Source organism: Watersipora subatra, chromosome 6 (genome assembly GCF_963576615.1).
Source record: "Watersipora subatra chromosome 6, tzWatSuba1.1, whole genome shotgun sequence".
NCBI classification, from domain to species: Eukaryota; Metazoa; Bryozoa; class Gymnolaemata; order Cheilostomatida; family Watersiporidae; genus Watersipora; species Watersipora subatra.
The window spans coordinates 15,703,310-15,775,398 of record NC_088713.1 but is presented as its reverse complement, the minus strand read 5'-3'; the positions used below and the strand labels follow the sequence as shown (position 1 = coordinate 15,775,398).

The window sequence follows — 72,089 nt, the reverse complement described above, 5'->3', positions numbered from 1 at the left end:
TCTAGAGTTTCAACCACTCAACTTTGACCATCAATGTACTCCTTGAAACAGAGCTTGGTGAAATACATGTAAGCTCGCCCACGAGTCACGGTCACTCTTTAATTTATTCTATGTACCCTTGTCGCACTAACTCAGTAAGAATAACCGGTCAGAATTTAGTCTTAAATTTTTTTTATTGTTGACTTTTGCATTAAAAACAATAACTGAATATACTACTCACTTCACAATGATTATTTTTAAGGTCGCATGAATGATACGATACTTTCTATACTAAAAGAGTTGATCCTAGAAACTGGTCAGCACCAGTACAGCAGAAATCTGTATAATTGGGAGATTCAGTTATGTAATGAATAAAAAGAAGATAAAATAAATAATAAAAAAACATTATCTTCATAGTGGTAGAATCAACTTTTCTTTGGAAATATATTGGCAGTGTAGTTAGAATATGCCCACATTGTAGTGTGATAAAATGCTCTGAGTTTTTTCATCTCTAATGGGAGAGCTTAAGAGGGATTTTACATATAATGATTCTAATTATCAATTAGAATTGACCTACAGTGAATGTTCCTCTGACACCCATTAGCAGTATCAATGCAAATGCTGAAAACGAAATGGCCCAAATCATTTCGAATTTTTCCCTTTGCTATGGTTTAAAGAATAAAAACACTTGATCAGCAAAAGCAGGTTGAGAGTTTTTTATACAGCGCCACTGTCTTGTCCACAAGAGCAGGAGCAGTTGTCGGGAAGTAGCCTTCTTTACCCCATCAATGCTTTTTCAATGATTCAAACTACTGAGCTATAAATTGTATTCCAGCACACTAACCACCAAACCAAAGCTGCTGTAGTAAAGTATTTGTTTAACTTGCGACAGTCATGTTGGCCAATCAAATTAACTTTCCCTAGAATAGCCGAGACAGGCTGCCTTCTTAGAGTGAAAAACAAAATTAATCCGTAATGGCTAAACCCTGCAGACTATTGATATTAAACTGTGTTCAAATGTCAGGCTGCAAGTACTGATAAAAAGTGACTAAGAGTGCATGTATCAGATATATTTTGGAAAAAAACTTTCACTGCTGGCAGCAGAGGTTTAGTGTACTGGTCAGGACCAGGTCATGATGGCCAGAGTTATGTTTTTTCATAAACTGCTTAAGTAGCTTTCTTTTTAATATATACCTTAGACATGGCAGCTGCAATCAAAGTGTCATAATTCTTGAAATCTCAAATATTATTCATCGATGTGTAATTATAATTTATAAATTTATGAATTGCAGGTAGTGTTTTAGTGTTTTGTGTTTTAGCCATTTTTACAAATAGCTCATAATGTGCAAAAACACTTTTATAAATTTTGATTTGAGTTATATTTCAAATTTTTAGTTGTACAGCAAAATTTGTTAGTGTTTATTAGTAAGTTGAAATGTCCTGTTATAAACTTTCATTACTTCATATTAAGGGAGTAAAATGTAAAAAAAACTTAATAAGTACTAAAAAGGCACAAGCTGTTCCTTTTAATGATACTGATCTTACCAAAAAAGGGCATAGTTATTATGAAGGCAGTGAGTACAAACATGTAAGGCTGGTTAGGTTTTAAACTTAACTATCAGCAATTGGTAGCAAACAATGGAAACTTGCTAGCACAGGCAAAAAACCACTGACCTGAGAAAATAAATATTTTGGAAAGTTTTCCGCTCTCCATCTCTGCTTTAAATAATATATTATTCTTACTTGAGAAAAGCCTTAATTCACAATTTCAGCTAGTTTATGCCATGCTAACTTATTTTTACTGCTCTTTTCTAATGAAATAAAACAAACAAAAAAAATGTTCTAAAATAAAAATGGTGGGGATTCTAGCATATAAGGCAAGTTAAAAGCGCAAAAACACACTAAGCTAAGGATTCCAGCTTACAAGTGCCTTACTCTGGTTTCCCTCAAATGAAATTACATTAAACTAACTTAATCCCAACAACTACAACTCAAGTCATGCTGGTCATTCAGCAGTAGCCTGATATAATTAGTATTTTTACTTCATTGCTATAACCATGCTACCACAACTTTAGGCTGTTTTTAGTCATATGTGATGACACTAATATTATTGCTCGTAAATTTATTACTGCTAAAAATAAATAATCACCATCTACAGTTCCACTGTGGTAGATCGTGGGCCATTACTCTGTAATTCTTGTAAATATTTCTATATTTATATATCTTGCATGTTGTTTTGCTCTTTTTAATATACTGGTAACAACTTGTTTGTTATACTATATCGCTATTATGTTTTGCCTTGGTTTATGTTTTATTGCCGTTATAATGCATTATAACCATGTCAACGCATTATTGATCTTATTTATTGCCAATTTTAGTCAGTTTTTTTTACTCGGTTCCATTGTCCAAAACAGGTAAATAATTGTATATTGCTGGAGCGCACTTGATAAGGGAGCAGAGCAGTGGTCGCAAGCTCTTCCATTAATGGATTTTCTTTCCCAAATGAAGGCTAATGCAAACTATACTTATTATCACTTCTTTATGCAACATTCTAGATTATGCCTAAAAAAGTCTAGCAAATTTCTTCACGCCATCCCTCAATAAACAATCATCAGAAGTCCATTCATCTACAAATGGCGGAACCTCAATAACTGTAAAGGGTCCATCATGTTTGGTAATTGTGAGGTAGAAAATGCAATAAAAGAGGAAGTTTTGGCGAGGTAAACAAAAGCTCATCATTGTATGTAAAAACAGTTCTAGTTGGCCATCATAAACAGATGATTGTTTCCTTCTGCGTAAGTGGAGTTTACAAGAACTGTAATAAGCTTCTACTGGCTATGCTTAAACATCATGCCAACCTGCATTACACAGCTGCTGATACACAATGAATTATCTCTCTTACGCAACATCTTGTCATGGTAGAGAGGTACAGCAGGTTGCAGTTTTTATGATCAGCTTGTATGCAGATTGTTTTCGCATAACTAATGCAAATTTAGTGCGGTTTTTTCAAGGTTGGCTTTCGTGCAAGTGGGATGTATGGTCAAAAATCTGCAGTAAATATTTTCATATTTTGGTAACGTGGGTGTTTGACAAACAATACAAAGTTATTTTTGTTAGCAATCATATGTCAGTTAGTGTTTGGTGGTAATTATAGTTGTATACCAAGATGTATGTAAATTATTTGCGTTCATAGTCTTTACTTGGTATAAAAGAGTTGATGAATAATATAATTTTTTTTATCGTAAATTATATTTATTGATAAATTCTTCAAATTTTTGCTTCCATTAATTATGTTTTTGCTGGTCTATATACTTCAACCACATAATTGATTTTACACGTAAAACTGTTTACATACTTCAAGTTGAAAAGTTGTTAGAACTTTGCTTTCTGTAAGGCAGAGTGTAAATAAGTTGATGAATTTCGATTAGTGTAATTTTCTCAAGACATATTAAAAACACACAACTTCATCTGCATACTAAAAGTTAACGAACATTCGGCAATTTTTGTCTGTGATTATGCAAAGATATTATTTGTATCACACAGTTTTATCGTATTGCAGCATCCTTTCATCTAACAAACAACCACAACCTTCGATATCATCTCCTAAAGCCTGGTTCCCATATACGTCGCAAAGCACCAGCGACAGCATCGCAGGCTATTAGTGGTGAAATGGGAACCTAGGCGCCGGTTACCGCCGAGGACCGTCAGTAAGTTGCTGACGGCACTGCAATAGTTTAGCGCTGTTCAAGTTTTGCAAAAGGCCGCAGGCAAAATCTCCCCAAATTGCACTGTACGAGTGAAGGTCACCATTATAGAAACGGTATGGCGAGCAAACATTTTGTTTGAGTTTAGCGATGGAGCTTATACGCGAACATATGCCACCGAGCCTAACACCGCAAACATTTTGCTGCGCAAGTTATTGCCTGAGTCTTACAATTGATATAGGAACCAGGCTTCACATAACTACTAAAACTAAGCAAATTTTGGGAAAGCATAGCTAAAATATTACTATAGCAAACATATTTTGGGAAAGCAACTGTTTGATGATCAACTACCATGCTATTTTTTTGTTAGCAATCATAATGTTGTTATCATTCAATTGGATGTGAGTTAGTACTTGGTATTAATTACATATTTATACATAGATGTCTGAAAGTTATTTGTATCTATGATCTTTTCTTGTTTTACGATTCTTGATTGAAAATAGAGTATTTTTATCTACGTACTACAAGTTAAACAACATTTAGAAATCATTATCTGCCCTTACGCCAAGACAACATGTGTATCACACAGTGTGATCATATTGCAGCATAATTTCACCTAGGATAGCAGTCACAACTTTTAAGCAGTACCCTTTCACCTAGCAAACAGCTGCAATCTAAAACATTGTCCCCGTAGATAACTACTATGGCAGAACAAAGTTCATTTACTATAATGAAAATTGCATTTGTCTCAATTTATCTGTTGAAAACCACTTTTGTTTTTTTGTTCGTTTAAGTGCCTCTCTTTTTTGTAACATGCAAAACATTTCTTCAGGTAAACAGACACAAAACAAATTGATGAATTTTGCTTAGTTAATAACTTATAACTTATAAGTTTATGTCACTCAAGTTCATCCCTTACAAACCAGAAACTGAAAGTCATCCAAGAAATAATTTTTGGATAACAGGATTTCTTAAACACAAAATTGAAAATGAGTAACTGAATAAGATATAAAAGTATGTATAGTCAACACATTTTATCTACATTTACAACATTCATTCTAAAGGTGTGACGATCACTAGATTAATACAGGCTTTATTTGATCAAGAGTTAACATCGGATGAGTCAGCAAAAGTTTAGTGTCTTTAGGAGAGGCAGTACCTTAACTTTTCACTTTGTCACTTCTTTGTGCTTTTGTTCTAAAACAGCAAAAAATAGATTAAAATAGTTAGAGTTTATGGATGGTAAAGTAAAGAGAAAAATTCCAAATAAAAAACTATCGAAATTGAATTGTGAGCTAGTTTGAGAATATTTCTAAAATAGTATATACCTATTTATATACTGTTACATATTTTCCCATTTTGGTTAGATTTCACTTAACCTATTGTAAAAGCCAGGAATAGACAAGTCCAATGTCACAAAACAAGCTACATGTAATTTACTTTGAGAAACTGACCAATTCCTATTTATCAATGAATAACTGCTGATAACACTAATTATCGCAGCGAGAAAATCTATAATAATTAAAACTCAGTGTATATGAAGTCCAGACCCTGAATGGATGATACTTAGTACAGAACTTTGTTAATATAAAGTTTTTTAAATTGTACAGCATCAATTGATGAATCTACTTATGCATACAAATGAAAAGTTATATATACCCAAATTAGTGTATGAATGTACATATTAATATATGTCTATTTTTGTATTGAAAAATTAAACATATATAAATACATGTACATCCATTGTAAAACCTTTAGCTGAATGCTACGGCGCTCTATTTTTCAACATTTTCTTATAATAGTTGCGATTAATTGGAAGCAGCGTTCAAATAGAGGCTTGCGGTGTATTTTTTATATGTCTCGTGACAATTTTCGAAAGATAAATTTAGCCCCATTACAGGTGATGCTAATTTTGCCTATATTTTGCTCACATTTTTCTAGGGGAGCGATATTAAACTTTTTGGATGCAATAAAACTTCAAAATTATCTCTAATTTGTCAAAGATGTCTTACTAAATGTGTATAAAGAAATTAAGAACTATTTCTATGCGTTGTTAAATATTGCCTGCAATTGACCCGCGATGATATTATAGCCTATGTCCTTCTTTGCAATTGGTTGGCTTTTCCAAATTTCATTTCGTTCCAAATTTGAAAAATATTTTTATTTTTTCACAACCAAACGAGCGGAGTGAATGTTTGAGAGTTTTATGATAAATGCATGTGCACACAACTCACGGGAAGTATTCATCAACAACATTGCAAACCCTTGTACCGAAATCTCATCAACAAATTTAACTCTTTTTCTGTGGAGTCGTTTAAATATAATATTGATACAAAACATGTATAAACCTATTTAAATATTTTACCAAGTCTTTGAAAAGTGTCGACAGTATCTTAAAACTTACCCATCTGAACGGATTATACACCAATAGACAGATTTATTTGACCGAAAATCGTTATTAAAACTTGCTAAGCCTTACTTTTATCAAAATTAAGACCGGCAATTGAAACGCCGAGCGACAGAGAATAAAACCATTAAGTCGTGTGCATTTCACGAAAAAATAACGTGCACAATTCACCAGTCAACAGCATTTTCGAATTGCCGAAGGTTTCAGTAATTAATGTAGAAGTACTGAAATATAATCGCTTCTTTTTTGCCGATTTCAAAGTAACTGACATTTTAGACCCTTTAGGGTACTTTAGTATTCTAACTAATGCCCAACGCAGTGAAAGTAAAGGAAATGACAATGAAATTTTTTTCTAACAATTGTTATGAGATTATTACAATATTTAATTATGAATTTGGATGACTATTGAAGTGTTATAGTCACACTAACAACATCGATGATGGGCAATATGTTACTGTTATTATTTTTTCTATATAATTTTGTTAAATAAATTTTCTAAAAATCTATGTAAATATCACAACTTCTTGACATTGTTAGCTATGACGTCTAGAAATGTAAACAGAATTGTGCATTGGTTTTCTATTATTACTGTATTACTATATTAATAATATTAGCTATTCTAATGATATCAGTGCATTTTACTTCTAATACTGCATTTCTCCTATTGCAGGAGGAAAGATATAAACATATAATCATTTCATTATTGCTGCTTGTTGTACATAATACTACCCACACCCAGTACATTACAGCTACCATTGCAGTTATCCTATTGCACTGCAGTGCCCTTTGACTGCTAATATTGCATTTCTCAACCATCCCTTAATTTTTCCAGTATCACTTTGATCGTGGGCTGTATGACCGGGGAATTTTTAGGGTATCTATATTTAACGAATTTGTATACAAGCTCATTGCACTCATTGATACGTTTTCTGCAGTTTGGAGCCAAAACTAACTTTTTTACATGTATGTGCCATAAAAGGTTTTTTTTTATGTATCGATCCATTGTAATCCGTGTTGAGATAGCCGCAAAAATGCTGTTACGTGTAAATAAAATGCTAGAAATCTGTGTATTTATAAGTTATATAATGATAATTTATCAATTGATACAAATAATATATATTCATGAACAAGTGACATGAACAAACCATACCAATATCACATGGAAAAACAAAAGGTAAAGTTTGTAAAACCAAGATGTGACCATCGTTTGATCGAAAAGCTGCGTTCTGATTGTGGCTTCCGATGAAATGAATATCTTTTAGTTTCCCAATACTTTCCACAGTATTTTGTGGCTTCAAATCTGCTTTTGCACTGCTGCACTAGTCGATATTTGCGTTCAAACCATTTTGACAGAGCAAAACTTTCACGCGTGGCATTTAGCCCAAGTGCCACACATAAAAGTTGGCTCGTTAAACGTAACTTTTGGCCCTAAACTTGTAAACTGTTTAACATGCATGTTTGTCATAATATTAAAACCGTGTTAAGCAGTGAGCTACAAGTAGCTTAAGAAAGTTAGAAATTATTTCTATGATGTTGCTTTCAAAATTCACCTAACACCACAAATTTAAACTGCTTTTTAGATGTACGTGTACTTCGAAATGTCAAAACCATGTTAAACAATAAATTAGTATTAGTGTGAGGCTGTTATTGATTATTTCTATTTTTGTTGTTTTCAAAATTTTAACCAAAAAAAACAAAAGCTTTGAAGTTGAACAAAGAGATAATTGAATGTTATTAATGTAAACAATTCATTAACAATACGATTTTGTGTACATTTTTCCACAGATCACCTGATATTATAAGTTCACAAAGAGCAAAGATAGTCCAAGCGTAGGTCAAATGGATGTGGTGTTCAAATAGAGGCTGCCGCTTTATTTTCAAACCATATCTCATAGTGGCATTCATTTACAGGTGGAGTTCAATTGAAGGTTTTGCGGTATATTATAAATATAGAATCTTGTGCATGTATTTTGTCATAAATTTAGTCACCTTTTGTAGAAGTTGGCTATTTTACCAGATCTCCTTCTCCGGTGTGAAGTTCGTGTAAAGTAGGCCGATATTCGCTGGAATGAGGCACTATAAACAGACATACCAAAATATATACATGTACAGAAATAAGCAAATATAAATGCATAGGTATCATACATAAATAATATTGTGCATATATTTTTGGATAAGACTCAGTCACCTTTTCTAGAAGTATGCTTTTCTAGCAGCTCTGCTTTTTCAAAGTTAGGTTGAGATAAAGTAGTTACCGGCTTGCTCCACAGTTCCTCTAGAAATAGAGGTGCATCAAGCCAATGTTTACAAGGTTATGTTTAATACAATACTTTTGCTCAAAATATAGCTGACGACATATTGGAGACTACATAAGAATTCAGGTTATGCGGTTAAACTCGTAATAATTAGCCTCTACAAACAGAAAATGTGCAAACCAACATATTAGCTGCTTTTTTTAAATGGGATATTTCACCGAAAATATTGGTAGCAAATAATATAAAAAAATAATTAGTAAATTAAACTCATGATATATAGAAATCTATGTTTCATGATAAAAGCAGTCTAGATGAAGAAACTGATTTAGACTGTCCTATATAAACAAATCTTTTGGATTAAACACATTATACAGAACTTCGATCATTACCACTTTTTGTGATATATATTTTTCTATAGACTTGCACACTCACATACCAAAACACACACACGCACACGCACACGCACACACACACACACGCACAGACCCATACGTACACGGATATGCATGCACGCATACACACGCACTCATCTAGACCAACACATGCGTACAGACACGCACAAGCAACTTGGTTTTTTATATAGATATGAGCCTCCTTATTTGGATATATATCTGGCATTATACACATATATTTAGTTATATTTGGATAGTTATACTTAACCTTATATATACAGTTATATATATATATATATATTTATATATATACATATATTTTTTATATATACATACAGTATATATATTATACATACAGTATATATATATAGTTATTTATACATATCTGTATATATATATTTATGAAAGTATGTCCGTATGTATGCATTCCGGCTATTGCTTTCAAGTTCTTAGAATAAAGAATCCGTACTTAAAGAAATTGGATATACGAGCTTACCATTTGCAAATCCAATGTCCTACCCAATAGGCCACAGATAATGAGTCGATAACTTGCCGATATAAGTCGCTTTATGAGAGCACATATCCAATAGTTTTGCATACCAGACAGGACGATTGTATAGGTAATTTCTTGCCATTAGCCAGTTTACTAAAATTACTATTGGCAATCTGATAGGTTAATAGGAAGTGGCAGGCAACTTTCATTACTGCTAATTGTTTATAAGCTGATTTTTAATACTTTGACCTTGCCAGGTAGCTCAGCTAGCTCAGCTTACTATATTTTAATTGACACACAAAAATCAATGCACTCGAAAGACAACATTGATGTTTTTGTTAATATTATTTTCTGTTTAGTGAAACCAGATCCGATAGAAAAACTTTATTGTTTCTGCGGTTTGACTAAAACACCAAACTCCATTCTTTAAGATATACTATATAGTAATTCAAAATAACATATAGCAATCAGAATTATTTGAGCCCCCACTATTGATAACTATCACTTGAGAAAGAACCAAAATTTTAAATTTTTGAAAACTCTAATATTGTGTTATAAATTTGGAGTTAAAGGAAAGCTAACTCTGGCTCACTATTTTAACAAAAGAATGAGCCACCATCGCAATCCTATTGTGAAAACTTTGGACTTGATGTGCGAAATCCATTGTTCGTGATGTATGTTTTCGTAGAAGTGCTAAGGCCAGCTGTTATTAAGACTGTCCTACAGTATGAAAAACGTGGGAGAGTAAAGGTAGGGAATGTTTTTTTTATTTTTCCAGCAGCTACAACATCTCAAAAAGACCAGGAAAGGCCAATCCATCTAACATGAAATATTGCAAGCACACTCAGTCTGTTGAAACCATACATTTATGATTAGATTAGGTAATGGTAAACATTGAACGCAGTCAAATCTAAAGCTTTGCATTTAATCAATATTCCTTTTTAACTTTTAAGCAACATCTATGGGGGTGAAGACTTGAAGCAATGTGCAGTAGCAGTGAAATTACAGTAAAAGGCGCTAGAAGTACCATAAGCGTCAGCTAATCCACATTATCAAACTTTTACTAATTTACGGCTGCAGTAAACCTGAAGGTTCTATGGTTGTTCAAGGTACATTCAAATTATATATGAGTTGTTGGTTTTAGAGTATTATGGAATTTAATGCTCGATAGACAGCAGAGAACCATTTGCATTAGGAGCACAGTTGCATGATCAGTAAATTCCTAGAATGCATTGTAATTGTAATACACTGCAAAATTACTGGATACTGTACAGTATTGATGCAGTGAACTTACAATGTGTAACAAATTTGTCTGATAGAGCAGCTAAAAGTGGCTGATAAGGAGGCTGAGCAATACCTCTGGTGGTGCTGTGTTTTGAAAAGTCAGAATCCCTGATGTCAATAGAAGTATGTCTTGGCAAACTCCTGAGAACTGAGGGATACTCTTCAAAGTAGTTTTTTCTCAGCCGAAGTTTTCTCAGTTTCTTCAGCCTTTTAAAACTACAAACAAATGTTTCATCCTTACTTTAGTTTTGGTATGTATACTCTTAATATTTTAGTAAGACCATCCCTTTTAGCAAGTTCTGTGGGCTAGTTTGACCAGTAAAATGGGATATCAAAATATATTATATTAATTAAACTAGCATGTTATAATTAGTTGGATTAGTCCATTAAAACCTTTTTATCCTATAAAAGTTGTTAGTTTTTTGTATTGTATTTTAACTTTGTCTGCTCAGTGTCGATGGCCTGCAGCTAAGCTTTTTAAAATGAATTTGCTTCGCTTACCCAAATAACATGAAAATAGTGTATTATGTACCATACATGTTCCAATTATTATGAGTATATATTCGTGTAGAATTTTTTTATATAATTCCAAAGTATAAAAGCTAGGATGATATTACATTTTTGTGCTGTTGTTGACTTCATTTGATTTGACAAATGACCCTGACATATGGATATTTTATGTAGTAAACTGGAAAAATTTTTTCAAAAAACTAAAGACCTGTGGTGAATATTTAAAAGAAACTCAAACGTTTTACAAACCACACACAGCAGAGTTTAAAACAATATGATCTGCAAGAAAGCAGATGGGAAAAAAATTAAATGACATTCCCAATATTGATACAATAGTTTTTATATGAAACAAACCCCTTGCATTAAAATATATTTTTATGGATAGTAAATGCGGCTTCAAAAAATATTTTCATGGGATGTACAGTTTGAAGTAAATGGCTATGAGTTATATTACTCATCTTGTTGCGTTTGTAGTGCCTATTCTCAATTTAAAAAAAAAGAAAAACTATTCACACGTCTAGGTGTTGAGATAGTTATTGGCATTGACACAATTTTTGAAGTGTTGTAAAAACCAAGCATAATTCAGTTTTATTAAAGGAAGAAGAAACATGCATAAATGGTGTTGCGTGCATGAATAGTTTAGTAACAATAAAAGTTGGTAGTGATGGTAAGAAATATAAACAAATCTAGAGAAGAGCATTTTTAATTTTATGATAATTATAACGACAACATTTGTTGATTAAAGGAAATTGGGGTGAAAATCTTTTGCAAATTTTATGTTTATAAGTTGTGTGTTAAACATCTTCTAGGCACCACAAGAGAGCATCTATAAACTTTGGCAGACATGTCAAGGACGTACCAACCCATATACCCAAATCTTCAAGTCGATCAAGGAATGTGTGTTGACCATGGCTCTAGATGACTCTGAGTATAACACTATTTATTGTTTCAGGTCAGACGGTGCTAAATAGTTTTTCATATGTGTGAAAATATCAGACTGAGTTAAAAAAGGAAATACTCCAAATAAAACATTAGATAAAGTTAATAATTATGTCAATTGGGTCACTTTCAACATTTCAAAGCATTATTACAGTGCACCCTTAGGATACGATTATCCTGATATACGATTTTGTCACCTTACAAAGTGAAACGGGATGATTTTTACCTCACCATACAAATCCTATTTAATCATACGAATATAACAACATTTTTTCAGAAGTTCACATTTTGCGGCTGTTGTGCTTATTACCTATGTTAAAATTACAAAGACACCACGATCCTGCTTGTTAAAAAAATTCACACAACACCTGAAAGAAACACAATGACCCATTGTTCACAATTAGGCTTTTCCCGATGTTTTGCGCGCGTGTGTGTGCATGCATGTGTATGTGCTTGGTAAGATAAACTTATTTATAGTGAATTCAAAGTTCATGTTATATGTATGTCTGTCTTGGAAGTAAGAACTGTCAACGGTACGCCCTTTGCCACATATTGCAATTTAAACTTTCAATGCCGATCATAACCAATAAATACACTAAATACAACAATGCAACTGTGGATAACTACAATTACTAAAGTTAACATGCTTTTTTGTAGCTAATTTTTAATATGTACACCACTTATATAAATTTTTGACAATTTTTACCAGAGGATGTTGGCATTATATAATTATTACAGTTTCTTTACCCCCACATACAATTTTTCACAATAAGATGCCAACACTGAAACCGATCAAAATCATATCTTGAGGGTGAATTGTACTTTGAGTAAAACAATTCACGAGTACATTTATTGATTATTTCCTTGGTATCACTTTCAACATTTTAAGAAAAGCCGTGAATCTTTTCAAATATTAAAACATACTTCGATACGCTTTAGCATTGGCTGAAATTCCATAATGCGGCATTCTCAAAGAGTATTTTCATTCTTCACCACAAAGCGTCTACTTTTGAGATCAGGTTTTAAATCACATCATAGATAAATCTGAAGACAATTGATATGATTTATATTTTGGTGACTGAATCAGAGTGCAGTTCCAATGATTGTGATCATCGATCTTTTCAGGTACACCGCCACTAAAACCGTGACAACACTACAGCAATGAAAAATAACTAACTGTCATTGATGCAACCATGCTGTTATTATTATTATTATCATTTGTGGACATTTTTATACTGATAACTTTCTATTAAGAGTTCATAAAAACCAAACATAATGAATGTCAAAGTGGTGGTCAATTAGTGGTTGCGTTTGATTGAACGATGACATTGTATTTTTCAACATTTTTCTCATAGTGGTATTCTATTAGATAGAGTGTATAAATAAAAATAACATTCAAATACAGGTTTTACATCAGTTTATATTCAGGTTTTATATCAGTGAATCTTTAAACGTTTGTTTACAGATTCACTGTTTCAAAAAAAGTTTACTGAAAAACTTGTTGGCTAAAAACTAAAAACATCAGTTATTTTTTAGTTTACTTTGGTTTTTTATTTAAATTTGCTTGATATGATCAAAATTATATTCTAATTCATTTTTATAATTCATTAGCATCATATTGCCTATTTTAATGATATTAGAATAGGCAATACAATACAATACAGTCTAACAAGACAATTTAGTTACTGTTACAACATGAACTCTTTTGATAGATTTTAAATGGGCAGAAGTGTTAACTATAACAGGAAAATTATTATTTCATTAGTTCATGGTAAGATTTTACTTTTCTGGTAAAGTGATTTGCATTCAGAACAAAGCTACCTAGAAATACAGCGAAAATATCAGCTTGAAAAAATGCATACCTTTTACATGTCACAAACTGCAACCCATTTAACAAAGCAGTTCCTCTTTGAAAATCAGTCTTTTGAATGACCTTTTATATTGCTGTAGATGACAACTTGATAAATATTCGGTTTCATAAACCAAATTGAATAATTTGAGCACTCAATTATTTTCGGTCATTAAAACTTTGACAGTTAGATTTAAAATTAGGAAAATCAAATCCAGTGTATTCTCCTAACATAGACATGCTTGCTTCAAAATAAAGAAAACGGTACATCAACAAAGCTTTAACTACCTTAAAATTAAAGTTAAATATTTGAAGTGATTGGTATTCATAACGATACAAAACTTTCTAAAAATGCCATGCGAAAAATTGTTTGCAAAACTATGTTGGCCAATAGCACCCCAATGTCTATTACAGTTTTAGTTCATTAATGAAAAAATAAATCTTTTTTAAAGCAAAATTGTTGTGAATGGAAAACTGATAAATTTGATTTTAAAATTTGATTTAATAAATGTAGGCAACCAGAAATCTTTTCCAAAATATTTATATCAATGAATAAGGTTTTTAGACTGACCCGCTTGGTAATTTAGCCAGCTGGCAGAAACGCAAGTTAAGATACTCCAGTGAATCAAGCTTGACTATTTCATCAAGAGTCTCAGGATTTAAAGGATTGCCCCATAAGGCTAAGTCTCTCAGCTTGATCAACGATGAAAGTCTGCAACAGAGAGCTCCAGCAACTTATTTTTACAACAAATAAATCAGCCTAAATAACAATATATGCGAGACTCTGCATCTAAGAACTGTATGATAGAACATTTTTGGTGTAGCCTGAGAATGTAATAACCTATCATGGTACCATCTCTATTAAAAATAGATGTGAAATGCTAATGTTTTAAAAAATATCATTGCTGACCTCATTAAATTTCCTTTTTATTTGAAGTAGTATCTATATTCATTAGCAAGGCCTTCAGTGAAAATGATTCTCTATGTCATTCATTTATTCTACAATTTTGCTTAAAAAAATCCGTGACTGATAAATAGCCAGGTCACCTAGAATAAATGTTTACATGAGAGGAAACAAGCCTTTACCATTGATAACACTCTGTTGCTAAGGTTGTTATTACGCATCTATGAATAATCTTACTGTCAATCATATAACACCAGCAGACAGTAGTACAACCTAGAATGAAGCATTTTCAGTGAATTCGAGTTACATACATAATCTCATTTCAACAAAGGTAAACAAATGTTATTGAAAACTTGAAAATGATTGTGATTGAGATACCTAACTTTAATGAATTAATCACTGTTACCTGCACGCTAAAGGTACACACAACCATATGCCGACACAAGAAATAAAAATTTATTGAAATTAACTAGTTTGGCTCAAGTGAATGTTAGATGAAGATAAACAGCTTGTGAGTAATTAAAGTATTTGTGAAGTGTCAGAAGTTTCATTTAGAAATTATAACATTATTACTTGTATTTGTACTATTATCATTAGGGCAATAGAAAAATAGCACAAAAGTAGTTAACTCTAATTTCTTACTAAGTCCATTTTATGTTCATTAAACAGTGTCTCAAAAAATTGAATAATAGAACCTTGCTAAGGTGTTCGATTGAGTGTATATAGATACTGACCTAAATGGAAGTTTTTTCAGGTCACAAGACCCCAACTTGAGCTTCTCCAGTGACACGAGCTTTTCTATACCGACAAGTGAATCAGAATCCAGTTTATTCAAGTTTAAATCCAGTTCTTTCAGATTGGTCAGTGAATCAAAGCTGTAACCAATATACATAGGCTACCATAATATCTGTAACAATAGCCAATCAGGCAAAAGTAATACATGTAACGATCTGACATTCTACTTTCTTAGATTGGTGAAAGGATCGATTCCGTAACAAACAGTCGTAAATATCCACCATATTGCTCGCATTATTCAATAAGAATAAAGTATTTTATGTTTGTTTATAGCTTTAGGTGACACCAACTTGTCAGTGTGTAAAATGATACAGTTTATTGCAACTTATATTCAACTCTGAAATATTGTTCTGTGAAGTACATCTGAAACATAACATGACTTATTTATCAAATGTGGTTATACCTCCCATTAAAATTTTTAATCACACAGATTAAAACCTAAATCTGCAGATTATAACATATTTTGTAAATTTCTAAAATTGTCAGTGAATTATCATGCTGCTGTTATTTTATTCTCACACTGAATGTCAGCAGTTGTGAGCGGTCTCGTCAGTTCATACTCATTTTAGATCTTTCTACAATAATCAAATTAAATTGTCAGTTGAAACACAAAATATTAACTTCTGAATGTGCAGTTTTAACAATATTAAAACTAATTATGAGCAGTATGTAAGTAAAAAATAACACAATTACATGATTTCATCACCTAGATGAACTACTTTATCAATATTACTCAACAAGCTATGAAGTCAGTCGATTCATAAAAAAAACAAGAGAAATTGTCCATGAAAGCTAATATGACAAAGTTTTATTACTCTAATAATGCATCAAAAGTTAGTAAATGTTGTAAATTGTTATGGAAATTTAATCAGACGCAATATCGTGAATGTTTTCATTAGTTGTAACAATTACGCTACTTAATTAAAAGATAATGTATTACCGGAAAAGTATTTTACTGCATGTTTTGTGAAAATGATAGGGTTGTCGGCATTTGTTTTCAATTAGCTTCACTTGAACCAATTAAATGTTTAATAGTATATTATGCTAGTGATTTGAGGGATCAAAGAGCAGGTTTTACTGAAAAATAAATTTTTTGTTTCACACAAACAAAAACTCATGGCGCAGCCTCAAAACATATTTTTGAAAAAGGAAGGTTTATAAATTAAAGAGCAGCCCAAACATCTGATTCAAAATGCATTTCACAGTCACAAAGCATTTATTAATACAGCTGTCATATAAAATTGTTTATTACATCTCATCACCTAAGTATTACTGTTTATCACATATTCAAGTATGACTTAACTGAAAACTTAAAAAATATCTCAGCTTGAATCCAGCCACAACTAATCATTGATTAGACCTTTTTCATACTTCTTTGAGAAATTGGTCCCTACAACTGACGACTGATAAAATATTATTTAGCAGGAAATTGAAGTATATATGCAACAGAATAAAGTTCTCAAATATGGTTATGCTCACTTGTTGAAGTTTGGGAATTTTATTAACTAAAAATTCCCTTGTCATACAGCCCACGACCAAAGTGATATTGGAACAAAAAAATGGTACTGATGGTTGAGAAATGCAATATTAGCAGTCAAATGGCACTGCAGTGCAATCGGATAACTGCAATGGTAGCTGTAATGTTCTGGGTGTTATTATGTACAAGAAACAGCAATAATGAAAGGAAAAGATTATATATTTATATTTCTCCCTTGCAATAAGATAAATTCAATATAAGAAGTAAAATGCACTGATATTATTAGAATAACAAATACTAATAATATAGTAATACAGTAATAATAGAAAACCAATGCACAATTTTGTTTACAGTTCAAAACGTCATAGCTAACAGCATCAGGAATTTGTGATACTGTGTTTATATAGATTTTTAGAAAATCTATTTAACAAAAGCATTTAGAAAAAACAATAACATAATAATAACATAATATACTTCGATCTTGCAAGTTCGAATGCTTATTCTTATAATTAAACCTTATAAAATTGAATAATTATTCTTATAATTAAATATTGTACTAATCTCATGAGAATTGTTAGAAAAAACATCATTGTCATTTCCTTTACTTACACTGCGTTGGACATCAGTTAGAATACCAAAGTACTCATGAGTGTCTAAAATGTCAGTTACTTTGAAATCGGAAAAAAAATAAACGATTACTTTTCAGTACTTTTACGTTAATTACAGAATTACAGATTTTTATCGTTAGAATCACCAGATTTTTGAACCTACTATTGAACATCTATGAAATTATTATTGAACAGAATTTCACCAAAAACCTTTTTATTTTCATAATATCAGCATTTTATTGTATCTTAAACTGTTCAGTATAATGAAAATTTGTTGAAAAAAATAAAATAAATGTTTTGTTTGTCATCAAGGTCTCAATGGTATATTGTCTAAAAGTAGCTTTCTGTTTTTTCGTTGTCGATCCCTGCCAAAAGATGAAAATTTTATTTTAAAACGTTCTCAAATTGAGGTTAAGCAGCTTTTCTTATAATTTAAATATAACTCACGATCATTCAAATTTACAAGATTAAAGTATATAGTGACCAATGGTGTGCAATTTGCTATGGTTATTATTTTTCTAAAAATTTTGTTGATGATATTACGATTGTGCCCAATGTCGCAGTTCTGCCAAGCCGTTTTTAATATTTGCAAAATTAAGTAATACCTTTTCTTATAGATACGCATCTATTTCTATGACAGCCAGCAAAAATCTGTTTAGATTTTTAAATTCAACATATTTTTTTGGATATAAACCGTAAAATCTAGATAAATATCACATCTTCTTGATATTGGTTGATATGACGTCTTAAAATGTAAAAAGAATTGTGCATTTGTTTTCGTTTCTCAAACTTTAACACCAGTTTTCTCAGAACTATGTTTTCGCACTAATGGTCAACGTGCTTTCACTTTATTGACGATAATATATGCTGAAATTAGGCTAAAATCAAATTTTTTTTGCAAGCCAACTGATAATTTTATCCTCCTGCTATAAGCTTGCTAATTCAACTCTAGTATTGCATTTCTTTTATTGCAGGGGAGAGATATAAACATGTAGCATTTTCCTTTAATTATTGTTGTTTGTTGTGCGTAATAACACCCAGTACATTACAGCTACCATTGCAGCTCTCCTATTGCACTGCAGTGCCATTTGACTGTTAATATTACATTTCCCAACCGGAAGTATCCTTTCTTTTTTTCCATTATCACATTTTGTCATGGGCTGTATCACATGGAAATTTTTAGCATGATAATAATAATCACCAGATTATGCCATCCAGACAAACTTTTTATTTTATGTGAAAATTTTTATATCAATAGTCGGTCGTGAAACAGCAGGGAAAAATATTTTTTGTTGAACTTCAAACCTCTTATTCAACTTATAATTATTAGACTGGCAGCCATAATTCAAAATTATTCTAATCACCGTTTTCAAAAAAATAATTGACACACTTTATTGGCAAAATATAACATACAGATGATTGCTTTAGTGATCCTTATGAATTGGTTTCGTTAGCATTAACTGTCTTTACATTTATTTAAATAGCGCAATACTGATGAGGGCATGTATGAACACAGACGATCTTCACAGTCAATACACTTTTCTGTAGGAGTGCATTTCCGTTAACTCTTTTGCTATCGCAAGCCGATATATCGGATTTTGTGGTAATTCAAGTACAGACCGTAAGCCGATATATCGGCTTTTCAAAATTGTTTTACTTTTCTTTTAATCACTACGCCTATGCATTAGCTAGGCTGATCAGGTTTTGTCTCCAGTAAAAAAACTTTGTTGCCAAGCACTTGCTATCAATAAAAAATTTTTTGGCTAATTATTATCAACATTCCGGGGGGATAAAAGTACTAACCGTAAAACGTTCTATCGGCTTATCAACAGGGTTTCACTTTTCTTTTCATTACTAAGGCTACACATTTGCTAAAACAATTAAACATTGTCTCCAGTGAAACGACCGTGTTGCCAATTACCTGCACCTAAAAGAAAATTTTTTGGTTCAACTATTTCATTTCTATTTATTATTCAAAACGGCCAAACCAGATCGTCATCGTCATAGCAAGTAAAAACACATTGCGTTCATCCATCGCAAATAAAATGCAAGATATTGCACAAGAGTGGAAGTCATTTTATACATATCTTGTAGGAAAATTTGTTCTGAATAACCATTTTACATATGCATTTAATATGTATTTTACAGTAAAACATTATCTGTTTTTATTCTCGAGATATTGCTAAAATACTAGCGGTATATCGGTTTTTCGAAAAGTTCGTTTTATTAATTCGGGCAGAATATTTTTTCGTTAAGATTTAATTGCCGTAGTGGAAGAGTTAATAATTTGCAATGTAAAGATTACTAAAGCTGGTGATAACTTTTCCTTTCAAATATAGTTTTTATTTACTCTACTACCCAGTATGTGCTTGACTAACAGCAATAAGTGAGTTAATGTGCATTCATGGCTGTTAGAAAAAAATTATGTTATACACGTTTAATTTCCATCCACAAATGCATCTATAATTAAGCAAACCTTAAAAAGAAGACTAATTAACTTTACTATAGCAACATAAATATGAATATTATTACCCTTCTTCTACATGATAATTTTTACACCCACTTGATTTAGAAAAGTATGTTTTCAATATAATGACTAACAATAATTTAATAATTTAGATTTATTATTTTGTGTATTACATTATAACCTTTGTTTAATCAAATTTAAATCATTATTTACATTTATTATCTAAATATGGACTATTATACTAACTAGTAAACCAGCCAGTCATGTGCACTTTAAGAATTTTCCGTGAATAATTGGTGCATGCTAAAGTAACTCATGAGACGACAATGTGACTAAATGATACAATGGTAGTGCAGTTGGTTTGGGACCTGATGCTCCTGGTTCCACTCCCGTGCATGGCAATATTTTTTCTTAACACTTTCAGCATAGCTTTGGATTTACGGATAAACAAGATGATGGAATAGTAGATGTTATTCATATGATAGAAAAGATGATACATGTAGATGTGATATAATCCTATTATCGACAGCTGAATGCGTTTTATTAAGAAAATTAAAATATCACTTCCCAGTTTAAGATAATCACTGTTGTTAGTAAAACTCTATTAGTCACATTCTATCAAATACATATTATCAATGTATCCAATGTGATGGACTTAACTAGTCACAAATAAAGTTGCAAGTTTTTGATCAGTAAATTGGTAAAACATAAAATTTAAATATCATTCCATAAATATCGATATATTTATTGACTGCGGCAGATGTATGTTGATACAATGTTATTTGGATTAAACTGCTTTCAACCTTACATTTAGAATCCTAATTTCCAGTATTTTTGCATTGCATAGGGTGTCTCAGAGACCCTGATGAACAATTTACCTGCATCTACATAGCAGTGTTTCAAAGGCCTGTTTCAGAGCAACACCATAAACCAATCAAATTATTTGTTGCACACCATATTAGCCCAAAAATTTTACTTACTTTACCTATTACAAATTGTTTTCATCAAATATCATAATCAACTTAGTTTGATAAAAAAAACAGTTTACTGGGATGTCACGAAAAAATTAATACCGCTCGTTTGTTGGTATGTGATCAATTATTGTGATGCAGATAAAGAATTAAATGATACTAACTATAATTTTGCAGGTCATTATAGACAAAACAATTATGAGCAAGCCCTAAATAAATATGATGCTACTGGAAAAATTTTTTTAAAGGTTTTAAAAATTTTATGAATTTTTTAGATTTTAATTGGAGAACATTTGTTGTTCATTTTTGGCTTTGTCACAAGTGCTTCACCAATAATCAATGACTTATGAACATTTTTAAATACATTTATTCAAATTTTTACAAACTCCTGTTGGTAGACAAAATAGACCAAGGTTACTGATGCTGATAAGGATGGCCAGAGTTAAACAGTTAATAATGGATACGATTTTAATACCTCCATATCAACTAATAGATGTCTTTTTTAATTAAAGTGGTTTAGAAAGGAAATACTACAATAGCTATGTAGTCTATCTCATACCATACACAAATGGTCCTACTAACATACCCCGTTCCAAATTAGCATTTGATAAATTTTAGGCATTTTGAACCAGTAAAGATTTACTTAAGTCTTAAGCTATTGTAGTTGCGTAAATTTTCAAAAAGAAAAAAAGAAAAGCCAAAAGCAACAATCTGTGGAGTTGTATTCGTTATTACAATATGACTGAAAAGATACAAACTGAGAGATATGACATGCGTAAAAAGCCAAAGCAGTTTAATGTGTTCTTTTCAATGAGTAATCATAAGATGTCACATCATGCTGCCTCACCATACGTGTTCATTAGTATCTTATGGCTACGATGTCATCATTTTGCAGCAGAAGTTCACGTCACCACAATATATCAAAAAATTATTCATATATCATGTGCCGATATATCCCATTTTAATTTTTCTTCTATGTTTTAAATAGATAACACAATATATAATGACGTGCTAAAAATTAAAGTTTTAAAAAGTTTAGCAAAACTTACTAAACTCCACGTAAAATCTCATTAAAAAGTTTCACTGATAAGGGAGCAAACATCCGTCAGCATGGAACTCTAGCAAGTCGGTCTAAAGAGTTTATATAGACACTGACCTAAATGAAAGCTTCATCAGGTCACAAGAACACATATAAAGCTTTTCTAATGACATCAGCTTCCCCATTCCAACAAGTGAATCAGAATCCAGTTTATTCATGCTGATATCCAGTTCTTTCAGATTAGTCAGTGAATCAAATCTGTAACAAACAGGCATAGGCAACCATAATATCTGTAACAGTAGTCAACCAGGCCGAAGTAATACATGTTACTATCTTTGATTCTACCCCTCGTGGATAATATATTCATGCATATACCAGCGGTACAACCCGGCGTTAACCGAGTAATAAAAAGCTCCGTGGACAAAATTTATTTGTGTTAAACATACAATAACATATGCCATTTTATCATGCAAACTACATATGGTGAAGAAAGTGTTTTCTGAAATTGAAATATACTATTAGAGAAAATAAAAACGACTGTAAAGGTTTTCGAACTTTGTAAGACAACTGTAACTTCCAAACTTTATGTCATGAGGAAAGTGTTTAGTGTAGGTCCAATAAATTACAAAAATTAAAACAACTAAAATGGTTTAGATGTAATTGTGAAATAATTAGCAAGTAGTAGCTAAATTAAGTCAGTTTTGCTATGAGTACAATGAAAGATCACTCAGTAATGATAAAAATATTACGAACTAAGAAAACTAAATGAAAATCCTGAATATGCTGAATTAGTAACAAATAGAAAGTGTGTGTTAAAAAAAGATTACTCTTCCACCAGAAGATATCCATCAAAACTTTGAACATGACAATACTTTTATCTCTTGATACTAGTGCAAGTGTAAAAATGAGATATGGTAATTTGTCTGACCAAACGGAATTAAAATTTCGATGCTCTTCTCATGAATGCAGTTTATTTGTCTGTATGAGAATAATTGGCCTTGAGACCAAATATAGTAATGGAACCTTACAAAGAAATATTTCTTAGCAGGGGTATCATCACGCTTAGTCGCATTGGTAAAATAATCAGCTTGGGCTATAGCCGGAAAGACACACATACAGACAGGCACACCAACTTTGAGAAATGTTTAAATACACTGTACTATCTGCATTACCAGCCTGCGGGAACAGATTTACGTGCAGCATAAGCTTTATTGAGAGTTGTCTTTCCTGCTGTGAAACAATTAATTTTCTACTGAAATTGTTGCCCTGATCAGAGTATGCATACACATATACATGTTGATCATGTTGAAAAGAACAATGGAAATCTGCAATGTGTTTTGCAGCTCGTTGCGTGTAAAATCTAGCAAATATTCTCGATTCATGCATCTAGCTTCATTCATTCGTTAATACCAGTCTATAATTGCAGTTGATGAGTCTCCGACTCGGTCGACCAGTCTTTGCTCACTGAGCAGTTGACTATCGCGCTCTTGCACTTGCCTCACAATCTATCGCCTCGCAACCAATCGGCTCGAACTCGCCTCACAATCAATCGCCTTGTACTCGCCTCGCAATCAATCACCTCACAATCAATTGCCTAGCACTCAATCACTTTGCAATCACTCGCCTCGCACTCACCAACTCATTCATCCTGAGCATCATGTCTGGAGACTCTCACAGCACTTGGAGCAAAAAAGTTCCACGTATATCCTCCAGTGAAGCCGCGACCCCAAACTCGAACCGCTAGCTGCATTACCCGTCCACGCGAAAAGATTCATGCGCAGCAAGAGGTTTATTGAGAGTTTTTTTTCATACTGTAAAACAACTCCAAAAATGGAGTCTACTGAAATTTTTTGCCCTGATCAGACTATGCATACACATTGGCAGTCATACGTGTCAATAATTTTGGGAAAACAATGGAAATCTGCAATATGTTTTAAAGCTAGTCTACAATGCATCACTATCAAACCACTCAAATCATAGTTGCCCTAATTGTGTACAGAGAACTGATAATGAAATTGACATTGCTAAGCAAAATGAAGTTCCTCAAACTGGCAGGATTGAAAAAACTTGCATCTTTTAAGAAATTCTACAAAACATTTTGCTATCGCTAGCATTTATTGAATAGAGACTTCTACATGCTTAAAACATTAATCATGGCTCACCAGTCCTTTTTCTATAGTCTGTGTTTTGACATGGTATATACAAACAGTAATTTTGTTGTGTCAATGTATTTATATGTATAAAAGCACAGACAGTATGATGTCAAGGGAGATACTGCATTAGCACCTTACAATAATAAAATATAACGCCAACATGATAGCCTTTTGATGAGATACAATAAGGAAAACACATGCATGAAAATATATACATGTATATACTGAAAAATATGTTAGAAAATGCTGAACGTGGATAATATCTAGGTATGTATATCTGAACATGAAGAACATAACATGACATAACAATAACATAATGTTTCTTCAATGAAAGCATGACATAACAATAACACAATGTTAGTTCAACGCAACACTTGCGGACAGACAATATTTTATGTTTTCTTGTCGGGTGTATGAACAAACAGTTTTCAGCTTGTGCCTGCTTTTGAGCAGGCGACGACGAGCTGGTTATGGCTGAAGTAGGGTCACAGTAAGTTGATACCAGCCCCTCTCTTTCTTCTCACCATCGCCTTTCGCAATGCTCGGAGCAACCATACAAGTTCTGTAGTAGTAAGTTACATGTACAGTAGGCCTACTCGAAGCTGGTACAAAAAGGTAACTGAGCTGCTGAAGGAAATGAACATGTTGACTATCACGAACAGTGGCAACTCTAATGTTTTTTAAATAGTAGTGGTGCGGCAGTTCATAGACAATAAAACATTGAATGAGAAGTACTTACCATTTTGAAAAAGAAATTAAGTAGGTAAAACGCAGTAGCAGTACTGTGCAAGTTCTGTAGTAGCTGTAGTACTTGTAGCAAAAAAAAAGTAAAACTAACTCCGCTGTAGAAAGAAATGAACATGTTTACTATGACAAACAGTAGCAAATCCAACGTTTTAAACCCTTTCACTGAAGTAGACTCATTTATGCGTTTTCTATGGTCGACCGCCGTAGACACATTTTTGCGCTGTTCCTAGCGATTCCTAGTAAATGAATTTTACTATTCGTTGATCACATAACTAATGATTTTTGGGAATTTTATGGTAGTGACAGTGTTGTCCTAAGATTTTCTATCAAATTAGCCTAAAGTCTAATTTCAACTCTTTGTTCGGGAATTTCCAACTTCAATACGAAAATATTTTGTGTATGTTCTGTAAACGCCTTCGAGTAAGAAAAAAAACTACTTATGTTTATGACATTATAGCCAACTCAGATTTTGGAGATTACGCAATTAATCAAAGTATGAATAGCAGCACTGACTCGGATGGTGTTAAAAGTAATGGTTTGGAAAGAATAAGGAACTAATAAGAGGATCATTTTAGCTTCATATCTTCACATTACTTTATCAATGCACAAAGTATAGATTCAATGAATTTTTTGCATAGTACTGTTTGTTAAAATGTTGGCAAAGTGAAATATATAATCAAAACAAACGTTGTAGATGGAGTTTGAAATTGAAAAATTATTGTATGCATATCGTGAAGCAATATCGGCAAAATGGCTGGCAGTAAGCCGATAGCTAAATTTGTCCATGAACAGTAATAAAAGGGTTATGTAGGGGAGGTGTGGTAATTCATAGACAATTCAACACTGAATAACAAGCACTTACCTTGTTGATGTAGAAATTTAGCAGGTGAGAACAGCGTTTTTTTTAGTGACCGCAAGGGATAAATGTTCATGTGACCTTCCCGGTACACAATGGCAGTAAATATCAATTACATGTAAATTACTATTCATTAATTTATTTGATAAGTAGTACATTTTTATAGCTATTTAGGGATCTTTGTGTCAGCCACAGAACTCATGACAGTGCTTTTTAACGTGGCAGCAACGTTGCTGTTTAAAACGGAACAGTGCTGTTGTGCACTGTTCAGTATTAGCCTACACTTTTTAACCTAATGCCTAACGGAACATTACCGTTAGGCTTTGTTTTGATTGTTTCTTTCACCACTAGAGGTGCACTAATCAGAGACTCCAGTTAATGCGCCTTAGCGGTGAAAGAAAAACCACAGAATAGCTGCACCCTTATATAAGCAGCTTGGCTCAAATTATCAAAAAAGTAGCGGCTAATAGTCTGAAAGTATGGTATTTACTACTCGTACTAATTCAGTTGGCTTTGCACGACCAAATGGAATAAAAGACCGCTCTATTATTTATTTACTACTCATATCATATTGGTTCAGTTCTCTTTTACGGCTGAAATTCGTACGACGACGAAAGAAGAAAAGACCGCTCTATTAGGTGGACCAACACAGACACACGCACACACACACAAACGCACACATGCGCACATGCGCACACACATACACACACGCACACACGCACGCACACAAGCATGCACACACATACACACACATTTTGCCATTTATATAGTAGACAGACAGGGGCACGGTACCGTGTGGGCGCGATGCTAAAAGACTAGCAATAGCTGGACAATCAAAACGACAAATATGCGTACGACCAACTTTGAGAAATATATATATATATATATATATATACATGTATATATTTTTATATATACACCTATGTATCATATCGTATTCATTATATATATATTTATATATATATATATATATTTATATATATATAAATATATATATATGTATATATGCATTTATGTATATATGTATATACATGTATGTATACATGTATATACATGTATGTATACATGTATATATATATATATATATATATATATACATGTATACTATCTGCGCTACCCAGCGTTGCCTGGGTGTTAAAAATTAACTTTGACAATCAGTCTTAAACAATGAGAGATAATGACAGTTGCATGCCACTCGCTATTACCCTGACACAATGCCAATGGATACTTTGAGTTAGCTTACTAATAAGAGCTACCGCTTCTCCATGACATTAGGCCATAATTCTGCATCGTATCGGAAAGCAGTAGACTATTTGCTCCTATATAGTGACATAAATCGCTTAATGAATCCATCAAGCTTGTGTGGCTGATTTTGTAAGGGTTCGGACTGATTAACCGGATGGCCCGAGATCGAATCATCTGCAATACAGATTCTTTATCCCGGAGAAATAAAATAGCTTTAGCTGTACATACACAACGACGACCAACTCAGAGAAATGTACAGTGCTGGACAAAAGTTTGTACTCACCATGCATTATTGACGATATTGAAAATGTGTTAGAGGTTATTGGCTTTAATTTTGGTTCAAACCATGGCAAATTAAATATCAAACTGTTCAGAAAAATAATGGCTATGCAATGAAATAGGTTTATATTTTATTATAAACATATCAAAGGTGATCAGGAAAGATTTCCGCAAGCATATATGTCATCAACGAAAAACGTCTACTATGACTTATGTTTTGCAACATTAATCTTGATCAAAAACTTTGTATGTGACAAAGATAAGGTTAAAAATTAACTCTCTTATAGATTGGTGGCCCTGAAAAAAGTTTCTGGAGTTGTTTGAAGCATTTTAGTATTTAATAGCACTGCCCTTGGCTTTGATAACCATTTGACATCGTTTTGGCATGCTTCTAACAAGTTTGTCCAATTCTTCTACAGTGATGACATGGGCCCAGCCTCTCACTATCTTTTCTATCAGCTCCCTTTTACTTGAGCGCTTTTGTTTGCTGATAATTGTCCCAATCATCTGTCATAGATTATCTATGGGGTTTAAATTTGGACTCTGCGCAGGCCAGTTGATGGATCACACTCTGTTGTTTTCCATTCATTCTTTGACTTTTTTTACTCGGTGGCAGATCGCGTTGTCATCTTGGAACGACCACAATTCTCTGTCGATAAAGATTTCTCAAGTGCATGTTAGCATCTTTCAACACTCAAGTGTATTTTGCTCCATTTATCAAACCATCACAAACTTTTAATTGTCCTACTCCTGATGCACTCATGCAACCCTAAACCATCGCCGAAGTTAGGCGCTTGACTGTTTGGAGGATACAATCTGGTCGGTACTCTTCTCCTGGTCTTCCACAAAATTGTTACCTGCATGGTTCTGTGCAGTGAAAGTTGATTCAACAGAAAACAAAACTCTCTTCCAGTCAGTATGTGTTCAGAACAGGTGCAACTAGGTGCCGACTCCAAACTCTTTTTTGATGGTTTTGTGTCAGCAGAGGTTTGCTCTTTGCTTTGCATCCCTTAAATTACCTGGCCGAAAGTCTCTTTCTAACTGTTCTAGAGTCAACATTACCACTTGTACGTTCCTTCCAGTTCTTAGCCAATTCTTGGCTGGTTTTAGGACGATCAGCAAGAAACAGCTTGGCAAGCGCTCAGATGATTTTCAAGGTCTTCCAGATCTGGAACGCGCTTACGGCTTTTGGTCTAATTCCAACGCTTCACAGTTGATCTTACACCTTTCTCACTTCATCCAACTTTTTGGGCTATCTTTTTGGCGAACATATTTTGTGTTTATGGGCAAAATTACTCCTTGCTTATTTTCAGAAAGCATGGCGGGCATGATGTGTGCATGTAGTGTATAAAGAAACGGAAAATTAGTGTATAAAAAATCCACTGTTTGATGCAACTTTTATATGTTATGGAAGGCTTTGTCTAATGCACATTCTTTGCTAAAATGCCAGAAATTCCTCAAATTCCATGAAAGATAAAAAAAAAAATCTCATCACAAATGGATTTCGGCTTTATGGGGTGTTTAATACAGCCAATTTTTGCAAAAAATTTAATAAAATAGTCATTTAATCTTTTAGTACTTTAATCATATTATGTAATATTTGTATTAATATTTAATTTGTATCATGTAATCAATAAGAGTTCAGCATCATTTTCAACAAAAAATGGCCCTGATAGAATTTAAATTGATCTGTATATGACAATTTGAAGAAATGCATGTAAGGCCCTTGAGAAATGTAAGGATGAGTCCAAACTTTTGTCCAGCACTGTATCATCCATTATAGACGAAATCTTAAAAGCCTCTCATTCATGAGAGGATTTTAAGAATTTCTTGTCAGATATTCATTGGTTAACTGCAAGCCATAAATTTTGATTGTCTTATTGGCATTGAACGACTGATGCCACTAGAAAAGCTCAACTTTTGGTATAGCGACCTGACGAAACTTCCATTCAAGTAAGTATGAACAGAATAAAGTAGTATAAGGTAAATGAATATTGCAGAGAGTAGCCTATATTTAGATAGTTTATTCAGCCCTGCTTAATGCCAGGGATAATATATATGCCTTGAAATGGCAATTATATACTATATATTTAATAGATATTTCAAAGTTGGTAAATAATTTGAAAAAAATTAGATAAAATTCTGTAAACTTTATGTAAAATCTCATAAAAAGTTTCACCAATAAGGAGCAAACTTCCCTCAGCATGGAACCCTAGCAAGTTGGTCTACAGAGTTCATATAAAACTGACCTGAATGGAAATTTTGGCAGGCCACAATCATGCAAATTCAGCTTTTTTAATGACATCAGCTTATTCATGCCAACAGGTGAATCTGAATCCAGTTTACTGGAGCCGATATCCAGTTCTTTCAGATTGGTCAGTGACTCAAATCTGTAAAAAACAGTGATAGGCAACCATGATATATGTAACAGTAGTGAATGAGGCCAGATTAATACGTGTAACTATCATTTGTCTGCATGAATATATAAAAAAAATATATATATATTTATGCAGATATATATATATTTATATATATATGTTTATAATAAATATATATATATATATATAATGCATATAATGCATATATATAATGCAGATATATATATATATATATTTATATATATATATTTATGTATACTCATATATATACATCGATAATTTAGTTATGAACATTAGATGAAAATGAGAAAATAGTATATGTACATGTATATTGTTAGACAAATTGACCAAGGGTACTGAGATTGACAAGGATTGCCAGGGTTAAACGGTTAACATTGGGTATGGTTTTAATGCATGCATTTTGGACCTAAAGTGAATTAAGAATGAAGTGCTACGATGTTATAGTTATGTAGTCTACCCGATACCAAATGCAACAAGTGTTTTAAAAAATTAAAAAAATGTCAGCCAAGTGTAACATTTAAATATTGGTGTAAACCTTCAGTTATTGTAGTTTAGTAAAAATTTCAAGAAAAAGACCAAGGCAAAAACAAGTCTGTGTTGCGTGATTATTTTTCAACTTAAGGCCAACTTAATGTTAAATAATGTGTAGGTACATACCTTGGTACAACACCTTAGAAAGAGTTCGTCCATGAGGCTCTGTGTAGCTTATGTGCCAATGGCACCAAAAAGCCAATAAAGCCGTGAATCCTATACTGTTATTCGGATAGCTTAACACCATTGTGATAGCATCACTCACCTTGACTCCTAGTAACGTCTCACCATTGCCGTAGACATCGTTAGGCTACATAAGGCCTCAAAACACGATTACACACCACGCCCCTATCCTGCGAAAATGCCACCTCAGAAGATCCTAATTTTATAATGTATACTATCATTACCAATCAAGTTAAAAACTTCAAAAGTTTAAAAATTTTAAAAATATGAAATTTTAATCTTGAAGAATTTTAAAATTTCCAAATATTTAAACCACAATTTACCTGTTATTCCAATTACTTTATCATATTCTTTGCTTCTTAAGGACTCTTTCTCTGCAGCTAGGTCAAAGGTCTTGGACTCCTTTTGATCAGTGCAAGCGTCTGTCGTACTGACAGGCTTGCTGCTTTTATACAAACCTGGGGTCTCAAAAGACTCCTCCAGGGAGCTTTTAGCAACAAATACAGTTCCATCCTGGCTTTCTCCGTACTCAATCTTTCCTCCCTGGAATTCTCTCAAGGCTTGGATTATAAGAGCTAAGTCAAGCAACCTTTTATGCTTAAGCACGGGCGCCGGCAATAATGCTGTTCACATCGGCCTAGCCTTCGCAAATCTAGCTAGCAAGCGGGCCTTCACCTTGGCCATTTCAACTAAGATACCTTGGAGGGCGACAGAGCTCTCACACTAGTTACTCAACTTAATGTCCTTCTTCTCTAACTCTCTAATCTGCTCCTAAAACCTGTGCTGTAACCTCTATTTCCTTAAGCTTATGTATTTTTTTTCCTCCTCAAATTTATTCTCATCCAAAAAGTTGTTGCCTTCTATTTCGTCTAAAACTCATTAACTTCATTCAATATAGAGACTTTCTGAACTTTCCCATTGTTCTTTGCTACACCGGCATAACTAGCACCAGATCAAGAAATTTCTTCATCAGATGACATTAGGTTTAATTCCCTTTCATCTTGATCTTTAAGACCAGGCGCAATCGGTCTGGCTGTTAATAAACTAAATAATAAGTTCCGTATTTTCCTTCAAGTTGGTTTTTAAAGTACCAGGAATTGTGCCTAAACCCTGACAAACATCAGGAAATTTCCTTATATGGTCAAAATCCTCATTGCACATGCTATTAACGTAAATAATTTTTAGCTGATGTAACTCAGGTAATCCTAAAAGATTTTTCCTATAACTTGTTAAAACATACACAAAAGTGTTGACTGACCTAAAAGTGCTTCTGATTTAAACTTCACAAACTCCAGCTACAGATACACAAGATTCATTTGCTCTATATAAACCACGTTCAGATTTACTCAAATTCAGACCAAGTATTTTGTTAGTCTCTTCTGTTACCGTTGAAACTTCTGCTCGTGTAAGGAATGTAAACTCAACATTTTCCCATTTACTTTTAAAACCTGTTTAATGTCACTACTACATAGCCCATATTTATTGCTCTTTGTGAATCTCACTCTATGTGAACTCTTTCTAAAACTCTAATTTTTTTCTACTAGACTTCTACCTGTTTCCTGGTGGGCTTCTACTACTACTACTACTACTACTACTACTACTACTACTACTACTACTACTACTACTACTACTACTACTACTACTACTACTACTACTACTACTACTACTGCATGTCTTACAATCCCGTCTAGACTCTTGCCTTTCACTAAATTTGTTGCGAGGACAATCCTAAGAACTGTGACGTTTCCTTGACCAAAAATAGCACCTAGCACTTGAGCGATCCCTAACATAATATCTTTTACATGCAAAGAAAATAATACTTCTAGCAGGAGAATTTTATCCTTTAGGTGAGGACCTTTTATAACCTTGCCTACCTCTCCACCCACGCGAAATGGTGTCAGACCAATCACTCCTGAACTATCTCTCCTAGACAGCCTAAAACTAGAACTCTCACCATGAGGTTTCTCACTCTTTCTAGAAACTCGGCAAACAGGAGCAACAGAACTACTGTCACTAGATTCAATATTTGCTCTCACACTGCCAACTTCTACCTTGATATATCTTTTAACACAACTGATAATAGATTCTGATTCCCTAGCTAAATGTCGAGCTTTCAATTTGTTAAATATTTGCTCCTAAGTTAAGTCAATCCTCTGCATTAACTCTTTCTTGGCACTAGATTCATGCAAACCATTCACTGCTACAGCTACACAAAAGTGCTGTCTCAAATCAGCATTACCGTCACCAAAAATCAATATCTTTACTCAACTTTTCCACTCTCATAAAGTACGCTCTCTCTTCTCCTAAAGCCTATGAGATCGTAACAAAATTCATTGTGCTCACAAAAATACTCTCCTTTCTTTCATAATGACCTCTCAAAAGATTTAAAGCAGTCTGATGAGCATCAGCTGCTTGGCTTGCAATATCAAACCTTAAGTTTCTAAGTAACACCATTCCTTTGCTTCTAACCGCGCTCAATAAAGCTAACTATTTTTTTTCTTCCCACAAAGAGCGGGACACCATCTTCAGTATTACCCATATGCATTGAAGTGGGCACACACACAGCCTCAAACTCGCTAAGCCAACTCTTAAAAAAACTAGAGACATTTCCACTATCTAGTCTCAACTTAAGGAAGGCCCTAACATCTAGCTGTCTAGCAGCCATATGCACACACAACTATAATAACAACTGCTTTTACCACACCTAACAATTAACAACTTAACGAACCACTATAGCACTGCTACGAAAATACTAACTCATTACCAATACAACATGACAACACAAACCTATAAATACTAATCACCTTCTCGAACAATGCTCTGAAACACAAAAGCGTTATCAATTAATATTACCACCATTCAACAAGACAACACAGCATCATAACACCCCTCGATTGATACAATGTAACAACACAGTATCCTGCCTACGACGCCATGTTAGATAATTTGCAGGTACGTACCTTGTTACAACACTTTACAATGAGTGTGTCCGTGAGGTCCTCTGTAGCTTATATGCCAATAGCACTGAAAAGCCAATGAAGCTGTGAATCCTATACTGTTAATCTGATAGCTTTAATACTATTGCTATAGCATCACTCACCTTGACTCCTAGTACCGTCTCACCATTGCCGCAAATATTGTTAGGCTACATAAGATCTCAAAACACGATTACACACCACTGAAACATATGAAGTATGCTAAATATTCAAAGCAATTTAATAAATTTTTGTAAACGAGTAAACATAACAGGTCACATTATGCTACGTTACCATACATGTTCATTAGTATGTTTTAGCTATCATTTTGCGGCAGCAGTTTGCATTCTGACAATGGATGTTAATCATAAAATTGTAAATATATCATGTGCCAATATTTCCAATTTCAAAGTTTTTCTAATGTTTTATTTAATGTTATAAGATGAAATATAATGACATGCTAAAAATTTAGAGTCTTAAAAAAACTCATGAAAATTTACTAAACTCAACGTAAAATCTCATAAAAAAATCTCACTGATAAGAGAGCAAGCATCCGTCAGCATGAAACTCTAGCAAGTCTGTCTACAGAGTTTATATACATGTAGAGCAGTGGTTCCCAACTACCTTGGAGCCATGGACCCCCTGAGCTCTTTATCTCAAAGTCATGAACCCCTTTATAAACATCATAATATATGGTGTTTATAACAATGCATTTTAAATTGGCGTACATTATAAATTAGAATAATATACATGTAAGAGTCAATAGATTTGACATGTTTCTCTTTATTTACTTACATAAAGCAATGCTATACGAAATTGCTTTGACTGTTAAATTTTATTTCGTTAGTGATATAGACCAAAATACTTCTTGTTTTTCACCAAATTCTCAATCTTTGGGGGAATGGTTGACAAAGTCCCAGTCAGTTTCATTGTTTCGATTTGAGAACATCCATAAAAGATAAAACGGACTCGCACAAGCATGTAGACACAAATATGAGCAGAGTTCAAAAAGCGTGTTTGGCTGTCTGTGGATATGGATGAATCATTGAAGGCCACAACTCGTCAATGGTTTTATCTTCATAAACATTTTTAGTCATTTCAACGATCTGCTGGTTTCATATTGTTGTCAAATAAATATAGTTGCCAAATATGGTCAAAATTGTGATCAGTCAGCTGCCATTAACAAGCATTCATCCCATGACCAAACAAGCGGAGCAAAAGTTTGAGAGTTTGATGATAAATGCATGTGCACACAACTCACGAAAATTATTCATCAACAACGTCGCAAACCCTTGTACCGAAATCTCACAAACAAATTTAACTATTTTTCTGTAGAGTCATTTAAGTATAATAACGATACAAAACACATATAAACCTATTTAATTATATTACCAAGTCTTTGAAAAGTGTCGACAGTATCTTAAAACTTACCAATCTGAACGGATTATACACAAATAGACAGATTAATTTGGCCAAAAATCGTTATTAAAACTTGCCAAGCCTTTCTTTTCTCAAAATTAAGACCGGCAACTTAAACGCCGAGCGACAGAGAATAGAACCATTAAGTCGTACGCATTTCACACAAAAAATAGCGTGCAAATTTCACCAGTCCATAGCATTGTCGAATTGCCGAAGGTTTCTGTAATTAACATAGAAGTACTGAAATATAATTGTTTCTTTTTTGCCGAAATCAAAGTAACTGACATTTTAGACGCTTCTGAGTACTTTGGTATTCTAGCTGATGTCCAACGCAGTCAAAGTAAAGGAAATGGCGATGATATTTTTTTCTAACGTTTTTTATGAGATTATTACTATATTTAATTATAAGTTTGGATGACTATCGAAATGTTATTGTCACACTAACAATATTGATGATGGGGAATATGTTACTGTTATTATTTTTTTCTAAATTGCTTTGCTGAATAGATTTTCTAGAAATCTATATAGACATCACAACTTCTTGATATTGTTAGCTATTACGTTTTGAAATGTAAACAAAATTGTACATTGGTTTTCTATTATTACTGTACTGTATTAATAATATTGGTTATTCTTATAATATCAGTGCATTTTACTTCTAATATTGTATTTCTCCTATTGCAGGGGGAGAGATATAAACATATAATCTCTTCCTTTCATTATTGCTGTTTGTTGTATATAATAACACCCACACCCAGTCCATTACAGCTACCATTGCAGTTATCCTTTTGCACTGCAGTGCCATTTGACTGCTAATATTGCATTTCTTAACCATAAGTACCCTTTCTTTTCTCCAAAATCACTTTGGTCGTGGGCTGTATGACAGGGGAGTTTTTAGTGATATTAATGGTCGCCATTGTGAAATGACCCAAATATGGTTTTACATTTAGACTTTGAATATGAAAACTAAACTGCACAGCTTTGCTGCTGTCCCATCTAATTGGCCAGGTCAAACAATGTGACAACGACAAAAAACTTTGCCATCTTATATTGTAGGTGGAATAGTATTAATGAAAAACTACGGAAATAAGGCCGTTGATTGGACGATTTCTGATAAGTTATATTTAAATTTGAGCATATACTAAAACTCCTACCAATCTGAAAATCGGTAAAAATAAGTAATTTGAAATTTTTTATTTTCCATGGATCTTAGTATATCGCTTAAATTAAAGAGGGAAAGAGAGAATTACGTGTTTGCTGGTTACCGGCTGTGCTGTTTTGTACTACTAACCGGAAATCAGGTACTATCCAGCGATTGAGGCGCATAGGTGATAAAAGTCTAGACCAAAAAACCTAACAACACAACGCGACCGCCCCGCGAGAATCGCATTAGCTCGGAAACCCAGGCTAGCACAGTTCTAACAGACTTCGATCATTAAACCCAACCCATATGATAACCGTTGTCTATCTTTTTAGGGTTTTATATCATTGATCCAACCACTATGACAGAAATAGCGGTAAATATCTAGCTAGAAAAACCATTACTGGCTCCAGCCTGTGGACTCCTCAAAATCTCCTGTAGACCCCTAAGGGTCCATGGATGACCAGTTGGGAATCATTGATATAGAAACTGACCTGAGTGGGAGTTTCGTCAGGTCACAAGAATGCAAACTCAGCTTTTCTAATGCCATCAGCTTTTCCATACCAACCATTGAATCAGAATCAAGTTTATTCGAGCTGATATCCAGTTCTTTCAGACTGGTCAGTGAATCAAATCTGTAACAAACAGGCATAGGCAACCATAATATCTGTAACAGTAGTCAACCAGGCCAGAGTAATACATGTCACTATCTTTGATTCTAACTCTCACGGATGATATAATCATGCATATACCAGCAATACAACCCGGTATTACCCGGGTAATAAAAAGATCTTTGGACAAAATTGATTTGTATTTAACAGATAGCATATGCATTTTTATCATTCAAACTACATATAGTGAGGAAAGTGTTTTCTGAAATTAAAATATACCAACAGAGAAAATAAAAACAACTGTAAAGGTTTTCAAGCTTTATAAGACAAATGTAACTTTCAAACTTCAAGTCATGAGGAGAGGGTTTAGTGCAGGTCTAATAAATTACAAAAAATAAAACAACTAAAAGGGTTTAGAAGTAATTGTGAAATAATTAGCAAGTAGCAGCTAAATTAAGTCGGTTTTGCTACGAGTACAATAAAGGATCACTCAGGAATGATAAAATTATTACGAACTGAGAAAACTAAATAAAAATTCCGAGTATGCCGAATTAGTAACAAATTGAAAGTGTGTGTTTAAAAAAGGCTACTGTTCCACCAGAAGATATCCATCAAAACTTTGAACACGACGATAATATTATCTCTTGATACTAGCGCAACTGAAAAAATGAGATATCGTAAATTGTTTGACCAAAAGGAGTTAGAATTTCGATGCTCTTCTCATCAATACATTATATTTGTCTGCATGAGAATAATTGGCCTTGAGACCATTATAGTAACTTAACCTTACAAAAAATATTTCTTAACAGGGGTATCGTCACGCTTAGTCGCATTGGTAAAATAGTCAGTATTGGCTATAGCTATAGCCGGAAAGATACACATACGGACAGGCACTCCAACTTTGAGAAATGTATAAATACCTTGTACTAGCTGCATTACCAGCCTATGGGAACAGATTCACGTGCAGCATAAAGTTCATAGAGAGTTGTCTTTCCTGCTGCAAAAACAACTAATTTTCTACTGAAATTGTTGCCTAGATCAGAGTATGCATACACATATACTTGTCGATGATGGTGGGAAGAACAATAGAAATCTGCTATGTGTTTTACCGCTAGATGTGTGTAAAATCTAGTAAATATTCTAGATTTATGCGTTTAGCTTCATGCATTTGTTCCTACCAGTCTATAATTGCAGTTGATAATCGTGCACTTTTGCCCCGAGTCCCCAACTTGGACGACCAGTCTTTACACGCCTAGCAGTTGACTATCCCGCTCTTGCACTTGCCTCACAATCGATCGCTTCACACTCACAATCAATCGCCTTGCAGCCAATCGGTAACCATACTATTAATAACACTACTTAACCAAGCCAAAGTTATCAAGTTAAAATATTTTATTCTGTTTCTCATAACATGTGGCTTTTAGAATTTATAGCGTTGGAAACATTTTGGACAAATCCACCAAACTCTATCGTATAAAACTTTTCACTGATATGTAAGCAAACATGTGTCAGCATCAAACCGTAGCGATGCGGTTTACGGAGTTGAGATAGAAACTGACCTGAATGGAAGTTTCTTCAGGTCACAAAATTTCATGTCGAGCTTTTCTAATGACACCAGCTTTTCTATACCAACCAGTGAATCATAATCCAGTTTATTGTCGCTGATATTCAGTTCTTTCAGATTGGTTAATGAACCTACGTGTAAACTGTAACAAACAGGCATAGGCAACCATAATATCTGTAACAGTAGTCAATAAGGCTAGAATAATTATACATGGAACTATCTTTGTTTTAACTCTCATGAATGATATATCTATATATATATAGATATATATATATATATATATATATATATATATATATATATATACATGTATTTCTCAAAGTTTGTGTATTTGTGTATTTGTCGTTTTGATTGTCCAGCTATATCTATTATTTTAGCATTTCGCCCACTTGTTGCAAATGCCCAGTTAGGAAATTTCAATCTACAGTAAGACGTGTAAGACGTTATCTACATGTAAGACGTTATCATATTTGATACATTGTAACCACACGCTAATTATTTTAGCTAAGCGCTCACACGTTACAAAGCCCCGGCTAAAAAATACTTTGAGACTTATGTATATGCAGCACGATGCTTTTTTGTCTTTATTTTGTTAGGGCTAATTTGTTCAGCCCCACAATATTGACAATAATTTACCTACGACCTTAAAATTTGGCGAATTGTTTACTGATGGTTTACCTTATTAGGAGATATCAGTGTGTTGCCATAGGGAGTTCAGCGTTATCCGTAACAGTAAAATGGTTCGCAAACATAAAATCATTTAATGATAAAATTTTAGCTAAATGATGTTTTCATTGATACATGTACATAAAGCTCACAAGTTGCTTTTTCCTTATAAGACACGAGGCTTTCCACCAAACCGTATCCACAAATTTCTCTGGAAACAAATAATTGACCATTGTTGTAGTGCTTTTCATTTGCTCATAACATTTTTTATTTTGTATTAATTGTATCATCACCAAATAATATGTTTCATAGCTTAAATTCTTGATATTTTTTTCAGATCTACATTTAGTTCTCTACTTAATTATTTCAGCTCCTCAAAATACTTTTGCCCAGCTAAAACTATGTTTCTTTGATTTTCATTTGGTACCTTGCGTTCCACTTTCATTCTTTCTATTTTTTATGGCTTTCACATTATTTCTTTTAGTTATATTTAAAACATCTTGGTTTGTATGAATCTTTTTCAATTTGTTATTTAACGTTTGTTTTAATAGCAAAATAATATATTAATAAGCCGAATTTCCTTGTCTCAACTGACGAATATTGAGTTGTTACACACATGTTTCATGAAAGTTCCTATCAGTGTTCGCTTAGTGTGTTAACTTACACATTTTTTCATTTAAACCTAAACAATTAGTAAGTCATGATTTATTTTGCATTTTGCAGAACAAATTTGTCAAATTACAATAAGATTACATGTCAGATGACCTGTAAGTTTTGCTGGACTATTTGCTGGAGTTTTGCTTGTAAGAATAGAAGTATCAGTTTTCCTCACTCTCTTATACATGTATATACATTTATATATACAGATGTGTGTTGTTTTATTACCTTTATAAATTATTTATTTCCTATGAAGTTTATAATGTTATGGGTTTACTATGCTGAGCTGCTTTAATTACCATAAGCTTTCAGCTATTCTCAGATTAGCCCTATAACTTAAAAGCCAGCTTGTGTGAAAAGCCTGTTGATTAACACTCAGACCTTGCTATATAAGCAAAGGTGCTCCAGTGTTAAGGGAGAGAACAAAGAGCACAGAGCTAGGATACAGACTATGAATGACGAAGCCAAAGACTGAGAATTACATTTGTAATCTTCATTAAGAACAGCGTGGTAATATCAACCTCCCTTTGTATAGCTTTGTATTTATCTATATATCTTAACATTCTAACATTAACAAATGTAACTGTTTGAGTATTTATTCTTTGTAACTCAATTCAGCATTACGCTTAATTGTAGTGAATTGTATCTAATTGTTCTATAATTTCATGCTTATAGAACTTGTGTAGACAAAGAGCCATCATTTACCAGACACATTGCTTGCAACAATTACAGTTGTACACAATACCTATTACTCAATTGGTGTAAGAAAACTTTTACGCAGAACCCACTTGCAAGTGGCTAGTCAGCGCTGACTTCCACAACATTGGTCACAGCATTGGGATATCTGTAATCTTGCTGCTACTGAAAGTTTAGCTGTAAGCACAACTTAGTAATTGGTAAACAGGTCTCCAGAAAATAAGATGGCTCAAGGCAAAGGCTCCAGAATGTCTACTAATCTATTCCTGACGATCAGTAACCTATTCTTGGACGCGACAAATCCAATTACAGATACTGATGAAAAACAGCTAAAGCAAGTCATGCACTCCAATACATCAGTACACATTGATGGGGCAACCTTCATCGCTAATTTGTATTGGAAATATGTTGTGGAACTGCAGAACAGACAGGCTGCCAGCAGTGGCATATCTTTTTCAGCAGCAGAAAAACTCCACAATTTGGCACATTTTACTGTTTTTACTCCCTGGCCAACAGAGTAGCTGCATTGTACCAGGTTGGTCGAGCTTGCTTCAGAAAAGTTGGATAGTTGTTGGTCTGCCCAAGAGTTGTTGCGCACGCTCAAAAAACCATTAAACCAAGTCTGTAATAAAAAAGCTGAGGTTCTAAACTCTATACTCGGTGATCGAGTGGATATCAGGTTACTAAAAATTAATGGATATGGAGATGTTAACTTATTTATACAACTATTTACTGACATTTGTGGTGTAAGCCAATGTGATGACCGAGCCACACTAATATAGCTATGATCCTGCTTAGAGCGAACAGCCAAAGACTGTTGAAGATCTGACATGGTTGCTGAAGAAAATAGGAAGCTGCTACAGACGTTCGGACTGTCTGTGTCTAAAGCAAAAGCACAGCTGCTCTATTTACACCAACGAGCAGTAGAAGATTACCTATCATTGGGTAACAGAGTAGAGAGGCTGTCAAATTTAGCCTATGGTGATTTTGAATGCGCTGTCAAGAATGAGTTGGCCTTAGAAAACTTCCAGCAAGCCGTGGATGACCCTGCTCTTTGGGTGCACCTGCTGCTAGTCAGGGCCTAAATTTTGGAGGAAGCCGTCACCACAGAAAAACATTATGAAATAGCTTGGCGTAAACCAGTACAACACTCAAGAACTAAATATCCTCCTTGAGTTACCCAAATAGATATTCCTACTGATACTAGCGGCAAAGCTGCCAAAGAAAACTCTGAAGCAGATCTGGCTGAGGCTCTATTCTCCATGTCATTAGAACTGGAAAAAACAGACAAAACTGATGAAAGATCAGTCTGCCGGATTGCTGCTCTAGAACAAAGATATGTTGACACAACCAATGTCTAGTCTCAAAGAGTCAAACGTTGTTTCATATGTGGTGACCATTCCCACCTAATGAGGAGTTGTACAGTAATGAAGAAATGGCCACTACCATCCTCAAACCCTAATCAGGAAAACTAGCAAGGTTCACTCCTAAGGTTACAGGTAAAGTGGGTGGACCGGTGTCAGATAATTGTTACAGAAAGCCAAATGAGCAAGGAAAGAGAGAAAAAAGAGTGAGCCAAGCAGACAGTCCTTGTGAGTTGTCACAATTAAAACTTATCATTAGGAAACCTGATTTGCTTCTCTTGCCTCTTCAGTGCTCTGCCGATGCTGCAAACCTTTTGGTAGGTTAATCTAATGGAAGTACTAGAGTTGATGCAGAACATCCTCGTATAAATTTTGCAGCCACTGCCTCTACACTCTAAATTTCAGGAAAAGTTGAAGGCTGTTCAGTACACTATTTAGTAGACAGTGGATGTACCCTCAATTTGCTGGCAAGGGGAATGTATGATAGGCTGCCTTAGAGGTTTCTTAGTGGATTGTTGGCATTTGAACACAGTACATTCACTCTGGCAAATGAAGTTGTTTTGATATTTTATGAACAGATAAAATTAGCTGGCAGATTAAGGTCAGAACCAATTGAATTAGATTTTGTTGTTGCAGATATTGAGCCAGATGCCATACTTGGAATTCTTTTTTAGTAAGCCACAATTGCTTAGTTAGTTGTTTAGACTCTGCTGTTGCGATGAATGGTAAACACTTTGAATGCACCAACCATCGTGGTATATATTTTGTTAGTATACTACAGGTCTTTGCTAATGAATCTATACCTGCTAGATCTGAACGGTTGGCCCGGTGTCGGTTGTTGAATGACATTTGTACCTCTGTTGGCATAGTGGAAGACACAGGAGTTGCGGCTAAGCATGACATGGCCATTGCTGCTAATGTGAGTACATGGAGTGAAAAAAGGAATTTTTTTCTTAGATGCATTAATCCTGCAATGCAAGTATGTCATCTTAACGCTGGATCTACTATTATAGGGCAGTGTGTCAGCTTGAAGAAGGGACAGCTTGTCAATTCATATAATCATATGATGGATGGGAACCACAGGAAGCTTGTCTCCGATGAAATTACTCCTGCTATTTTATCTCACATAGAGATCCTATATGAAGAGGCAACTGAAGCATGTTTTCATCTTTCGCAACGCAAAGCGATTGCTAAGTTGTTGCATAGTTTCAGTTAGGTCTTTTCGAAAAGTGACTCTGATCAAGGACTGACTTCTTTAATAAAACGTTCTTTCCTTGTTAAGGTAATGTCAAAGCAAATCAAACCGGCTCCAAAATGTTTAGGGATGGAAAAAGAAGCCAAGGTCAGTAGGAAAGTTCACAAGTTGTTAAAGCAAGGTCTTATTGAGCCTGCGTATGGAGCATAGAGCTCTTCTGTTGTACTCATGAAAAAGAAAGGTGGCAGCTGGAGGTTTTGCATTGACTATCGCAAATTAAATGCTGTTACAGTTTATGATGTTCACACCCTGCCTCGTATAGATAAAAGTCTGGAGGCCTTGGCTGGCAGCAAACTCTTCTCCACACTAGATTTCATGAGTGGCTATTGGCAATTTCCATTAGATGAAGTTGCTAAAGATCAGTCGGCATTTTGCACTAGAGAAGCCTTGTGGAGATGGAAAGTCTTGCCGTTTGGTTTGACAGCAGCTCCGGCAACATTTCAACAAATGATGGAGCAAGTGTTACAAGGATTGCATTGGGAGACTTTGCTGCTATATCTAGACAATGTTATAGTCATTTGTAACAGCTTCAACGAACATTACCTCATCCTTGAAGAGGTTCTATCTCGGTTTCGATTGGCCAAGCTCAAGCTTAAGCTATCCAAATGCCATCTCTTTTAAGAAGAAGTGGCATTTTTAGAAAATATAGTTAGTAGTAGTGGTGTAGCAACTGATCCAAAAAAATATCTGCTTTTGCTTGTTGACCAGCTCCAAAGAAAGGGACTGAGCTACAATCTTTTCTTGGGCCTTTTGGTCACTATCGTCACTATGTCCGGCACTTTGCCAACAAAGCCCAACCACTGACAAAGCTAACTTGTAAAACAGCTAAATTTGAATGGACTGAGGAGTGCCATGCAGCTTTTAACACACTAAAGCAGTCTCTGTTGACGGCCCCGGTTCTAGGTTATGCAAACTCAGCTCTTGATTATATCCTGGACACAGATGCTTCTTTTAATGGGGTTAGTGTTTTTTGTCTCAAATCCAAGATGGCCAGGAACGAGTAATATTTTATGATATTCATGCTTTGTCACTTGCTCAGCAAAACTATTGTGTGACTAGAAGAGAACTGTTAGCCGTTGTTAAAGCTTTTGCTCATTTTCTTCTTTATTTTTATGGTAAAGAGTTCCAAATTCGTACTGATCATGCTTCACTTTTATGGTTATGCAGGAGGACTATGCCTTCTGCCCCAGTTGCAAAATGATTAGAGATCTTGAGCAAATTCACCTTTACCATAGAACATTGACCAGGGAGCAAACATGAGAACGCTGATGGGTTATCAAAGAGGCCATTCCACAACGGCACCAAATGTGACAGGGTGACCAAACAATGTGGAGGACCAAGTATGGGCCACATTCAACATGAATTGTCAAAGAGGGCGCAAAACGAAAACCCTGTGTGTACTAGGATTGCTGATGAGGCGTTGATTGCACAGAATGCGCTGATGATTTGTTTGATGAAAATCGCATCCATATAGTGGTTGGTACAGACTGTGAAGTATCAGCTAGGAGTGGACAAGAGTCCTCACAAGCTGTCAGCTTAATCATAACTAATGGTGATGGTTGTTGCAAGATAGAAAGTCTAGCTCTAGTGATAACTGCCGGAATGAGGAGGAGCAGACGACATTAGACTACTCTTCTAATCAACAAGGGCGTAGCAACCAACCTTCTGCAAAATCACAATCGGATACACCTAGCTCTGATGAACTGTGTCTGGCTCAGCTGCTCCCAAGTGATATTGCGACTATCTACAATGCTGTTAAGAATCAACAACCTCGGGATCCAGCTACAGTCAACCTTGGCAGTACAGAATTATGTAAGCTTAGCATCATGCTCTCTTTAATGCAAATAAGAGAGGATCAAATGCTGGTAACTTGTATACAGGTTGAGAAAAGATCTCGGGAGGTGATACTTTGTCTTATGAACATACGGAAGCAGGTGGTGTGGAACATGCATACCCTTTCTCATGCCGAGATAATGAAGACACTCGGGAGACTTACACTGACATGGTACTAGCCTGGAATAACCGCTAATGTTCGATGTATAGTGAACAGCTGCGAAATATGCCAGCCAGTGAAGTCTGAAGGATTGCATCATTCTTCGAGCCATGGGATTCTCTGGGTCGGCCGTTTTTGGCAAAAGGTTACGATTGACTTAGTGTGACTGCCGCCTTTGACCCCGCAAGGAAACAGATGGATTTTAGTGTTGACAGATCATTTCACCCGTGGCAGGATGCCGTACCTCTACCTGATGCTACAGCTCCCATAATTGCTGAGGCTATAGATAGCGAGCCGTATCTTTTGCTACTTTGGATTACCCAAAGAGCTCCATAGTCACCGAGGAACACAGTTCAAAAGTGACCTTATGGCAGAACTTTCCGCAATGTGGAAGACCACTAAAACTCAGACAACTGCCTATAATCCCCAATCTAATGGGGTGGTGGAATGTGGAAATAGAACTTTGGTGACTCCTTTTGCTGTCTTCTACTCAGTCAGATGGAAGCTCAAGAATACTGAGACATTGTGCTACCACAGATCATGAGGGCCTTTAGAGCAAACCCACATGCAGCAACAGAGGAAATTGCAAACTATTTGATGTTAGGACAAGAATGTATGCTCTCTGACCAGTTAATAGGTGGTAAACATGATGTCGATGAGACTACACAAAGTGAATACGCTTCACATATGTAAAATCAGTGAGATAATGCTTACCAGTTAATTCACACTCAGCTAATGTTACCTCCTGGATTACTTGAACAGGAGGATGCAATCTTCAAAGAAGAGATCTGGTGTTGGTGCAAAAGAAAAAGTGACATAAAGGGATTCATCCAAAACTATTACCTAAGCTTAAGTGCCATTCATTCTAACGAAGGTATTTGACAACGTCACTTATTAGGTTGCTGGTCAAGGAACCATCAACGACTTTTTTTCAAGCTGTTCATGCCAGCATCTGATCCAGCTGGACAACTGAGAAGCCCAAAGACACGCTCAGATGTTGACCTGCCGAGGAATTATTTTCTCAGTGATATAGAAGAGCATATTGAGGCTGAAGAGAATCTAGCATCACCAGATGCTGCACTCAATCAGCATTTTGATGATCTCAAAATGTCCTTGGAAGAACAATTTCTGCCTCCTGAACGGCCAATGCGAGCTTTGAGAAAACATGCCAGGCTGAAGAATAATGTGTTACATTGACCTTCGTGGCCAAAAAAGAATATACTGGTATGCCCGATGACCCAAGTTTGGAAGCTCACTTGGGGAGTCTTGGATGCCTTTATATACAGTCTCAACCTTGCTATAGCATCAACTGTCACTCTTGCATGCCTAACATGAAACAGCGCATTATCTCGTATAACAGACACTTGTTAAACAATAAGCAGAGCACGACTATGAGTAGGGCCTGCAATTGTTGAGCAAAGAACAACTGCCCACTAGATGGAAACTGCCTAACTATGAATGTAATATATCAGGCTATAGTGGCAAAAGAAAATACGGGCACTGAAAGCACGTGCATAGGGCTGTTCACAACTGACTTCAAATCCAGCTTTAGAAACCACAAGGCCTCGTTCATACACAGTGACAAACAAAACAGCGCATATACCAGTAAAAACAACTGGAAACTTAATAGTGACAATACAAGCTACAGGATTACATGAAAAAACATGCAGAAAACTAAACCTTATTTAAACCAAGCAAAGAAATGCCATATGCGCCTTACTGAAAAGTATTACATCATTTGCAGGCCAGAAACAACCACATTAAACAAAAGGAACAGAGATAAACAACACATGTCGACACTCCAAAAAATACCTTCTTAGACCTTCTTAGCCAAAACGATCTAGGCAGAGGCAGAGCTACCAACACCACTAGCAACACCAGGGGAGGCATTTCTACCAGCCATTTAACGCAGGTCACCTGAAGAGTGCACCAGCACGGAACAGACCTGTCATGACCAACCCCAGAGAAAAACATCAATCCGGGAGAAAGATAAGCAACATTGACCTATTCCAACACTCTAGTTGGTTATAACACTCCACACTTTTTAGAGGGTAGAGTGCTGTTAGCAGTAGGCCTGAAAACATACATATATATATATATATATATATATATATATATATATATATATATATATATATATATATATATATATATATATATATACATAGCAGAGTGAGAGTTGACTAAAAAAGCTTTATTACTATTAGTTTAATTTACATAGTAAAACGTACAATCCTCAGATAAAACTCATTTACTAGTGACAAGCAGGTAAGGTATACTATGAGCAACCCCACTATAGGATTAAAACATAATTATATGAAAGCCATGTTGTTAAGTATATGACTAGGTTATATTACTGGATAATAAGAATTTTCTGCGCATTCATAACCCTTAAAGGTCCTAAGGAAAACTTCATAAATACACCTAGCGCTAGACTAATCAACTCGGCCAAGTCTGAAATCGGTAAGATCAGTAAACAGCTGCTTGATAACATCAACAAGTGTGTCGCAGCTAATTCTAACGCTAATCTGTGGAGAAATACTTCAGCAGTCATAGAATGGCTTAACACTACTGACAAAAAAGGTACGAATTTTATATCATTAGATGTTGTGAGTTTCTATCCATCTATAACAACAGAGCTAATGAACCTGGCTCTAGAATATGCCACTAATTTCACCACCATATATGCTAATACCCGACACATTATCATACACGCCAAGAGAACTATACGGGTAAATAAAAATACTCATTGGGTGAAGAGTACCAGAAACAGCTCTTTCGATGTAACAATGGGATCATATGATGGGGCGGAGACATGCGAGTTGGTTGGCTTGTTTATGCTACACAAGATTCAGGAGAAAAATAATCACATTTTTTGGATTATAACGAGGTGACAGGCTAAGAATTGTTAGGAGCACACCTAGGAAAGCAGAAGCGATCAAGAAAGGCCTTTGTAACATCTTCAGCAAATATGATTTAAATATCATTATAGAAGCCAACTTCAAAGATGTAAACTTCCTGGATATAACACTTGACCTTAACCAAAACTCGTACAAGCCCATCAACAAGCCAAACAACATACCACGCTACATTCACACGCAATCCAATCACCCACCGCAAATAGTTGCACACATACCAGACTCTATCAGTAGGCACCTTAACAACATATCGTCAAGCAAACCCATCTTCAACAATGCTACTAAAATATATCAGGATGCCCTAAATGATAGCAAATATCAATTAAAGCTGATATACAAACCACAGAATAATGACGATAGGAAACGACCAGACAGCAGAAAAAGAAACATATTATGGTACAACCATCCATATAATCTGGCTTCCAGTACCAACATAGGACGAGCTTTCATCGTAATGATTAAAAGAATATTCAACAACTTCCACCTGCTTATAAAAATATTTAACCAGAATACACTCAAGCTAAGTTACGGCTGTATGGACAATGTAAAGGGCATTATAGAAGGCCATAACAAAAAGCTACTAAACACGGAAAAGAAGAAAAACCACACCAGCAATAGAACCTGCAACTGCAGAAAGCCAGAGGAATGCCAACTAGAAGGAAGGTTTCTAACCACAAACCTAATAAACCAGGCAGTAGTTACATATGACCAGCAAAACAGCCAAACATATATTGGGCAGTGTGAGACCACTTTCAAGGCTAGATTCACCAATCACAAGGCATCATTCAACAACGACAAAAAAGACAAGCAACAACGCTCAGTAATTATATTTGGGAGCTGTAAAGGAGCAACAAAAGGTACACCATCAAATGGACTGCAGTAAAGCAAGCGAAAGCATATGACAACACCTCAGAAATATGCAGACTATGTTTGTTAGAAAAATATTATATAATTATGCATCCAGATAAGGCCAGTCTAAATAAGAGACAAGAACTCATTTCTACATGTCGTCACGGTAGAAAATTCTTATTATCCAGTAATATAACCCAGACATATACTTAACAACATGGCTTTCATATAATTATGTTTTAATCCTATAGTAGGGTTGTTCAAGGTACATCTTACCTACTTGTCACTAGTAAATGTGTTTTATCTGAGGATTGTGCATTTTACTATGTATATGAAATCAATAGTAATAAAGCCTTTAAGTCAACTCTCACTTCGCTATATATCAGGTTTTGCTTTTTGTAATTGAGCACTATGTTAGAAAAGTTTTGAGCTAACATTCTATATTATATATATATATATATATATAGATATAGATATAGATATAGATATATATATATATATAGATATATATATATATATATATATATATATATATATATATATATATATATATATATATATATATAAAACGGAATGTCAGTTCAAAACTTATAAAATAAAAGTTTAGAACTTATAGAATGTCAGTTTATAACTTATATATATAAGTAAATTTAGAACTTCACTTTATAGTTTAAACATTTTATTATGAATTGTTTCATGTGGTACATAAGTATCAAACTCTTTAGTTAAAATCTCTACAATGAATCTCATACACCAGTAATATGCTGTTATACAGAGTTAGATAAGCGGTTTACAATAAATGCTAATAAAACCTTCTCTAATGTTACTATTAACGTAGACAATGTTACGCACATTCTATACATAAAACCCAGGATAGAACAGTGTATGTCCACAAAGAGTCCAACCACTCGCTGGGTATAATTAAAAACATCCCCAAAAACATAAATAAGATACTTCCTACAATTTCATCTGATGCTGAGTGTTTCAATAAAACAGCAATTATCTATCAGGAAGCACTGACTAAGAGTGGATATGACCACCAACTGACATATCAACAAAAGCAATCAACATTTTAAAACAGACAACCCAGGCCAAGCAGAATAATTACACAGTACAACCCACCTTACAGCAATAATGTCTCTACTAACATTAGTAAACTTATCGTCAAAATATTTAAGAAGGAATTTACAATAAGACACCTACTACATAAAATTTGGACTTGTAACAATCAAAAACTTAATTAGAACTCGCAGTGGACTACTTTCTATTATCTCTGTAGAGCTTTAAAGTAACATACAAGTACTTTTAAAGTATAACAATAAAGCTTATGATTTTTCAGAGACTAATTATTCTCTAAGGAAATTGACTGAAGACTAGCGAGAACTGTGTTTCTTTTTTTTCAGATCTATTGGCTAGTGAATTAGTTTTATTTCAGTTTATTCATTAAAGAACAAGGCTGGTTTCTAAACACAGATAAAACCAGTATATTACAACAATCGGTTAAACAGAGTTTAAAAATTTAAAAAATCTATTTTCAAAGAACCTTTAGATTTAGCTGAAATTACGCGAGACCGATATGAAAAATAAATTTTTCCACAAAATGGCACTATTTTGTGCAAAAAATTCAACAGTTTAGTTTCATATTAAAGAATCAACAACTTTGACACTTGAAGCTCAGGGTAAGGGTTTATGAAAAAAACTCATACGGAAAAGTTCAAAAATGTTAGAAAATCATACAAAGACAAAAATATCAATTGTTAACGCCTTCATGCCCATCTATTCGAAATCTATGGGCGACTGTTGTATCCGTATTTATGAGAATTTCCCAGGCATTGCCTAGTAACTTAAATTTATTATTTGTTGAGAACACAACCAACATTTTTTAGGACTTTTGTGGTATTGACAGTGTTGTCTGAAGATTTCTCAATAAAATTACCCTAAAATAGCAAAGCAGTTCCGAAGCATATTCCAAATTTTCAAATGAGAGTTTCCAACAAAAACGAACACTTTTTGTGTAAGTTTTGTTAAGTACCGTGCGAGTTAAAAAACAAATAATTAGTTTTGTTGATGACATTATATCCAATTCAGATACAGATTTTTGTGATTAAACATATAATTAAACTAGCAGCACTGACTCTAATAATGGTGAAAGTAATTATTTTGAAAATTTTGTAAGAGTAAAGAACATTGCAGAGGGGCGTTTTTGCTTCGTAACGAACGTCGCTTCACATTGCTTTTGATATGCACAAGGTGTAAATGCATTGAGTTTTTTGCACAGCACTATTTGTTAACATGTTAACAAAATAGAACATATAACAAAAGTGTTCGAGATATTTTTGAAATTAAAAAAAGCATACATATCATAACGCAAAATCGGCAATTTTCGTTAAAATTTTTGGCAGAAGGCCAATAGCTAAATTTGTACATAGGTAGCAATGAAAGGGTTAAGAAAAAATAAATTAACACATATTTTAATTGTCAATTTATAAAAAATACACTAAAGCACAAAGGTTAGCTATGCAAGAGGAAAAAGTCTTGCTAGAGAAATGCTGTTAAACTTAATCAAATCTTGTTAAAGTGAAACCGGTGGTAATTTGGTGTTTGTCCTTTATCGTTTTTTCTATTGGTCATGTTATTAAATAATTTTCGATGATTTACTTGCTACAATTCAGTTAACATATTTGGTTGCATTCTTGGTACTATTATTACACAATTATTTATTTTGGTCAATAAATTTTGGTTGAACTTTTCGAGAGCAGATTGCTTTTTACAATCGTCTAAAAGAAGTTGTATTAGATACTTACTGCCCCGACCAACCCTTACACTGATCGAAGTTGTTCAGACTGACACAGATTTTGTCTACATGTGGTTTGAAAAGTGTAAGTAAATTTTTATTCAGTCCGCACAGTAATATCTTGCCAAAAAGTTGGCAATATTGCAAAATAATATCATCAACTGGCTACCATTCCTGCTGCACAACTGATTAAGCAAGTTCAGCGGTTGCAAAAAGAATGACATGATCTTATTTCCCATTGTGTCAAGTTTTTGAAGTCTAGTGGCTCATCTAAAAAAATTGTCTCAGAAAGAAACTGCTTAATTGGAGAAACCGCTCCTCATTCTAAATTTGTAGGCATTTTACCTTATGTAAAGGAATTTGCCAGCCTTTACTTGGCACTATTTCATACAGAAATAAATTACGTGTGGTTTCGTTCAACGTTTTATTAGAAAAGGAATTCCACTAGCCGACGAGCGTACGGCCATTTGCTCTGTTCAACTATGTGAGCACGCTCCTTTATTTATAATAGCATCACCCGTTCTGGCTAACGGCAAACAGTGATAATACTGGCTAACAAGATGAATAAACAGGATCGCTAGTGCGTTGGTATGACAACAAGTGATGATAAGTGATAGTATAATCAGTAAAACAACGATATAACAAAAAAAGCACAACACATCCAATAAAATAAGAAGCGTAACGTCATGACTCAGCGTCGACCACACCCTCCTTTCCATTAGAGGCATTATCTAATTAAACAACATGGGTGAAGCAACCAGACGGGCCCACGTCTCAAGCTGCTTAACATGGTGTTCTAAGCAGCTAATTTCTTGTTTAAGAAAATGTTGGTCGTCGGTCGCTGGTGTATCCTGTTTCTGGTACTATGGGCTGCCTTTTGGAATTGTCTCTTTTCCTCCTGAAGTTATCGCGGCATGGCCTGAATACAGGTGACCAGCTTGAGGCTGTCCTAATAAAGTGGTCTGGCAGTCTGGACTAGATTCCCAGGTCATCTGGTCTGTGGCCAGGTCGTCGTACCCTCTTATTGTCTGATAGACCCAATTACCGTAACAGCTTTTTTCTAGTGCGGGACGATTAATGATTTAGATCTTTTGTAGCGGTGCTGGGATTTTCCACTGCCTGGAGGAACATCGCTAGGTGTTCGGAGTCCAAGTCCATAGCTAACTCATCGGGACTTTCTAGAGGGGAAAGGTTTATTTCCTCTCCAACTTTGCTTTGAGGAAGTGCTGCACGAGGTCCGGAGTTCGAACCCTCGTGCAAGTTTTATTTTCCGGCATTGGTCTGTAGAGTCGCCTTTCCCATATCGTCGAGCTTATCAGCTAGACTCATTTAGAAAGGGAACTTCATTAATTCTTCATCAGGATGCGGGTAGCTTCTTCGTGAGGGCCAAGCCCTCCTGGCTCTTTTCATATTTGCCCCCCTTCGAGGTTCAAGCGTCGCCGGAGCACTGCCAGTGCTCCCTTGGCAGGCATGATAGGGTTTCAATCTGGACTCGTGTTGAGTCAAGGTTTGGCTCTGTCTTTTTACCACATAGATGTGGTTCAGCCAGACGGTTATGACTTGGTAAGGGCCCACAAACTCAGCTTGTAGATTAGCGTTTGCCCCTCTTCGCCGCTGCATGTTTACCAACCACACCCAATCCCCAGGTGTGAAGAGCGGTGGCTCTTTTTGATCTGTCTGCCTAGTCTCCATCTGCGCCTCCCTGAGGGCTTCATGTGCTTTTGCCAAACTCTGTTGCTTCTGCAGTATGTAGTTGCTTGCTGATTGCATCTCCATGGAAGGGGGTGACATTCTAAATGTTTGGGCAGGCGCAACTCCCTGCCGAAAATTATGAACTCGGCCGTCTCGCCTGTGACGGTGTGGGAAGTGCCTCAAAACGCCTGCATCAGCTGGAACAGGAGCTCATCCTATTCTTCCTGGCATCGTTCCAACAACATGGCCGTCAGAGATTCGCCCAGGCCTCAATTGTTCCACTCTACAATCCCCGTTGGCCTGTGGATGGTAAGGAGTAGTCCGTGTCTTGTTCACTTTCCAGAGCTGGCAGGGCTCCTCCATCAGTTGGCTCTTAAATTAAGCACCTTGGTCTGTATGAATTTGCTCATGAAGCTCCAGGTAGCAGAACACTCTTTCATCGAGGGCACTGGCCACCACTGAAGCAGTGGCCTGCAAAATGGCAATGGCATCCTGCAATGAGTAAAGTGGTCCGAGAGCACTAAGAACCACTTATTTCTCCTGGGGGTGGTGGGGAAGAGGCCTACTAGGTCAATGGCGACCTTTTGCCAGGGTCAGCCAGCGTATAATCGCTTCTGGCTTCTTGCAGACTTGGTCCCCCTATGCTTGGCGGCCTGACACACCTTACAGCTATGTACTAACCTGCAGACAGTGGCTGTCAGTCTGGGCCAGTACCATGTAAGCTGGAGGCGGCTTACCATCCTGCCCACTCCAAATAGGTTATGGTATGTGTCTGCCAGATAACTGGCTCCCTTAGAAGTTGGGGGCACACAGCGCACCATCGGATTTGACCATGAGGGGCCACTCTGGCTTCTAGCGTGCCATCTCGACTGATACTCAGCAATTTCTTTTTGCTAGGCAGAACCCTGAGCTCCTGGTTCAGTTGTTCCAAACAACTCCAGTTGTTCCAATGGCACTTCAATGTGGCTCTGAAACGCTCGTTACATTAGGGCTACAGCATTTTTGCCCTCGCTTTGCAACCAAGCTAATTAGTTAGTTAGCTGAGCCGATGTCTCAGGTCCTAGGGTGGCCTCGACCTGCCTCGAGCCGGCTTGTGGTACCAAGGCAGCAAAGTGCCGGCCCAAATGGCCGGTCATCTTGCACGCGGTCCTGGCGACCCCTGCCCAGCTCTTATGTGAATCCTGGTGGCGACTAGTTGTGCTTCGGGTTATCACCTACTCAATGTCAGGGGAACCCAGAATAGCCTCGACCGGTCCCGGGTCGACCTTAGCTGTTTCTGCGGAAACAGGGGTTCACACCAGCAGACCGGCGACCACGCGCAGGCCTGGCAATCCATGACAGAACGCGGTTTCTCCAATCACCCTAGCCTCATCCTGCTCCTCTCGGTCCAACTCCAGCCGGGTTGGACCCCTATCGCGGTAAACTATCTAAGCACACAGTTGACAGTCTTTGCAGGTCTGACTGCTCAGGCCATCGGCGTTGCCGTGGTTTAGTCCTGTGCGGTGTTCCAGCTTATACTTGAACTTGGCTAGTACCTCTAGCTAATGTGCGACCCGGTGGGAGGGCCCCTTCCTGCGGCAGTGCCGTCGCAGGAAGGCATGGTCCGTGCAAAGCCAAAACTCTTGCCTGTATAAATACGAGCGGAAGTGATTTACCGCTTTGACCACTGCCAACATCTTTCTGTGTGTCACGCAGCAATTTCCCTCCAAGGGGTGAGTGTTTTGCTGTAGTGATCTATTGTTCCTGGTTACGATACTGTTGTGACAGCGAAGCTCCTACGACGCACCCGTTGGCATCTATATCCAGGATATAGGTATTTTCCAGATCCGGACCCTCCAGCACCGGTGCTGTGTTGAGGCTTGGGTGCAGTGTGTCAAACGCTGCCTGCTCCTTACCTGTTCTATCACTAGGGCATTTTCTTCTCCACTAGCCAGTGGAGGGGTTTCACAATGGTGGCAAATCCAGGGATGTACTGCCGGTATCTGACGGTAACCAGGAACCCTTGCAACTCTCGGACTCTACGCAAAACTTGCCACTGCTCAACTGCAGAACATTTCCTTGGACTGGGTCCGTGGCAACCCCTTCACTACATACTATGTGGCCCAAGTACCACACTTGAGACTGTAGAATTTTGCACTTTGCTGGTTTGAGCTTGAGTCCGGTTTGCTGCAGCCACTTGAATACTTCCTCCAGCCGCTGGAAGCGGGTCTGAAAATTGGGTGCTATAACATTCCTGTCATCCGGGTATAATAGTTATGTGTGCTAGTTGAGCCCATTCAAAACTTTCTCCATCCATCACTAGAATTTGGTTGGGGCAGAATACAGTTCGAAAGGAAGTACTCTCCATTTCCACAATCCTGGGTGAGTGATGAAGCGTGGATTTTCCCTGGCATCTTCGTCAAGCGGAACTTGCCAGTATCTGCTGACGAGATCGAGGGTATTAAATTATGAGCTTCCACCTAAGGCATATAGACTTTTGTCTATCTGGGAAAGGGGATAGGCGTCTTGTTTTGTTACCGCATTGAGCCTTTGGTAATCCACACAGAACCGCCATTTTCTATCCTTCTTCTCTACTAACACAATAGGCGACCTCCATGCTCCTCCTGCCGGCTCAATCTACCCTCTGGCAAACAGGTCCTGTACCTATCTCTCAGTCTATGTTTTCTTTTTAGGCCCTAAGCAGTGAGGAGGTTGATGAACAGGTTGGGTCCCATCTTTCACATGTATAGAGTGCTCCATGAGCGACGTTCAACCCATATCATCATCTACAGTGCTAAACACTGACCCATACTTGGTCAGTAGGGTAGCCAGTTTTCTAGCCTACTCTGCATTCTGGCACGAGGGTCTGGCAGCCTGGTACAATTATTTGAGATGCTGAGAGATCTGTGGCTTAGCCTTGACTCATGTGATCGGCACAGCAGGGCCTTCTTTGAGGGGAGGAATGCCGGCATTGGGAGGAGAGTCTTCCACAGAAGAGTAAGTGCCTACAGTGGTTCCCGAACGGATGGTCAGAGGTTGGGGGTTGGATTGAGACACCTAACCAACACATTTCCATCTGCTCCGGGCTCGTTCATGCTTGTAGCTAGAGGCGGGCCTTCAGGGAACCATCCATTATCTCGAGTGGACAGATATTTCATGAGGTCAACCTACACTTCTCCGCAACCTCTGTTCTAGCTGACACAACCAAGTCTCTAATTTCTTGGACTTTGTTCTGGAGCAGCTTCCCAGCTCGGTCGGTACATGCCAATGGCTTTCCATCCACCTTCACCACGGGTCGTGCGAGCTCCATCGAGAATTGGTTTGCCATAAAGAAAGGCGTACCAAGAATTGCGTCTTCACTAGTTTGACTTACTACGAAGACTTTTTCGGTCTTCACTTCGCCGAGCCTTACTAAGAGACAGATTACACCATGAAAAGGTAACTTGGTCCCATCAGCAAACATGCCATGGGTGTCACTCTTCTCCAATGTTTCTCTTATACCACAAGGAAGTCGGTCGAACACCTGTTTTCCCAGCAGGTTAGTGGTGCATCCGGTATTAAACAGGCAGTGCACTGCTCGACCTTCGATTTTACTTGAGAGGAAGTAACTGGCAGAGTGTGGACGCTCCAGCAGGTGTGCTTGCGCAAGGTCTCTGTGCTCAAAGGAGGCTGCTTGAGGCTGCTCCGTTTGTGCAGGTATAGAACATGCCTGCGCAAGTCTCTTTTGATGGCAGGGTTGTCCTCTGCGAGACAGGGCACCAAGGTACCTGAGAGGAAGCCAAAGTGCTTACTTCTGGAGGACTCATGCCTGACTCTTCTAGGTGTAATGTATGGAATGGATTCTAGGTAGCTGTGGGGTGACTTGGGGTAGAGTTCTAGGTCAGCCTGATTTTTTTGGGTAGGTCCACCTGGGTGAGGCCTGGGCTGAATCAGTACTTTGGTTTTTCCTGGTTTCCGCAAGGGCCTTATTGCAGCTAGTAGTGGTTGCTTACTGCTGCAGCCATCTTCCATTTCTCAGCTCCTTTTTCCCTTGACTGGGGCACTCCTTTTGGAGGGGTCTTGTGTCTCCTTATTCCAGAAAATAGCAAGCTTAGGTTTTGGAAGCTCTGTTGGCTTGTTTTGCAGCTGTTTGACCTGGTCCGCCAGCTGCTTTACAGTGGATAGCAGTACATTCAAGGTGTATTGTTTGACACTGCATATCACACCATGTCTTGTAATGGCCTCCAAGTTTTCTACAGTCCAGGCGGCTTTGCCCAAACTCCATTCTCTAGATTTGTTCTGGAGAAATTCTTCTCCAGCTTGCATTGCATCCACGAGAGTCTCTGTGAGTACCTCTAAAGGTTGCCGCTGTAGGATGGATGGTCTAAGGAGTTTGAGAAGTACTCCTCTGCCATGTTACTTCTGAACGGTTAGGGCAGTCAGTGTAGGTAATTTGGACTAGCCATTCAACTTCCGTTGCATTTTCCTGCAGGGAAGTTTTGGTTCCTTTCTTCAAACTGCTCAACTGTGCTCTGGCTTGTCGGGGAAATAGTCCAAATCGGGCTCGGATGTCTTCAAAGAATGCTGCAACTCCAACCGTCCGTCCGCAAGACTCTGCATCTCTTTTTAAAGCCTCTTTGAGGTGCAGTGTGCTGGCCTCGATGGCCCACCTTTTTGCAGCTGCAAATTCTTTAAACCTAGTAATGAAATATTCTGGGTCCCCGACACCATTATACTTGGGCATTTGGAACTGGGAGGCCTGTTCTGGGTTTCGACTTAATCTGAAAAGCTACCCAATGGTGTCAGCTAGTCGGTCTGTGTCCCGGTCTACACTCCTTGCCCTCCTTTGAGACATGACTTTTGCTTTTCTCCTAGTGATGGGGACCGTTATAATTATACAATCGTAGCCTGACTTGGAGTGTTTAAGCGTTTTTTTTGCAGTATCAAGCGCCTTGTATCGAGCGCGGCGTAGTTTCAGTCATCAATCCTTTTCTGGAGTGCTAGATAACTTGCTTATTCTCAAACACCAGGTTTCTCTAAGAATATGGGGGATAGCCGTACTGCTATTTTTGCCAGATTCGGAACTACTGAGGCTGCTTTTGCAAGCAGGGCAGGAGGTCTGCGGAAGTTTGATTTCCAAATTTCCAGATAGTGCCTGCCGGGTTCAACACAATTCCATTGTTGCCACCAGTGTAAAAGAATTTCCCAGCCTTTCCTTCGCACAATGTAGACTATTTCATACAGATTAAATCGCGTGTGGTTTCGTTTAATGTTCTATTATAAAAAGAAATCCACTAGCCGAGAAGTGTACGGCCATTTGCTCTGCTCAAATATGTGAGCGTGCTCCTTAATATATAACAGCATCACTCGTTCCGGCTAACGGCAAACAGTAAAAATACCGGTTAACAAGGTGAATTTACAGAATCGCTAGTGCGTTTGTATGACAGCAAGTGATGATAAGTGATAGCATAACAAGTAAAACAACATAATAATAAAAAATCACAACACATCCAAAAAATAAGAAATGTAACATCATGGCCCAGCATCCATACTTATAACTATATTTAGCAATATTGCGTAAAAGCTAGATGTTTGCTAGAGTTTGAAGTAAAAACCGGTCTTTGGTGCAATGGAAAATGGGCTAGATGTACATGTAAGTTAATTTATAAGTGCATTTTCTAAGCAATATAACAATAATAACCTAACCTGTGACCTAAATATCTATTAAAAAGCCGATAACATAAAAACAGTACTCATGTCACATGAAAACTTTTTTTAGCAATCTTTGAATCAAAATTTATTGTCATCAGGTAAATGGCAGTGTTGCCTTGGCAATACAAGTCTGCACAAAAATTTTATTTTTATTTGACATGTGCCAACTGGTACCTTTCTAACTTTCAAACTTCATATCATGAAAAAGTGTTTTGCAGTTTAAACGAATTGAGAGAAGACATAAAACCCCTGCATAGGTTTTCAAACTTTGTCAAACAAATGTAAATTAAATCTGTTTTGCTACAATTACAATAAAAGTTAATTAGGTAGTGATACAAATTAATAAGAACTGAGAAACAAATAAAAGTTTTGAATATTTTGAAATAATAACAACAAGTCATGCATGTTTTGTGTGTATAAAAAAGTTACTGTTCCAGCAGAAGCTATCCATCAAAACTTTGAATACAGCTATACTGTACTCTCGACGCTGGTGCAAATGTAAACATGGGATATCGGACTGTTTTTGTATCACAGAGTAGAGAGAGAATGTCGAGGCTAATCTTCCTCAAGATAAAACAGCTTGATATTGACCTTGTCTGTGATATAGCAATTGAATCTTGTGGTGCAGGCTAATTAATTCTTAAAGCAACCTAGTTAACATTTTACAGGTTTTGAATTTAAACAATCAAGACTGCTCTAGGAGATTAAAACCATTAACTAAGACAGTAATGTTTATAAACACAATAGAGTCTTGCAAAAGTTTTCTGTTGATGCTATTTCACACCTACCTGAGTGAAGATTTGAAGAAGTTGCAAGAACCCATGTCAAGTTTCTCCAGGGAATCTAGATTTTCTAGAACAAGATGACCAGGAAAATCCATGTTACTGTGAGAAAGGTTCAGCTCTTTCAAACTGGGCAGTGAAGCAAGTCTGCAACAAAAGGCTAAAAGTTATCGAATGATTTCAAGTCAAGTAATCACATTTACTTGTTGCACATTTAAGCAAAATATTCTACAAGAATGACATTTTTACAGAAATACATTTCTGTTAATTGGTTCTACAGGCCAACAGTCTAACCATGCACACAATAATTAATCAATCATTGAAAACCAATAATACCATCATATCGATCATTTTTAAATGAGGATTGACAAAACTGGACACATTCAGGACTGTGCAAAGAGGTTAAAATCAGAAATTATTTTGTGATATTGTTTCACACCTACCTGGGTGGCAATTTGGAGAAGTTAAAAAAGCGCATGTTGAGTTTCTCTAAGGCATCCAGGTTTTCTAGGACAACAGGACCAACAGAATCCATATTATTGTGAGAGAAGTTCAGCTCTTTTAAACTGGGCAGTGAAGCAAGTCTGCGACAAAAGGTTTAAAATTAATCAATGATTTCAAATCAAGCCTTTAGATTTACTAGTTGCACAATGAAGAAAAGTGTCTATAATAATGAAACTTCTACAAGAATACATTTCTGTTATTTGGGTCTACAGGTCAAAATCTAACCGGGTTCATGATAAATAATCACCCATTAAAAACCAATAAGCACATCATATTGATCATTTTTGAATCAGTATTGACAAAAGTTCACACATTGAGGACTGAGCAAAGAGGTTTTTTGTGATAATAATTCAAACCTACCTGAGTGGCGATTTGGAAAAGTTGCAAGAGCGCATGTCAAGTTTCTCCAGAGAATCAAGATTTTCTAAGACAACAGGATGAATAGATTCTGTGATACTGGAAGGCAGTTTCAACTCTTTCAAACTAGGCAGTGAAGCAAGTCTATAACAACATGTTCACAGTTATCAAATGATTTCAAATCCATCATTCAATTTTACTAGTTGAATATTGAACCAAACAATTTTAAAATGGCAGTTTGAGTTTTATTTCAGTTCTATTCACTAAAAATTTAAGCGGGTTTTAAACACACCAATAACAAGCATATTACAAGAAAATATTAAACCTAGTCTAAATTAGAATAAAAATATAATTCCAAATGAACTTTAGATTCAAATTTCACAACAGTTACAGTTTAGCTACAATATTTTGCTGCTTTGTTGATACTATTAATACTAACTTATTTATTTTGGACAATAAATTTTTGGGGAACTTGTCAAAAGTAGATGGCTTTTTACCATTGTCTACAAATATGTTATATTAGCTAGTTACTGTTCATACTAACCCCTACGCTGATTGACGTGGTTCAGAATGACGCCAATTTTTTTAAACAAAGTCAAGAGAACACCAGCAATTCTCTGTCCATTCTTTAGAGAAATATCTTGCTATAAAAGTGGCAATATCGTAAAATCGTAATATCATCAAACGGCTAGCATCCCTGCTGAACAGCTGATAAGGCAAGTTCAGCTGTTGCAAAAAAAAATGACACGACCTTATTCCCTGTCGTTTCACATTTTCACAGGCCAGTCACGCATACAGAAAAATATTTTCAAGAAGAAACAACTAAATTGGAAAATGGTTGATCATTCTAAACTTGTAGGCGTATTTTTAGCCTATAAATATATTTAATAATATTGCGTAAAAGTTCATTGCACCCATTGATATACGTGCTAGTGTTTGGAGCAAAAACTGGTTTTTTGTGCTATGGTAAAGGAATTATATGTAAGTTAATTTATCGGTGCGATTTATAAGCTATATAATTATAACTTAACCTGTTGCCAAAATATATATTAAAAAATAATGATATACAAAATAATACTCAGAACACATGAAGAAATCAAATCCACAAAATTGGAATCAAATATATTATACAATGTAATTTGCTTTGTCAGATGCATTCTGATTGTTGCTTTTGTTTGAACGCAACCCATATCTTCTTACACCAAGTATATTTTGCACTACTGAGCTAGTTGATAGGACCATTGAAACATCTTTTAGCCGAACTGAACTTTGACCCTTAGAAGATATAATTTTTGTGCCAATGGAAAGAAGTTTTCAGCCATATTGTGTGCATGCAAGCTAAGCACAGATTTTAGCCCTGAAAAACTAGTAAAGAGTTTATCTTAATTACTGATGCCAATAATTAGTTGTGGTACCACAAATTTGCAAACTGATCAACTGATTTTAAAAAGGTGCATCACAAACTGAAACCACATGCCTCCCAAAGGTTTTTTATAGTGGGACAATTCTTTTTCTACAATATAGGTGGTTACAGTGCAGTGCGGGCTAATTATTTTTAAAGCAACCTAATTTACGATTAACAGGTATTGAATTTAAACAATGAAAACTGCAAAAGGAGGTTAGAATCAAAAACTAAGTCAGTAACGTTCATAAACACAACATAGTCTTGCAGAAGCTTTTTTGTGATACTATTTCACACCTACCTGAGTGAGGATTTGAAGAAGTTGCAAGAACTCATGTCAAGTTTCTTTAGGGAATCCAGATTTTCTAGAGCAACATGACCAGGAAAATCCATTTTACTGTGAGAGAGGTTTAGCTCTTTCAAACTAGGAAGGGCAGCAAAGCTGTAACAAAAGTTTAAAAGCTATCCAAAGAATTAAAATCGAACATTCAAATTTACTTGTTGCACATTGAAGCAAAAATTTCTACGTGATTGACATTTCTACAAGTATACATTTCTGTTTTTGGTTCTACACGTCCACAATCTAACCATGCACACAATAAATAATCATTCATTGAAAACCAATAATCGCATCATATTGATCGCTTTTAAATCAGGATTGACAAAATAGAACACATTCAGAACTGCGCAATAGGTTAAAATCAGAAATTATTTTGTGATACTGTTTCACGCCTACCTGAGTGGCAATTTGGAGAAGTCAAAGAAGCGCATGTCAAGTTTCTCTAGAGAATCCAGATTTTTTAAGACAACAGGACCAGTAGATTTTATGATACTGTAAGATAGGTCCAGCTCTTTCAAACTGGGCAGTGAAGCAAGGCTGTAATAAAAGGCTTAAAATTATCCAATAATTTCAAATCAAGCTTTCAAATTACCTTGTTGCACAATGAAGAAATTTTTTTTAGTTTGGCAGTTTGAGTCTTATTCTAGTTCTGTTCACTCCAAATTTAGGCTGGTTTTAAACACAGATGAAACAAGTATATTACAGGAATCTATTAAGCAGAGTCTTAATTATACTAAAATATATTTCCAAATAACCTTTAGATTCAAATTCCACAATAGTTAGTAGTATGTAAAGGGACTGATCTAGATCAGAATTTTTGATTTAGCTTTTTTGAACTAAAGATGTCTAAAAAATATAAAATTTTAAAACTTTTTCAAATCCTCGAATTTGAAAAAAGATGAATAAATCTTTTTAAAAATTTTCAAAAGTCCAGAGACTTTGAAAAAGATGTAAAATATTAGAAATCTATACAGAGAGGGTTGTCCGGTTGCCAAAGAGCACGGAACTGCAGCAACTAAGTGCTGGTCACGCTTCCCATTGGTACAATCTCCTTTATTATATGCTTTTATTTAACCATACATCAATTGATACGCTTGACTGAACATCAGGTCAGACACTTGGTATTAAAAGTTACTTGGGCTGACAATCACTTACATTTCAGCTCTTTTCAACTTCCAAAATCTTTGGTGAGCAAGTTTAATCTTTTCAAATTCCCACCCTTCTCTTATTGGAAAAACTTTTGCTTTTTCCCAATCACACAATTCCAACATTCAATTCATCATTATCCATATTGTTATAATCGTTAATTCTTAGTCTCTCTGCAATTTTTAATGCACCATTCGAAATATAGAATCGTTTATTTCATCAGAGATCATTTTACTGTATCTCTTCACACCCACTCTTTCAACATTCTTTTCTTCTTCTCTTTGTTCAAAAAGATTGGATAGTTCAAAAAGAAAGATAGGATTATCTTCATTTACCGCACCGTCCTAATTTACTTCTAATATGTCTGCAAATCGTTTCCTCTCATCACATCACTCTTTTAAATTGCTTACAGCTTCCTTTATCAAATCTAAAGTTTTTCATTCTAGATAGACGTCATGCCATGAAAATATGGTTTTCATGACATCATCCAGATCAGCCCTTTTACATACTACTGGTAAGTAATGGAATATTATAACAATGGAATATTCCAAGTTTAAAATATGTGTCCTTTGTATTAACTTCTCCATTTATTATAGCTTTTCTTTAATATATCAGATCATCAAGCACAATTTTTCTCTGACAGGCTTAGTTTGTAATGGATGTGTGCTCGCTATTTTACCAATTCACTAAGACATTTTACAAATTCACTAAACAATTTACAAATTCACTAAAACATTTCAAAGATTCACTAAGACATTTCACAAATTCACTGAAACATTTTACAAATTCACTACAACATTTTACAAATTCACTAAGACAGTTTACAAATCCACCAAAACATTTTCCAAATTTGTTGTAATAAATAGAAAAACTTTAAAAGTTGTATTATTCATCAGCCGGTTATCAGCGGGGTACAAGAGCCTCTGCAAAACTCCATAAAAATCTTCCCGAGCTATCTAGAAAAGATATTCAGCGTTGGTTAAATAGACAACCTGTATGCCAAGTTTACAAACCAAAGCCTAAAAGTAATGTTTCCCCATTACGGTTAAGAAAGGCCAAATCACACTTACCAAGTAGATATACTTCATCACGTAGGTTTTTGCACAAAGGAAAATCTAAATACGCATTGACTGTAATAGACATAGCTTCTAGATACAAAGAAGCCAAACCTCTCAAAACTAAAAGAACAACGGAGACTGTAGAAGCGATACAGAATATATATTCTAGATCACCACTAAACTACTCAAAAGAGCTTATGGCAGATAAGGGTAATGAGTTTATTGAAGCGTTTATCGAACTGATGAAAGATCGTGGTGTAAAAGTTAAAAGAGCACTAAACATGAAAAAAATGGTATTTATTAAGAGATTTAATTGCACTTTAGCGGAAAAGGTTTTTGCTTTTCAGTACACTGAATAGATTGAGACAAAAAAGGCATCACGTCAGTTGGTTAAAATGCGACCAGCACTGCTAGATTCAATTGATGATGAGGAAACTTGAATGATCGGAATGAAACCAGTTGAAGCAACAAAGCTAGACAATGTTCCACAGCCTCAATACCAAAAAATACTAGAAGATTTGCCAATTGAGATTCTTTAGTTCGATAACTCTATAATCCAGATGAAGAACACAATGACACACGTACTGAGCTACTGATGGTCTGTCGTCATTTACAAAATTGATGAATTTTCTTTATTTGAAAAACAGCCAGCATTGTGCACTTTGCGAGGTATTGAAAACAGAACATTTACGAAAGAGCAGTGGCAAGTTGTACCCCCGGTACTGAAGGTATAATGCATGACAGACAAAATAGGTCCACATTGCCGTCAGCGCCTGATGGTGATTTGGAGTGATATAATTGCGTGTGACCAATTCGCAATGAACTTTATGATCTAAATAGTAGCAGGTGGAGCTTGTATAAAAATATAGTAAGGTAATGAGTTTTTTACAAAATATCACAAAAGTCTTAGAGTCTTTGGCAGCGGCGGAGTCAACTGCTAGGATTGTAACTTTACTCACCGTAGTGGGTATACCAGTAGGATTAGTGCTTACTTTGTTGGGAGCCGCATCCGGTTTAAAAGCAGTAAAAAATCACACTAGGAAGCATTCTATACTGAACGCTGGAATATCATTAGTGGCAAAAAAAGTCTTGAGTGCATTAGAGGATGATTTAATTACGGATGATGAGTTTAATGTTATAGACGATGAGCAAGAAAAGGTTTTTTGTCTGTTGGAAACTATCAATGTTGATAAAGTAAAAGCCGAAGCCAGAAAAAATTTTACTAAGGAAGTGACCAGAAATTATTACAACGAGTGCGATAAAAGATTTCAATTTCATAGGCTGCCTGTAAAATCTTATGTGAATATTTTGGTTGGTATTGTATTGCTGTCTTGCAATTTTTGTACTATGTAAGTACCAGCTCCAATGTCTAAAGCGAGCATTGCCAAACTTTTTGGTTTGATTTTTATGGGTCTATTTTTCAAACCCATAGATTTTGCCACGTACCTTGATCCTGCAACTGCCAAGGCTATTTGACCCCCCTGGTATAGTGCGTCCCCAAAGTCTTTTATCGAATTTGTAGTCATTTATTATATACTAAACTTTGCGAGTTTTGGTGGCGGGTTTCATCGCTGGCACCTCCGATTCACACGCTTGAGGCAATAGTTTTTGTGGGAGCCAATGTAAATATATGACTTCTACAGCTAGACCAATGGGTAAAACACATCAGATATACTTTTCGGATGTCTCGGGAGTTTTCTCAGATGTCTTGACAGATTCAGATATCACCTCATTACTGATTATTGGGCAGTTTATTCTGATATTTTTTGATGGTCGGTTTCTCCGACCGCGTTTGCTCTGTCTGGTCCGACGTTTATTAATACATTTCTGTCAAAATTGATGTGGCTCGCTGTAGTACCTAAAACAGAAATGGGCGCGAGGTACATTCCGTAGTCGTAATAAAGCACAGGAAAATACTCGTTTATAGCAGCCTTGAGAAAATGTCCTTGTTTAGATCATCTTTCAATTTTTCCTCATGATTTATTGACACTACTCTAACCACAGTTTTGGTCCAAGTTTTAGCAAGTTTTTTCGGAATTTAATCTGCCTCTTTTCGATGACCCCTTGTTTGTGTTTTAGATACAGCTTGTTTACATCCTCATCCGACATCTTACAAATATCATTTTCAATATTTAATCGCAATTTGACTAATCTCTGGCAATATTTATCTGACTCATATTGTCGAGTTGCGAATTCAGGAATACTTATCAATAGTTCTGCCAGTTTATTATATAGAAATATTATTCGCGTGTAAGCTTTTACGATTACGAAGCTGGTTACTGTAAAAAAGATCAGCCCCGCGAGGTAAAATAGTTGTTCTATTTTTTTACTGAGGGTTAGATATTTACCAGGTCGATGTTGAGAAAAATCACAAAAACATTTACAAGGCCCGCTTTTATTTCAGTGGAAAGCGCTTGGGGAATTATATCCTTTTTTCTAAACAATGTTTTAAAAGATTTTTTACACGTGTTTTTAGTGACTAGTAGCCTGTAAATAGTATTTTCTCTAATGTCTTTTGGTGCGGACGAATAACGCTGGGTTATAAATTGATTGGTAAGATTAGCGTGGCTTCCACTAAATGCAATTTTGCTGAGGGAGGTGCGATGTGTGTTGAGATCTTGTTCGGCGTTACAATCATCAATGATTATTAAAGACTTTTTTTTCATAAAATATCAGTGGCTGTTTAAAAAGCTGCAGACTTGACAGAGCAGATACAACAAATCGATGCAAAAGAGGACAAATATCGTAATGAACTCGCAAAGTTGCAACAACTGAAAGATGAGTTGGATGTCCAAAATGATTTAATAAGCGATATAAAAGGCGAACTTGTGGATAATACAACAAAGATGCAAAAGCAGCACAACCTAATTTTAAGCATTGTTGGTGGATTAGCCGCTGGAGGAATTTTAACAGCCATTTTCCAAGCGGTAGCGAATGCGTTGGGATCTGATGTGGTAAAAGATCTTATTCCTAAATCTACTGATCCGAAGGATATTATCGAAAGCGGCATTGGCAAAATTATCAAGAAAAATCTGGAAGACTTAGTCGCGTACTTTCATGACAGATATCTAAACATATCCGGCATTGTACAAGCGCTTTGGCACATGATGGAAAACGCTGTAGAGTTTCTCGAAAGCAACTTGTAGATAATCATCGCCGTTAACTTTGTTAATGTATGAAACAAACAAGCACAGATCTCTTATGACGCTATAAAAGATTGTTGCAAGATTTTTGCGTAGGTGGTTGTGAAGATCGTTACAAAGATTGTTACAAAGATTGTTGCAATGTTCATTGCAAAGATTGTTGTGACTGATAGGTGTGAAGATTCATCAACAAAAACTGGATTCTTATCAAAATGGTAGGTGTAGCAGGTACAAAAGAGTGTTTTTACACGAGATATGTGTAAAAATGTCTGTTAAAAGTATACAAAAAAAACCTCTGTTCAAAAAGAAATTTTATGCTAACCTTGTCCAAATCTGAAAAGAGTCTCGGATCACCCTGTCCAGTGTGTTGGAGTTTATTGCATTAGCGCAAAACCTCCTACACCTGCAGCCGTGGCAGCACCTACAAATACTAGCTCTTTTTTTTTTATTCAGAGCTAGGGGTGTGTTCTAAAGAAGCCGCTTTTATATCAGGGCGAGGTAGTGTTGGCTTTTCACCAAAGAGTTTTTCAGTATAAAAGGCAAAATTTATCAAGTATATTTCTTCAGTAGCCTCCGGCTTTCGCGCATTTTGCTCGTTTAGCAAATCTTGGTTTGTTGCTCGTTTGATGTTGTAATCAGCTTGTTCAACATTTAGTTTTTTTAGTGCCGCATTATGTCTCTTGTCTTTTTCTTGAGCTCCATTTTTATCCATTTTTATCTCCATCTCTATCATTTTTATTATTGAAAAAAGATAACTTTCACCGGCAAACGCTAATGAGTTTACGACGACTCCTACTACCATAGTCACAATACTAGCAGTTTAATATGTGCCATAAAAAAACTATAAGCTCTTTATATCATTACTGGATACGATAAAGGTCACATTTCCATCTACTTGAAGGTTCAGTGTGTGTAGTTTAATAATTAACACCCCAGAATACTTGAAAATCTTTAATTTGTCATTAAAAGTTGTACATCTAACCCCACAACGGATGAATATGGCCAGTAGAGAATAATATCTTTACTATTTCCACCTCGAGGAATAACTAGCTGAAACGATGCTTTTTTATCAAAAGTATTTATCCGCTTTAGTCTGACTTGATACACATTCACAGATTTTGATTTTGATCTGCCATGCATTTGTTGTACTACAACTCAATCTCAGCCACAAATTTGCCAAGATAGGCATTACCTCATTCATCCGAGATGGCCAAGTTTAAGCTGTTTGAGCTCCCAATGAACATGGACTTGTAATTATTGGTAGGATGGTGTTGTATGATTTCTACCTCATCAGTTTTACTAAGGGAATAATTGAAAGGAGATTTGACTGTTTACCGTACCAGGAATTTTTGATGCGTCTAATCCATCGATATATATGTAAATAAAACATATTGGGGTAAAATGTAAATATTCATTGTCTATCAGTTTGGCTAGTCCACCCATAATCATCACGTCAGTACTAACTTTTAAAGCGTTTTGATGAACTCTAAATGAGCCTAGTAATTTGGAAAGGAGCTGCTCATACGTGTAATAGCCAACCTGAATAGTAGTTGTTCTACAGTTGTACGTCGAACTGGTCACTTCGGTCAAATTATAAAAAGATAAATATAGCGTAATTGTCTTGAAACAAATACTGGTTGCCTTCACGGGCTGATCGAGCTTAATGCGACCGATTTTTTTATTGTCGACGAGGTCATTTGTGAATAAATGACTGGACAACTATTTAGCGGTTATCCTATAGATTTTTACAACCTAACTTGGGTCATAGCAATAAACGAACATAATAAAATATCGCGTAGCTTTGTCAAAAAGCTTGTTGAAATCTCATCAGCACTGGTAGTGATAAAATGCTTTCACAATGTCAATTGATGGCATGATGACCACATGTTATATTATTTAAAACAATATAAACTTGCCTTATACTGCACGACTGTTTTGTGCAGTGTGAGTAAAAATCAGCTGACATGAGGTCTACCTCTTACCAAAGCTATTTCAAACTTTCAAATTAAATAGCAAACTAAAATGGTGTTGGCACAAATAGAAATAAGAAATCACTGAGATTGAAATTTTGATCCGTTCACCAATCCCTACAACAAAACCGAGTGCTGCAAATTGCTAAATGAGTTTAGAGTAACCGCTAATGATGTTCCTGAGATTGATCAACTAGCCAGAGCTCTTATATTTATAATACAAAACAGTAGTTGTAAAGTAGGTTCTCTACAAAAACAATTGTCCGATTTAGGCATGCATCACCAACCGTCTCCAAAATATCCATCAAACAGTAAACATAAGACGGATATGGATGTGCAACGGAGTGGTGCCAATAGTTTGGGTACTTACTACCGGCTTCCAGAGTGGAATTCTAGTGTGGGTACTAAAATGCCTTTTGTAACTCAATACCCCATTTGACTACAAAAGGATAGTGCCCGACCATAGTAAGTCATTCATATCTCCCGGAATAGTTAGACTTAATGATAGTATTAGAGCTTACGTTTTCTGTTTACTGGAAGCTCAGGTGCAAGCGGGATAAGCGAGTTCCTTCTTCAAGTCTCAACAAGGATTTTTAGTTCTTGTCAATGACTTTATCATGGAAAAACAAGCTCTCCAAGATTCTATACCAAACTTTGAAGACGCCCTTCATTAAACTATTGGGCAAATAAATTATGCTATAGTCGAGGGTCTGTACATGATACCATCAGACTTGAACACTTAAGGACAAAACATAAAAGGATTTAACAAAAAAATTAAAATAGCTCAAACATTTGATAACATAGGAATAAAACCTCCTCCACCGAAACACAAACCTGCACCGCTAAAACAGCCACCACCCAATCCTGTGCCACTACTACACCTAAAATCAATGCTTTCTGTAAAACCATCCACAAAGATGTTTTCACCGACTGATCCATCCGTAAGAGAGGGTGACGTTCACAAAAGAAATAAACTGTTCATCAGCAGCTCTATTATTAATAGTTGCGGGTATAGCCTATTCTATGATGTAATATTTTACGGTCGTATAAAATTATGACAATGCGACTTGTAGAGCAGCCTTTTTTATGGTTTTGTACCCGGGTATACCTTGTGCCTTGGCCAAGTTTTTGAGTTTGGGTAACTTAACATGCCATTCCGGTGGAATTTCATACCTAGGTACGGTCTACCTTGAGGTGTATATTTTTCAGTAGACTCTTTATATTGATCGTACACGCGAGGTCTGACGAGATCAGACAACTTCACTTACTACTACTCAAAACCTTTAAGGCTACCCTCTCACAGAGCCCCAGACCTTCAAGAACTTTACAAAGTAAGCGAGTGTTTTATTCTATAATGCCCATTGCGAGGTTTTTTGCCGCATCCATGTAATAACGTTTGTCATCAAAGACGGAAACGGTCTCTTTTCTAAAAGTCTAGTTCTAAATCTCATGCAGTCGTGATTAGAGGTTTGTCATTTCCGTTTCTTGAGCAGGTTCTCCGGTAATCAGACACCGCTTGTACGTCTCTAAGCGTAGACTTATAGTTACACACTTTTTCACACCCTTGCATTTGGTCAGTCTCCAGCCCACCCCTGCAACGCTATAAGACTTGGCACATAAAGCTGCAATTTTTACAATTGGTTGTCCACCGCCTTCATCTTTAGGCAGACCTATCACTTTTTGGTTTTTCTAACTTTAGTATTGATGATCTTTGGGGCAGTTTCTCGTATCATACCTTTCTAGTGGCATTTCCTTATAACAATAATTTGGCTCTATAAATAAAACAAAGCTGTCCGTGTTAGTATACGTCATTTGAGCATCAGGGTTTTGCCATCGTATATTATCATAAAATAATTTGCACATGAGCAATTTGAACAGATCTAAGAGCGCTTGACCGAAGTAAATAGGTTTGCTTAGGATCTATGTAGAATTGCTCATGAGAATGGCTGCCAAGTTGTCATTAAATTCTTTTTACCCTTAAATCGCGGCTTATTTATGAGCTTTTGTTTGCGTTTCATTACAGTAGTCAACTCCACATCTATTCATTTGCAAACATTCTCCATAGATTTTCCAAATACCGCGTTGTTCAATGGCTTAGAAAAGTCCTTTTCGAAATCAGTCTTGGCCTTTTGTAATGATCGGTATTTAGCCGAATGTACGGCTCCATCCATGCACTTTCCTTAAATTTAAGGACTCGGTGTACTTTGGTCAGATGCAAACCTTTTTTCAAATAAAACTTTAGATTTTTGTGATGCACGATGTACTTGCACTTATCTTGAATGTTTGGCGCCAGCTTAGGAACTTTTGCATAGCATGATTCACCGTGATAGTCAAGCTCTCCCACATCACACAAATACTCTGACCACTGATCAGGTTTTATATGTAGATTCAGGTGCCAGCGGATAATCATTGTGTTCATCGTGTAGCTTTGCTGGGTATTTTAGATCTACCTCCGCAATGTAGCCTTCATCATCATTAATGTCGCGCAGTTTATCTTTCCACTGAAACTTACCAGTCGGTAACTTTTGCGACATGACCCACCCATACAAGTTGTTCTGGTCTAAGTAAATTATGTAATCGTTATCTTTTTGTTCATTATATCCCTCTACATAAGAATTGTTGGCCTTGGCGTATCGCAAGCCTCTGCATGTAGACAC

General features: G+C 35.7%; 1 protein-coding gene across 1 annotated transcript; it reads right to left on the bottom strand.

Annotated features, from left to right (window-relative positions):
- Window positions 1–14,373: 14,373 nt before the first annotated feature.
- LOC137398076 (leucine-rich repeat protein lrrA-like) lies at window positions 14,374–39,287 on the bottom strand. The gene is made up of 10 exons (XM_068084180.1): window positions 39,226–39,287; window positions 38,172–38,318; window positions 36,496–36,636; window positions 32,421–32,527; window positions 30,790–31,026; window positions 30,410–30,422; window positions 29,603–29,743; window positions 22,191–22,331; window positions 15,451–15,591; window positions 14,374–14,524 (listed from the first exon to the last, which is right to left on the bottom strand). Exons 1-10 carry the CDS (start codon window positions 39,285–39,287, stop codon window positions 14,374–14,376), a joined length of 1,281 nt encoding a protein of 426 aa, XP_067940281.1.
- Between the last annotated feature and the right edge of the window lie 32,802 nt (window positions 39,288–72,089).

Coding starts and splice junctions, on each gene's coding strand:
- LOC137398076 (XM_068084180.1), bottom strand. CDS start 39,287: ATGAAAGTGGAACGCAAGGTACCAAATGAAAATCAAAGAAACATAGTT. Junction 38,319..39,225: donor ATAGTTTTAGCTGGGCAAAA/GTATTTTGAGGA, acceptor TGTTTGTTACAG/TTTACACGTAGGTTCATTAA. Junction 36,637..38,171: donor CTGAAGAAACTTCCATTCAG/GTCAGTTTCTAT, acceptor TGTTTGTTACAG/ATTTGATTCACTGACCAGTC.